General features: G+C 42.8%; 1 protein-coding gene across 1 annotated transcript; it reads left to right on the forward strand.

The window, feature by feature from the left end:
- Positions 1 to 25,857: 25,857 nt before the first annotated feature.
- On the forward strand, positions 25,858 to 52,102 carry LOC112217653 (complement C1q-like protein 4). The gene is made up of 3 exons (XM_024378092.2): positions 25,858 to 26,402; positions 27,037 to 28,832; positions 51,735 to 52,102. The coding sequence occupies exons 2-3, from the start codon at positions 28,287 to 28,289 to the stop codon at positions 51,912 to 51,914; spliced, it is 726 nt and encodes a 241-aa protein (XP_024233860.1). The 5' UTR covers positions 25,858 to 26,402; positions 27,037 to 28,286; the 3' UTR covers positions 51,915 to 52,102.
- The last annotated feature ends 10,917 nt before the right edge of the window (positions 52,103 to 63,019 follow it).

The raw sequence follows: 63,019 nt of genomic DNA on the forward strand, positions 1-63,019 counted from the left end.
AAAAAAATTCAATTTACAATCTGTCGAAACAATGAGAAAAGAAAGGTTCAGAACTTTTGTGAAACATCACAGCACAGTTGAAAAATATATGGCAAATAGAAATCCAACATGGATGGTGTTAGGAGATAGATGGGAGGGGTTGAATGGAGCTGAAGGTTGGGACTGGATGGTGTTAGGAGATAGATGGGAGGGGTTGAATGGAGCTGAAGGTTGGGACTGGATTGTGTTAGGAGATAGATGGGAGGGGTTGAATGGAGCTGAAGGTTGGGACTGGATGGTGTTAGGAGATAGATGGGAGGGGTTGAATGGAGCTGAAAGTTGGGACTGGATGGTGTTAGGAGATAGATGGGAGGGGTTGAATGGGACTGAAGGTTGGGACTGGATGGTGTTAGGAGATAGATGGGAGGGGTTGAATGGAGCTGAAGGTTGGGACTGGATGGTGTTAGGAGATAGATGGGAGGGGTTGAATGGAGCTGAAGGTTGGGACTGGATGGTGTTAGGAGATAGATGGGAGGGGTTGAATGGAGCTGAAGGTTGGGACTAGTAACAACAAGATAACTCATGTAAAACATACTGTGCCCGTAAACGTACATTGGCTGAGAACTTTAGTGAAAGAGCACAGTTTGAAAAGATATGTCAAAAAGAAATCAAACCGGATGGACATCAGAAATAGATGGGAGAGGTTGAGGGTAGAGGAAAAACAGGAGTAAAAACAAACAAAATATAACTATTGTAAAACAGACTGTGTCTATAAAATGTATATAGTATGTATAAGCTGGAAATACAGGCCTAAGCGTTGTTGTTCACTAGTTTGCTCCAATTGTGGGAGGGGTGTTAGGGATGTAGGGTAATAAAGGAAATATATAAAAAAATATATGTATGTATTTGTATGTATGTACTGTATGTATGTGTATACAGTATGTATGCATTTATGTATGCATGTGTATGTATGTGTGTGTATATATATATATATTTGCAAACAAGTATATGAGGGATTGTGGTGATGCAGACAATTACATTGATGGAAGCTACAATATTAAATATTAAAGCTGATCTACCCCCTAAATTATAAATATATTTTTAATACAAAACGAAAAAGACTATCTAATTAATTAAGCCATGAGGACATTCGAGACACACACACATATACTGATACTGCAGCAATATACTACACTGATGTACTGATCACACACACAACAAACATACACAAATATGTCAGCTCTGTAGATAAATGCTCCTATTTAGAGGCCGACACAAAACAGTCTATTACTCTCCTCTACACATTGTACTTGCTGGCTAGTTAACACACTAGGGACACAGACAGACAGCTGACACAAGCACGTGGAGGCTCACCCACACAGAACCCCCATCTCCTTTTCTCTCCATCTCTCTCTCCCACCCTCTTTCCTTCTCTCTCTCTGTTACCTTGGAGTCTGGCCGTCATGCTCCTGTGGCTCCAGTCTAAAGGTTACGCTGTGTACCCACCGTCACTGCCTGTCACCCCCCCCACACACACACACACACCAGCCCCCCACACACACACACCAGCCCCAGCCCTGGCCCCTGTCAGCCCGTCTCATACCCCTGGCCTTAGAATCAAATAACCACTGTGTGTGCCCCTATAGTGCCCTGCCTACCTCCTTATCCTCCTCTCGACTCCTTTGCTTCCTCTTCTTCCTTTTTCTCCACTGAGCTTTGAAGGTTAGAAGAGAAGAGTGACTGGAAAGGATGTTAAGAGAGAAATAGAGTGAGAGAGAAGAATGGGTTTGAGGTGATAGCTGTGTGTTCTAGGTGGAAATGGATCGTGGTTAAAGGTCTGTGTTACAGAAGGTGGAGTGTCAGAGGAATTACAGGTCAAATCAGGGCCTAGGTCTGTGGATCAGGTTGTCATGCTAGAACATGTGGGTGTGGGTGCGTGCGTACGTATGTGTTTGAGTGTGTCCATCACTGCAGAGGATTGGTGTCTTGCTCTTACTGGCATGGACACATGTAATAAAAAGCACTCCCCCTCTCTCTCCTCCTCCTTTCCACTTCTCTCACCTCTTCCATCTTTCTCTCCATCTTCCCCTCCCCACAGTTTTTGCATCAATAGTTCCTAAAAAAAAAAATCTTCATATCCACTGTATCTTCAGCCCAAAAAATGTTTATTGTAAGCCTATTTCTCCAATTCCTATTGCCTGTTCTCTCTACCCCCCCTCTGGCTCAGTCCAATTAGGCCATATAAAGTGTGTATAAATTGAGTGGGGGCAGAGCACTTAAAGGGCAAATATCAATGAGAGCATGGGCTCACTGTGATAATATTAACTGGGTAATGAATGAGACAAACACACTAGAGGCCCATGCCCATTTTACAGACTCTCACAACAATGTACACACACACGCACACGCGTTCACATACAATGACGTAAATACAAACATACACGCACAGGCATGCACATAATATATATTCACTCGTACACACACACAAACACTGTCTGCACATATTATCATTCTACCAATCACAGTCAAAACACATGCTGTAAACACACATACTGACTCCCAGTCCAACCCACCCTGGGATCTCTGTACCGATCTGACCCGATGCACTCCCAAACCCAGACAGACACCAGATCAATATTGACAGATCAACACCACACATCACTCCTAACACGTCTTCGCTAGGGATATCTTTCCTATTGTTTTTCATCCGTTTATTTTTCATTTTTTCAGTTATCCTTCTCTCTCATCTTCTCTCCCTCCTTCTGTCTCTCCCTAGTTCCTCCTCTCTCCGGGCCATCTGTGGAGCGTTCAAGCGCTCCGATTCCACGCATAGTGAGCTCTCAACATCTTGTCTCGTCACGGCAATTACACACACACACACACTTTTCAAATAGATGCGATTGTACTGTATAGTCACATACATGTGGTGAGAATTCTGAAGAGATTAGAGAACTAGAATGAAAATGTAAAAACTGAGTTTTTAGGTGATGTAGTATTCAGAGCAGTGTTGTGTGTGTGTATACAGTATATATATATATATATATATATATATATATATATATATATATACACACACACACACTGAGTTGACAAAATATTAGGAACACCTTCCTAATATTGAGTTGCACCCCCTTTTGCCCTCAGAAGAGCCTCAATTTGTCAAGACATGGACTCTACAAGGTGTTGAAAGCATTCCACAGGGATGCTGGCCAATGTTGACTCCCATGCTTCCCACAGTTGTCATGTTGGCTGGATGTCCTTTGAATGGTGGACCATTCTTGATTCACACAGGAAACTGTTGAGAGTGAAAAACCCAGTAGCGTTGCAGTTCTTGACACACTCAAACCAATGCATCCGGCACATACTACCGTGCCCCGTTCAAAGGGACATAAATATTTCGTCTTGCCCATTCACCCTCTGAATGTCTCAATTATTTCAAGGCTTAAAAATAATTTTTTGACCTGTGTCCTCCCATTCATCTACACTGATTGAACTGGATTTAACAGATGACATCAATACGGGATGACCTGGATTCACCTGGTCAGTCTATGTCATGGAAAGAGCAGGTGTTCCTAATGTTTTGTACACTCAGTGTACATGTTACACAGAACCTGCTGTTTTCCATAGATGTTTGTAACCCAGTGTACATGTTACACAGAACCTGCTGTTTTCCATAGATGTTTGTAACCCAGTTTGACTGAACACACATCGATGCACACACACACACACACACACACACACACACACACACACACACACACACACACACACACACACACACACACACACACACACACACACACACGGTGTATCAATGAGTTATCAAAGTATAATTACAGGGACAAGAATAGAGACATGAGGGTGTGATGAGATGGGGGGCAGTCAGTGACCCTCATTACTGTGAGAGGGTGAGGGTTAATTAACGGCAAACTTTAATCAGCGTCAATTAATGATTCATAGCCTCTGAGTCTAAAGCCAGTCAGGTATTTAAAACAGCCTCATATAGACATGAATATGGACAGCTACGCTAGGCATGCATTATTCATTCACTCTTTTTACACTATACAGTAAATGAGATATTCACAGTTGGATTTGTTCCACCGATTTCACCTAATTTTAACATTCTGTCATTAAAGGCACATGTTCAACTTAATAAAAAACAAGTTTTCCGGGGGTAAATATAGTATGTGCCTATTAAGTGCAAAATATAGTAACAGGTTGGTTCGTAACAGGGTTAACCGTAACAGGGTTGATGATTTCATCTTAATCAGCCTTAAATCTCCTTGTGACAGGGTGAATGGAAGATTGTTGTCTTTAATAGGGAGGGGGCCATTTACTTCTTAGGGCTGCAATCTCGTTAACGGGATTGATCTGACAACAGCCAGTGAAAGTGCAGAGCGCCAAATTCAAACAACAGAAATCTCATAATTAAAATTCCTCAAACATACATGTATCTTATACCATTTTAAAGGTAATCTTGTTAATCCCACCAAAGTGTCCGATTTCAAATAGACTTTACAGCGAAAGCACCACAAACAATTATGTTAGGTCACCACCAAGTCACAGAACAATTCAGCCATTTTTCCAGCCAAAGAGAGGAGTCACAAACAGCACAAATAGAGATAAAATTATTGATAAACCTTTGATGACACTCATAGGACTTCATGTTACACAATACATATATTTTTTGTTCGACAAAGTGCATATTTATATAACAAAATCTCAGTATACATTGGCGCGTTATGTTCACTAGTTCCAAAAACAGAGAGCCACATCATTTTACAGAAATACTCGTTATAAATGTCGATGAAAATACAATTGTTAGACATGGAAATATAGATACACTTCTCCTTAATGCAACCGCTGTGTCAGATTTCAAAAACACTTTACAGAAAAAGCAAACCATGCAATAATCTGAGTACCGCTTTCAGACAACAAAGCAGCCAAAAAGATATCCGCCATATTGGGTAGTCAACAGAAGTCAGAAATAGCATTATAAATATTCACTTAACTTTGATGATCTTCATCAGAATGCATTCCCAGGAATCCCAGTTCCACATTAAATGTTTGATTTAGTTCGATAATGTCCATCATTTATGTCCAAAGAGCTACTTTTGTTAGCAGGTTTGGTAAACAAATCCAAAGTCATGAAGTGCGTTCCCTAGTTGCAGATGAAATGTCAAAAAGTTCCGTTACTGTCCGTAGAAACATGTCAAACGATGTATGGAATCAATCTTTAGGATGTTTTTAGCATAAAACGCCAATAATATTCCAACCAGATAATTCCTAAGTCTGTAGAAAAGCAATGGAACGAGAGCTAACTCTCTTGTGACCGCGCCTCAGAGCCTGTGGCAATCTGCCAGACACCTGGCTCAAACAACCCTTATGAGCCCCCACTCACAGTAGAATCCTCAAACAAGTTTCTAAAGATGGTTGACATCTAGTGGAAGCCTTAGGAAGTGCAACATAACCAATATCCCACTGTCTATTCAATGGGGGCTGGGTTGAAAATCGACCAACCTCAGATTTGCCACTTCCAATTTGGATTTCTTCTCAGGTTTTTGCCTGCCATATGAGTTCTGTTATACTCACAGACATCATTCAAACAGTTTTAGAAACTTCAGAGTGTTTCCTATCCAATACTAATAATAATATGCATATATTAGCAACTGGGACTGAGGAGCAGGCCGTTTACTCCGGGCACCTCTGGGAACCTTTCATCCAAGCTACACAATACTGCCCCTGCAGCCATAAGAAGTTAATGCATTCTTCACAAAAATAAATGTAATTGTTAAAACTTTCTAGCCTGTCTATCTATGGGTAAAAATGTTGACGGGTTATACTTTACCGCTCAGTTTTCCACCACAAAACACCAGAAAATGGCAAAAAATAGTAGAACCAGCTCACCTGCTTTTACACTATGATTTCACTATTAGATGCCCAATGTTTCTTTAGAAAATAATATTTGAAAAGGAATAGGTTTGCAATATTAAAAAGAGAGTTCAGTTCACATCACAGGGTTGACCTTAAAATGAGTGGGAAACATAAATGAGTCACTAATCACATGAAATAAATAATAATCTTCAGAAATTACTGTCAAAGCAACAAAAAAGCTAGGGCTTTACATTGATGGAGATCCTTGCGGGATGTGTCAAAATGCTGAATCTTTATTCGTATTGAAAATCAGATTTATTGAATTCTCCATATGGCCTATGTTAAAGGGCACTTCATTTAATATATAACAGGCTTTTAAAATGCAATATTTGTGCACAATTTCTACTTAAAATATCAAAGGGACTCAGAAGGAACACATTTCGTGGAATTACCCAGTTATTGGCTATGAAGTGTCAGTGTGCCGCGGTGAGGATGGAGTCAGGCGCAGGACACAGAACTGAGTAAAATAACGTACTTTACTCGAAAAGAAACAACCATAAATTCCACGCAGGGAAAAACACACCATAACACAGCATTCTAACACTCAACAAGGAACAAATACACACAAAACATATTGGGAACCAGAGGGTTAAATAGGGAAAATAATATTAACGTAATGGGAACCAGGTGTGTACAATCAAGACAAAACAACATAGAAAAAGAAACGTAGATCGGTGGCAGCTAGAAAGCCGGTGATGACAACCGCCGAATGTCGCCCGAACAAGGAGAGGCACCAACTTCGGCGGAAGTCGTGATATTGGCACATGTAGAAACAGTACAGTGCATTCAGAAAGTATTCAGACCCCTTGAATTTTTCCACATTTGTTACATTACAGCCGTATTCGAAAATGTATTCAATTATTACTTTTCCCTCATCAATCTACACACAATACCTCATAATGACAAAGCGAAAACAGGTTTTTAGAAATTTTAGCAAATGTCTTAAAAATACAACACAGAAATACCATATTTACATAAGTATTCAGGCCCTTTGATATCAGACTCGAAATTGAGCTCAGGTGCATCCTGTTTCCATTGATCATTCTTGAGATGTTTCTACAACTTGACTGGAGTCTACCTGTGGTAAATTTAATTGACTGGACATACTTTGGAAAGGCACACACCTGCCTATATAAGGTCCCACAGTTGACAGTACATGTAAGAGCATAAACCAAGCCATGAGGTCGAACTAATTGTCCGTAGAGCTCCGAGACAGGATTGTGTCGAGACACAGATCTGGGGAAGGATACCAAAACATTCTGCAACATTGAATGTCCCCAAGAACACAGTGGCCTCCATCAATCTTAAATGGAACAACCAAGAATCTTCCTAGAGCTGGCCGCCCATCCAAACTGAGCAATTGGGGGAGAAGGGCATTGGTCAGGGAGGTGACCAAGAACCCTATGGTCACTCTGACAGAGCTCCAGAGTTCCTCTATGGAGATGGGAGAACCTTCCAGAAGGACAGCCAGCTCTGCATCACTCCACCAATTAGGCCTTTATGGTAGAGTGGCCAGACGGAAGCCAGTAAAAGGCACATGACTGCCTGCTTGGAATTTGCCGAAAGGCACCCATAGGACTCTCAGACCAGGAGAAACAAGATATTCTGGTCTAATGAAACAAAGATTGAACTCTTTGGTCTGAATGCCAAGCGTCACATCTGGAGGAAACCTGGCACCATGCCTACAGCATGGTGGTGGTGTAACAGTATAACTTTAGTCCGTCCCCTCGCCCCTACCCGGGCTCGAACCAGGGACCCTCTGCACACAGACAACAGTCACCCACCAAGCATCATTACCCATCGCTCCACAAAAGCCACGTTCCTTGCAGAGCAAGGGGAACCACTACTTCAAGGTCTCAAAGCGAGTGACATCACCGATTGAAAAGCTATTACCACCGCTAACTAGCTAGCCATTTCACATCGGTCACATTCACCCACCTTTTGACCTCCTCCTTTTCCGCAGCAACCAGTGATCCGGGTCAACAGCATCAATGTAACAGTTTAACTTTAGTTTAACTTTAATTTAACTTTAGTCCGTCCCCTTGCCCTTCCTCGAACCTGGGACCCTCTGCACACATCAACAACTGACACCCACGAAGCATCGTTACCCATCGCTGCAAGAGGAACCACTACCACTACTTCCACTACTTCCACTACTTCAAGGTCTCAAAGCGAGTGACGTCACCGATTGAAACGCTGTTAGCGCGCACCACCGCTAACTAGCTAGCCATTTCACAACGGTTATACTGGCAGCATCATGCTGTGGGGATGTTTTTCAGTGGCAGGGACTAGGAGACTAGTCAGGGAAAGATGAACGGAGCAAAGTACAAAGAGATCCATGATGAAAACCTGCTCCAGAGCACTCAAGACCTCAGGCTGGGGCGAAGGTTCACCTTCCAACAGGACAATGACCCTAAGCACACAGCCAAGACAATGCAGCAGTGGCTTCAGGACAAGTCTCTGAATGTCCTTGATTGGCCCAGTCAGAGCCTGGACTTGAACCCGATTGAACATCTCTGGAGAGACCTGAAAATAGCTGTGCAGCGACACTGCCCATCCAACCTGACAGAGCTGAAATGGATCTGCAGAGAAGAATGGGAGAAACTCCCCAAATACAACTGTGTCAAGCTTGTAGCTTCATACCCAGGAACACTCTGTAATCGCTGCCAAAGGTGCTTCAACAAAGTACTGAGTAAAGGTTCTGAATACTTATGTAAATTTTTCAGTTTTGATTTGTATTTCATTTGCAAAAAAATCTAAACACCTGTTTTTGCTTTGTCATTATGGGGTATTGTGTGTAGATTTAATCCATTTTAGAATAAGGCTGTAATGTAAAAAAATGTGGAAAAAGTCAAGGGGTCTGAATACTTTCCCGAATGCACTGTATCTTCAGGAAGTCCTTTAATTCAAATGTATGTCCTCTCCCTGAGACCCCCCTCACCACCACCCTGTGATTCCCATTTGGAAAGCCCTCTACAACCAGTTGTTGTTTTATTCATCCATTTTAGAGTGAGGTTGTAACGTAACAAAATGTGGAAAGGGTCAAGGGGTCTGAATACTGTCCGAATGCACTTTATGCTTGTGACAATTCACGGCTCAAAACTGCGACCAAAATGTTTGCGACTCTTTGACTTGGCAATGTGACACCAATTTCTTATTGGTCACTAGGGTGTCACTAAAATAATGTTTTTCTGGTTACGTTACTTTTTTGTTCACAATTTGCTTGTATTTTTTATTATCAAGATTTATTCAAACAGCAATGGGTATGCAGGTCTTGGTTGAGTCATTACGATGTGCAATCCAGTCATCATGTTTGAATGAACATTTCTAAAGGCTTTCCAAACAAAGGTTCACAATTCAATGTTGACATCATGATTATTTGTAAGCTGTGATATGAAAACTCTGCTATGACATGTAGCCTACACTTTACATACAAACACTGCTAGTAAAACACAAAGGTAACTTGCTTGGCACACAATTGAATTAAAGGGCAACTACACTAACCAACGTTTTGTTGTTGTTGATTGTTCCAAGACCTCAAAAGGGGTTTCCTGATGTGGTTTAAGGATTGTTGTAGACTTAGAACATTACATTTGTGTAGTTTTTCTATTAAAATAAAGTATGATTTTGAGAGTGAAACCTTGAAAAAACTAGGAAAACTCAGAAACCAGGGGGAAATGCTGCTATATGTTGTATGTGTGTTGTTTGACATGTTGAAAGAGGAATGCAACATCAGAAAGATCTGATATGAAGACTAGATCACATGCGTATGCAAATAGATAAATATGTCAACAGTTGATGACATCTGCTGTATCCTAAAATGAAGTTACAGACACCAAACTCATTATTCTGCTAAAAGAGTTACACTAGCCGACTAGGAGCAATGGAGAAATGGTGTCACTGGAAAGATAGATGAAGAGAAAGAAAGAGAGAGGGAGCAACTTGGGTCGTTTGCGATTTACTGTTATGCCTGTGAATGCAGGGAAGATAAGTCACCCGCTAAGCTCTTTCGATATATTTATTAAATCATGTGTCTCTTCTTTGCAGTTTCTAGCCATCATTCAAACCCTCCTTAGATACACTAAGCTTCAACTCAATGAAGGAAATAGTGCATTTAAATATTAAAACATGGCTTTACAGGAATGACATACCAGGGAGAGGAGAAATGGTGAGAATCTGATGAAAAGGGGGGAAATCAGAAGATTACCATTTCAAATACACACACCATGCTGAAAAGTGCACCATGTGCATGCATGAACACACACAAACTAATAAGTGACAAATAGGCCTAAATGTGTCACGGTTCAGTCAACGACACTTGCAAAATGGCACAAAATGTTAATTTGCTCTCGTTAAGTAATAATTACAAATCAGTAGCAGTTGGGGACATTTAAACCATTAATGGAATCTTTGATCCTTGCTTAATGCAACAACTAAAAACTGTCTCAAAGTGATCAACCCACTAGATCAGGGGTCTTCAACCTTTTCTTTTCCATGGATCCCCCTGGAAAACGGGCGACCCAGGGACCCCCATCCTACATTTGTAAAAACAAATGTACATTTCATGTATTGTCTTACCATCAGGTGAATGAAAAAGTAATCAACATTTTAAAAGGAATAGATTTGGTAGATAGTTTCTCATTATTTTGACCTCCCCACATTATAATTGGAAGAGGAAGTGTAAACTCTGACATAGCCAGTTAGCTACGAAAGGTAACTCCAAACACATTTTCACTAAGAGCAGCTGTTTAGCAGCTGGATAAATAAAGGTTAGCCATGTGTTGGCAAAAATGTATGTCTAAGTTAAGAAAACTAACCAGCAGCCAGCGGCACTTGCCACACTGGTAGCCTATTCGCTGGTGTGTGAGTGTAATTGGCTCCAAGGAGTGTAATTTGTTTAACTTTTTTCAAGAAATAAAGTTGACATAATTAGAAATAGGATATTCTCATATTTTCTACTGTAGGTGTGTAATGCAACATTTGTTTATTCTGTTGTTGCTAGCGATATTAATAAAAACATTATTTTGAACAGACCCCCTGTTGAATACCCCTGCACTAGATCAATAACTAGTTATGAAAGCCAACATGTAAAAACAAAAAATAAAAATGTTGGACTAGTGCTAGACTGTGAAAGGAGTATCAGTGGTATGCCACGCCATAAGTTAAAGGGGTGTATCTGAAAGTAAATTACGTGACTGAAAGGAATATTAACTTGGGAAATACTGTACAATGCCTTCAGAGAGTATTCAGACCCTTTGACTTTGTCCACATTTTGTTACGTTACAGCCTTGTTAAAAAAAATATTAAATTGTTTTTTCCCCCTCATCAATCTACACACAATACCCCAAAATGACAAAGCAAAAACAGGGTTTTAGAAATGTTTGCAAATTTATTAAAAACAAAACACTGAAATATCATATTTACATTAAGACCCTTACTCAGTACTTTGTTGAAGCACCTCTGGCATTGATTTCAATCTCAAGTCTAATTGGGTATGACACTACAAGCTTGGCACACCTGTATTTGGGGAGTTTCTCCCATTCATCTCTGCAGATCCTCTCAAGCTCTGTCAGGTTAGATGGGGAGTGTTGCTGCACAGCTATTTTCAGGTCTCTCCAGAGATGTTCAATCCTGTTCAAATCTGGGCTCTGACTGGGCCACTCAAGGACATTCAGATACTTGTACCAAAGCCACTTCTGTGTTGTCTTGGCTGTGTGCTTAGGGTTGTTGTCCTGTTGGAAGGTGAATCTTCGCCCCCAGTCTGAGGTCCTGAGCGTTCTGGAGCAGGGTTTCATCAAGGATCGCTCTGTACTTTGCTCATTTAATCTTTCCCTCGATCCTGACTAGTCTCCCAGTCCCTGCCACTGAAAAACATCCCCACATGGTGATGCTGCCACCACCATGCTTCACCGTAGGGAGGGTGTCAGGTTTCCTCCAGACGTGACGCTTGGCATTCAGGCCAAAGAGTTCAATCTTAGTTTCATTAGAACAAAGAATTTTGTTTCTCATGGTCTGTGAGTCATTTAGGTAGCGGCGGGCAGCCTAGTGGGTAGAGCGATGGGCCAGTAACCGAAAGGTTGCTGGATTGAATCCCAGAGCTGACAAGGTAAAAATCTGTTGTTCTTCCCCTGAACAAGGCAGTTAACCCATTGTTCCCCAGTAGGCCATCATTGTAAATAAGAATGTGTTCTTAACTGACTTTCCTAGTTAAATAAAAAAATAGGTGCCTTTTGGTAAACTCCAAGAGGGCTGTTATGTGCCTTTTACTGAGGAGTGGCTTCCATCTGGCCACTCTACCATAAAGGCCTGATTTGTGGAGTGCTGCAGACATGGTTGTCCTTCTGGAAGGTTCTCCCATCTCCACAAAGGAACTCAGGAGCTCTGTCAGAGTGACCATCGGGTTCCAAGGCCCTTCTCCACCGATGCTAATTTTGGCCAGGCGGCCGGCTCTAGGAAGAGTCTTGGTGGTTCTAAACTTCTTCCATTTAAGAATGATGGAGGCCATTGTGTTCTTGGGGACCTACAATGCTGCAGACATTTTTAGTACCCTTCTCCAGGTCTGTGCCTCAACACAATCCAACACAATATTTTCTATATAGACAGGTGTGTGCCTTTCCAAATAATTTCTAATCAATTGAATTTACCACAGGTGGACTCCAATCAAGTTGTAGAAATATCTCAAGGATGATCAATGGAGACAGGATGCGCCTGAGCTCAATTTCGAGTCTCATAGCAAATGGTCTGAATACTTATGTAAATGTGATATTTCCCCCCCAAAATTATACATTGCTTTGTCATTATGGGGTATTGTGTGTAGATTGATGAGGGAAAAAACAATGTAATCAGTTTCAGAATAAGGCTGTAACAAAATGTGGAAAAAGTGAAGATGTCTGCTTTCCAAAACAATGAACCATTAACGGGGACTGTGCTTCACTCCCATTACCAGAAGCTTTAGGATGTGGGTGGAAGATTTTAAACAAGGTCATGAAGTAGGTGAGTGAAGGACTAGTGCTCTTTTGCATTACAATTAAACTTCAATCACTATTTATTTTCTCTCTGCCTCTCCATCTGTCAGTCTGCCAATCTCTCTCTCTCTCATTGTTTTCTATAGGGCAAAGGCAATCTCGTTAGGCTTCCACAATGTATGGTGTTGTAATGATGCTATTTATTTTATAGACCCTGATCTTTCACTGCTGGTGTAAAATTAGAGATGTCTCAGTACAGCATAATACACACACACAAACATTGCTCTGGAAATTGATAGGTCTACCAAGCCATTCCTGCCCAGCAGAGGCTAAATGAGAGCTTGTTAGCTGCAAGATAAAAACAAACGAGGCCACCTCACTACTCGCTATGTGAAGAGAGAGAGAGAGAGAGAGAGAGAGAGAGAGAGAGAGAGAGAGGGAGAGCAAGAGTGCGAGAGCGAGTGAGAGAGAGCGTGAGAGAGAGAGAGTGAGAAAGAAAGAAAGAGAAAGAAAGAAAGAAAGAAAGAAAGAAAGAAAGAAAGAAAGAAAGAAAGAAAGAAAGAAAGAGAAGGAGCAAGCCAGAGGAAAATGAAAGACAGGGGGCTGCGGGGGATAGTGTGGGAGAGGAATAAAAATAGTAGGAGAGAGAAAGATTTGTTACTGTAATTGTGCTGAGCGCTTCTTGTTTACAAAAGCTAGTTGTCTGGGAACAGACAGACAGACAGACAGACAGACAGACAGACAGACAGACAGACAGACAGACAGACAGACAGACAGACAGACAGACAGACAGACAGACAGACAGACAGACAGACAGACAGACAGACAGACAGACAGACAGACAGACAGACAGACAGACAGACAGACAGCAGGGTAGAGCCAGAATGGAAGAATCACTGTGAGAAACTGACAGATACTGAGATGGATGGCTTTTCACACACTGATATTGCACATTTAAGCCTAATAAAGGAAGATGGATGGCCAGTTAGCCTCAGTACATGGAGAAGATAATATGGATATTTATCTAGAGTGGCCCACAGAGTGTGTTTGGGCACACTGTGTGTGTGTTACAGCCTTGTTTGTGTTGACAAGACAATATAGGGCTTTCCGAAATGGGAATCACAGGGTGGTGGTGAGGGGGGTCTTAGGGAGAGGACATCCATTTGAATTGAAGGACTTCCTAAAGATACAGTGCATTTGGGAAAGTATTCAGACACCTTGACTTATTCCACATTTTCTTACATTACAGCCTTATTCTAAAATGGATTAAATCTACACACAATACCCCATAATGACAAAGCAAAAACAGTTTTATAGATTTTTTGCAAATGTATTACAAATAAAAAATGGAAATATCACATTTACATAAGTATTCAGACCCTTTACCCAGTACTTTGTTGAAGCACCTTTGGCAGCGATTACAGCCTCAAGTCTTATAAGGGTATAATGCAACAAGCTTGGCACACCTGTATTTGGGGAGTTTCTCAAATTTTTCTCTGCAGATCCTCTCAAGCTCTGTCAGGTTGGATGGGGAGCATCGCTGCACAGCTATTTTCAGCTCTCTCCAGAGATGTTCAATCAGGTTCAAGTCCGGGCTCTGACTGGGCCACTGAAGGACAGAAGGACATTCAGAGACTTGTCCCAAAGCCACTCCTGCATTGTCTTGGCTGTGTGCTTAGAGCCATTGTCCTGTTGGAAGGTGAACCTTCGCCCCAGCCTGAGGTCCTGAGCGCTCTGAAGCATATTTTCATCATGGATCTCTCTGTACTTTGCTCCTTTCATCTTTCCCTCGATCCTGACTCCCAGTCCCTGCCACTGAAAAACATCCCCACAGCATGAGGCTGCCACCACCATGCTTCACCGTAGGGATGGTGCCAGGTTTCCTCCAGATGTGAGAATCTTGAGAATCTTGTTTCTCCTGGTCTGAGAGTCCTTTAATCCCTTTCGGCAAACTCCAAGGAGGCTGTCGTGTGCTTTTTACTGAGCAGTGGCTTCTGTCTGGCCACTCTACCGTAAAGGCCTGATTGGTGGAGTGCTGCAGAGTAGTTAGGAAGTTAGGCTAACAAGCATTTAGGCTAGGTAGCCTATGAAAACAAAAACTAAAAGCATACAGAGCCATAGACTGTTTTGCCAACATGAAAGAGTCACAATTGTTTTGTAACTTGCGCACACACGCACACACACACAGAAATCAGTACCATGGACAGCCACATGATATTTAGCAACATTGATTGGACTAAATTGTTTTTGGCGTCTTTAAGTTTGTTTTCAGTGTATTAAAATAAGCATATATAGCCTTGTTGATTTAATGATGTTTAAATGTTTAAGTTGAAATGGTGCTGGAATAGCGGAGGCAGTTCTCCTCTTTCCTTTGTGCTGACTTGCGGTAACTCTGTGGTTCTAAATCAGTAGTCATTTAGTAAACTGTCCAAAACATGAACTTGTGTGACCATGATGCATGTCATATAAATGTTTGTTACGGGCAATATTTGCTATGTTGCTCTCCGGTTTTGTGATGAAACAAACGTATGTGTAGTTGAATTTATTCCTACACTGTGTGACTGTTGTCTTTTTGTTGTCACAGACTTATTGTAGGCCTACAGTATATCACGGTGGTGTATGAATGAATGGGTTTTAGAGCAAAAGCCACAATTATCACAACATAGGTTGTAATAGGGCTTTTTTACTGGCTCGGCTTCCCCAGTGGCTTCCCCTGTGATTTCACTCACGCACCACTACTGTGTCACATGCCCCTTTAGTTGATGGGAACGATCCCTCTGTGTCTGTATGTGTGGCATACACGTGTATGTGTGTGTGTCTGCGTCTGCGTGTCTGCGTGTGTGTGTGTGCGTGCGCGTGTTTGCGTATGTGTGCGTGCGTGTCTGCATGTGTGTCTGCGTGTGTGTGCGTGTCTGCGTGTGTGTCTGCGTGTATGTGTGTGTCTGCGTGTGTGTGTTGGTGAGTACTGTCCAGTATATGAGACAGGCTGTCATGTTCTTGTCGTCTGTAGTGGGATAGGAGGAGGTGTTGTCTGGCAGTGATGCATTGGCATGGACAGCATGGTTTAAGAGCTAAAAAAAAGGGTCACGGATGTCTCGCTCCACTCTCCCTCTCTCCTCTCTTCTCTCTGCTGCCCTTGTCATCCCTGGTGGATGATCCAACACTCTCTCCCCTGCTGTCTTTCTGTCCTTCGTCACGGGTTGGTGTTCCTTCTCTGCTTTCTTCTCTCTGTTTGTGATGTCCAACCTTAAGATTCTTATCTTTGAACTCTTTCAAAATGGTATTCCACTCTCTTGGCAACAACACCAATATCAACCTGTAAAGTGTATGTAAAGCTCATGCATGTGGATAAGGCTGGTATTTAGGGTGCAAACATAAGGGTTCCAGTTCAGGCTACTCCCTGAGTGGGTGGTATTAGTTCCAGTGAATAAGACGTACTGAGAGAGACTTGGAGGGGGTCAGGGGATACATCTCCTGTCATCGTTTTAGAAAGGTTGTGACCTGTGAACAGCGAGAGGAGTGGCTCTTTTCAATTATTCAGCACACACTTCCCCCTTCGGGCTGTACATTTGTGTGTGTGTGTGTGTGTGTGTGTGTGTGTGTGTGTGTGTGTGTGTGTGTGTGTGTCTGCCTCCTCCAGGAGGGTAGATCTCTGATTGCTCATGACTGACATTTGCACATGAAAATCAGTACAGTTTTTTTGTTTAAACCCCTAACAGCAGTGCTGTTTCACACACATCCCTAAACCTCTGTGTGGGCTGAAGTGGTGTGTTGCTTTAGGAGTGTGAGTGGGGATGTGTGCCAATATGGACTAAAATCAGTTTTTTGTGTTATCCTTTAAACTACTACTACAGCCATCAATTGTCCCACTAACACCCATATTATAAAACGTATTTAATTTCAAACTTCACATTTCTCTAGTATAGGCTACTTATTGTAATGAACGATATCAGCGAAATGCCTGTGATTTGTGATTGGTATGGTCGGTGTCAATAATTTTCGGTTTATCGTCCCAGTGACTCAATATACATGTCACTGACGTCAGCCTTTAAAGACGTCATTGTCTCTCTCTCTCTCTCCCATGTTCACACAGACTAAAAAAAGTCAATTTAATCAGCCATTAGTGCAGCCTCGTGGCTGTCACTAAAGGTCAAGAAAGGGTTACAGTCGGAGGCCAGCTCAGTACTGTATATGAGGAAATCATACACACCTATAACAGCACTGTAAAACTGTGTCATAGACCGCATTCACAGGGAGGATCTGAATGGTGTTATACATCTTGTGCAGCTATATTTATGCTAAATCAATGTATTGATCATTAAATCAGCCGTTGCCTAGGGTTTGCATATAGGTGACATGTTACTTCCCTTGGTTGGTTTATTAGTTGTCTGTTACTGTAGTTTAAAGGTTGAACTTGAGGAAAGGTTGAGCTGTTCTATAGACTACGATGGAGCACTTCCGCTTCCTGACTCCTGGCCTGGAGTTAGAACAATCATGGCCGCAGCATGAATAGTCTATTGGCAATAGAAACTGACCCTTTTCCCTCTCTTCTCAATCACCCTACCGCTTTCACATTCAAATAGGCTTTATTGGCATGAAAGGGATGATCCAGTGTTGCCAAAGCAGTACAATACACAAAATAATGACAGAATTTAATAAGGGGAAAAATATGGTCAAATCAATACATGACCATTTCAGGTAAGAAATAAATATTGTGATTAGAATAAAGGAATTGCATTAAGAGTTTCAGCTTTCTCTTAATTTCTTTATTCATTCCATTGTCTTTTCCTCTTCATATCCCTCTCTAAGTGTCCCCTCTGCCACGCCTCTCGCGTCTATCCATATAGCAGACATATATTTTGGGGGTATGAGTAGGGAGGGAGGGGAGGGTTGGCGAGACAAGAGTTTAAATTAATACTTCACTATGGGGGGGGGGGAGTTGAAAATGGCTGATACAAATTGTTTTGGAGGATTCAGTAGATACCATTGATCAATTGGTAATGAACTGTACAGGGCACTCTCTCCCACTGTCTTCCACTCTCTTTCATACACACACAGTCACACATACACTGACAAATCTTATATTGTATTTTACAAGCCCTCATGCATGTATTGAAAGCCGCATACTGTATCTTGCAAACATTGTATTTTTAAAATTGATGAGCAATGTTTGGGGCATGCACAGCTTGGGTACTGATGTAAATACTGCGGGTTATACCAGCAAATTACAAGGCTCCACCTGTCCACACTACTACCCACACACACACACGTTCGTTTTACTATCCTTGTGGGGACCAAACAATTGATTCTTATTCAAAATTCTATTTTCCCTAACTCTAACTCTAAACCTAACCCTTAACCTAACCTTAACCCTAACCTTAACTCCTAACCCTAATTCTTCCTCTTACCATAATTCTAACCCTAACCCTAACCCTGAGCCTAAAAAAGTATTTTCCTTGTGGGGACCAGCGAAATGTCCCCACTTTTTCCTTGTTGTACTATCCGAATTGTCCTGGTTTTAATCTCCTTGTAAAACCAAACACATGCACTCTGGTTTACCCAGAGCTCTGCCCCATTGTAAATTCATATACTCTACCTTACTCTTGCATTACACACTTTTTATTGTGATATGTCCATTCAACAATAATGACTGTATGACACAGGACACTCATCAGCAACAACATAAAAGATGGCCGCAATACACCCAATACCAGTCGCCCCTTCCATACTGTTCAATATTTTCATTTTGCCAAACAACAACTACATATGACAAAATATGTAATTACAGAGTATCGATACAGGCATGAATTGGGCCGATAAATCACTTTTTGCTGGTGTGAAACAGTTTGCTTAACCTTGAGAGTGTCAGCAGAATTAAAATGTGAAATTTCAGTGAGAAACCCTCTCAGTATGCTTGACCATATTCCCCAGCTGAGGAAGAAGTAAGAGCAAGGGATAGGCAGACAGAGAGGGAAAAAGAGATGTGTGAAAGAGGAGAGAAAAATGGAGAGAGAGAAGGAAAGAATGGACAAACTGGAAGAATAGGAGAGATGAGATGATATAGGATAGAATGGGATGAATGAACACAGAGGCTAAGATTGAGACTGAGATGAATGAACACAGAGACAAAGACTGAGACTGAGACGAATGAACACAGAGACTAAGACTGAGATTGAGATGAATGAACACAGAGACAAAGACAGACTGAGGGACAGAGAATAGATGTTGAGAAGAAAAGCAGACATATTTGGTTGGAGAGAGGAAGCAAGGTGGGGACAAGATGTGGAGAGCAAGGGATGGAGAGAGTGAGAGAGAAGGCGGGAGGGAGGGAGAGAGAAGGCGGGAAAGAGTGGGAGGGAGGGAGGGAGAGAGTGAGAGAGAAAGCGGGAGGGAGTGGGAGGGAGGGAGAGAGTGAGAGAGAAGGCGGGAGGGAGTGGGAGGGAGGGAGAGAGTGAGAGAGAAGGCAGGAGGGAGTGGGAGGGAGGGAGAGAGTGAGAGAGAAGGCGGGAGGGAGTGTGGCGGGAGGGAGAGAGTGAGAGAGAAGGCGGGAGGGAGTGGGAGGGAGGGAGAGAGTGAGAGAGAAGGCAGGAGGGAGTGGGAGGGAGGGAGAGAGTGAGAGAGAAGGCGGGAGGGAGTGGGAGGGAGGGAGAGGGAGGGAGGGAGAGAGTGAGAGAGAAGGCGGGAGGGAGTGGGAGGGAGGGAGAGGGAGGGAGGGAGGGAGAGAGAAGGCAGGAGGGAGTGGGAGGGAGGGAGAGAGTGAGAGAGAGGCGGGAGGGAGTGGGAGGGAGGGAGAGAGTGAGAGAGAAGGCAGGAGGGAGTGGGAGGGAGAGAGTGAGAGAGAAGGCGGGAGGGAGTGTGGAGGGAGGGAGAGAGTGAGAGAGAAGGCGGGAGGGAGTGGGAGGGAGGGAGGGAGAGAGTGAGAGAGAAGGCAGGAGGGAGTGGGAGGGAGGGAGAGAGTGAGAGAGAAGGCGGGAGGGAGTGGGAGGGAGGGAGGGAGAGGGAGGGAGGGAGAGAGTGAGAGAGAAGGCGGGAGGGAGTGGGAGGGAGGGAGAGGGAGGGAGGGAGGGAGGGAGGGAGGGAGAGAGAAGGCAGGAGGGAGTGGGAGGGAGGGAGAGAGAAGGCGGGAGGGAGTGGGAGGGAGGGAGAGAGCATGAGGCAGATGACAAATTGTGATTAATAGATGGGGTCCGGGGCAGCAGTGTGGAGCGTTGCTCATTAATAGAGAGAATTAGAGAGGCTGTGCAACTCAATCTGCACACTGTCACTCGCAATCAGGGACCATAATCAGATATACACAAAGGCAGAAGTACATATGCCTTCACGTGTGTGTCTGTGTGTGTGTGTGTGTGTGTGTGTGTGTGTGTGTGTGTGTGTGTGTGTGTGTGTGTGTGTGTGTGTGTGTGTGTGTGTGTGTGTGTGTGTGTGTGTGTGTGTGTGTGTGTGTGTGTGTGTTTGCACACTCTTAGGCACACACAGATGCACCCACACTAAGAGTAAGATTTATACAGAAATGCTTGGTATATCTAAAAATATGTCTAAGCCTTGTCATAGACAACATGGCACCATGCCTGCACTGTATTTCAGTATTGCCCTCCCTCTCAATCTCTTTCTGTCTCTCGGTCCTATGAGCTTTTGGGTCAGGTCAGGCCCTTTCCAGAGCAGATAATTTGGCCTGGGTGCTGTCACACACACACACACACACACACACACACACACACTCTCTCTCTCTCTCTCTCTCTTCCTTTCCATCGCCTGGTTAATAAGGTGGTAACCTCCCGGATCACATGTTAGCTTCCTGCTCAAGACCTGATTGGTTTGTTGATTGTTTTTAAGAAGAGCTCCAAAGAACACACCTTAGTGGTCTATCACCCGCTCCCCCTCTCTATCTAAGTAGCCGAACTTCCTATTCCCCTTAATGACAATTATTGAGAGTTACTCAACATACATTTTGTAGCAATAACTTGCTTAAAACTTGTTAAACTCAAGAAGCACCCGTGGTAAGGACAGTTTAACGTTGGAATCTATGCTTTAAGATTGTTTTGATCACACGGACTGGGATATGTTCCGGGTTACCTCTGGGAATAATATTGAATTATTGACTGGATTCATCAGGAAGAGGATAAGTGACGATTAGAACTTATCCAAACCAGAAACTGTTGATAAAGGGCAACATTCGTGCAAAACTGAAAGCCCGAACCAACGCAATCAACCACAGCAGCTCAGCCTACAGCTCAGCCTTCAACACCATAGTGCCCTCCAAGCTCATCACTAAGCTTAGGGCCCTGGGTCTGAATCCCTCCCTGTCCAACTGGATCCTGGACTTCCTGACGGGCCGACCCAAAGTTGGTAACAACACCTCCGCCACTTTGATCCTCAACAAGGGGGCCCCACAGGGGTGCATGCTCAGCCTCCTCCTATACCCTTCATTTACCCATGACTGCGTGGCCACTTGTGTGGCACCGTATACCGAAACGGTATACTAGAATCTTTGTTATGTTTGGTACCTCTGTCAAATGTGTCTCACGTGATAGAGAGGATCAAGTCTGTCTATCAGCAAAGTGCCTGCTCTACTTACTGATTCATTGCTAGAGCTGTCTGGGCTGCATTGTTAGCTCCCCACTCATGCAGCACAGAAATTAACACACTTGAATAATGCAACACTGCATTTAGAAAGGTTGAAACTGTTCATTACTGTTCGCAAAACAATGTCAATACAGGCTAGAACACTTATACAATGCAAGACGATAACAGTAGCTTCCAACTTTAATTGTAGGCTTCCTAGCTAGTTTACAGCTGAAGCACCATCACTCCACTACCCTAGTGCTTTGTTTGTGATAATATGCAAACCATAACACAAAATATGCTGATTTCAAAGCTGATTGTCACCAAAACCATTAATTCACTCCGTCTCCATCACCACCAAAAACTCATTCAATTCTTCGTCTCCCTTGCCACAGGTCTGGTTTCCACTCGATTCCATAGCCACAAAATCAGATTCCACAGACACATTCACAGCCTCAGCAAATGATGTCATTACTTTCTTAAAGAGACCGCGCACACTTTTATAAAAGAAGAGATTATATTCAAATGCTGTTGATCAGTGCAATAAAATGATATGTTCTCCTAGCAGTAGCCAATGAAATAAGTCCTAAATGGAAGGGATTGTTTGTCATCTGTAGCCCCATGAAATCATCTAAAACAAGCTCAATAACTCAATGCATGCACACATTCCTATTGAATAATATGCATTCACCTGTATTATGAATAGACCTAGGCTACATATTGACTTACACAGTTTATTAATAGAGATTTACCTTTCAAATAAATTATTACCATTGTTCTTTTGTAGTTAGATTGGTAAAAACAAAATCAAATTGATTGATTAATGCATACTGTACATGGCTGTCTCAAAATAATTGTCATAAAATGTTTAAAATGCCATGACACTGAATTCAAAAGATGCCCAACGATTGAACAGATCAGTAGCTGAGTTTATCTGTCTGGATCAATTGCCGTTCTGTGATCGCCCCGTACCCTGCCCTGAACCTCAGATACTGTCACAAGCCGGCTACCACCTGCTACTGTACCCTGTACCTTAGAGACCACTGCCTTATGAACATAAGAGTCACTTTATATGTATATACTCTATTCTAGTCATGGCTCATCCTATATAACTACTGCTATACACACCATTCACATACATATACAGTACATTATTTATATTCCGGACTCAGGTCCGGAAGCTAATTTCCTGCAATTCTATCCATTTTGCTATGGGGTTTTATACTCTGCATTTACATACTGTATTCTCAAAATAGCTCATTCTAATATTTCTACTCCTGTACGTTGCATTCCTGTACAATGTGCAACACACACCACATATTTATTTATATACTGGATTCTTGACACAGCTCACTGTAATATATCTACTGCTGTACATATAATTCTTAGTAGCCTATATCTTGTGTAAATTAATCTGTTGTAGGTACATCTATATTTTGATTACTGTTACAGTGCTACTTGGTTTGTTAATTGGATTCGTAACGATATTTCCTCATTTATATATTTTTACTTTTGGGATTTTGTGTGTATTGTTTTGTAGTGCTAGGTACACTGAATGACCAGAAGTATGTGGACACCTGCTCATTGCATGTCTCATTCCAAAATCCTGAGCATTAACATGGAGTTAGTCCCCCCTTTGCTGCTATAACAGCCTCCTCCCTTCTGGGAAGGCTTTCCACTAGATGTTGGAACATTGCTTGCGGGCACTTACTTCCATTCAGCCACAAGAGCATTCGTGAGGTCGGGCACTGATGATGGGGGATTAGGCCTGGCTTGCATTTGGCGTTCCATATCATCCCAAAGATGTTGGATGGGGTTGAGGTCGGGGCTCTGTGCAGGCCAGTCAAGTTCGTCCACACCGATATCAACAAACCCTTTCTGTATGGACCTCAATTTGTGCACGGGGGCATTGTCATGCTGAAACAGGAAAGGGCCTTCCTCAAACTGTTGCCACAAAGTTGGAAGCACAGAATCGTCTAGATCGTCTAGTCATTGTATGCTGTAGCGTTAAGATTTCCTTTCACTTGAAATAAGGTGCCTAGCCCGAACCATAAAAAACAGTCCCAAGACCATTATTCCTCCTCCACCAAACTTTGCAGTTGTCACTATGCATTTGGGCAGGTAGTGTTAATTTCACCAATAACCAATATTTAATAAATAGAATGAAAAAAGGGAATCTCATGCTTATCTGAACACATTTTCATAATGTAAGAAATCAACATTTAAAGCATATATCACTTGGACAATTACTCTTTTGGATAGCAATTTATGAGAATTCAACTTTTTCCTTTCCCTGCTGTAAAACAGTACATCGGCAGATATGTCGGTGACAGTAAGGTTTGTCGCCCAAAAAGCAGAATCGGTATCGGACCCAAAAAAACAAAACAGTCTGGCTCTAGTTTTTTTTCCTGCATATGCTAATGTAACCAGAGGCTTTTCTGGTGCCCAGCGGCTTAGGCAGCTGACAGTATGCATCCCGGGGAGTGATCTATTGATCCATATTCAATATGTGCTACACTTTCCCCCTCACTAAAGTTGGCCAATGAATAAATAAAGTGTAGAACTGACAGTACATCCCACACTTAGGCCACAAAAGGCTGACTTAGGCGAATCAGGGGCAGACTTAGTGATTTGGAGGCCCCAGGCAGAAGCCAGTTAGATTTTTCTGTTAAAATTAAAACTTCCTTTCTTTTTATTTTCTCTGCCCCGCTCTGAAAGTGCCTCATTATTGCAGCTTAATTTCAATGAAAGTCACGTTTGCAATCATATTGCGTGAAACAATGTATGGTAACTCTGTCAAGGTGAAATAGTTTGTTATAATGAACTGGTCCCGGGGTGATTAATGACACTTGTTTCTACTATTTTGAGAAAAACTTGGATTATATTAATATTGATATGAAATATATGTATGGAAATAAATTATTGATCACTTAAGAATTATTTTTTTAACCTTTATTTAACTAGGACAGTCAGTTAAGAATAAATTCTTATTTTCAATGATGGCCTAGGAACAGTGGGTTAACTGCCTGTTCAGGAGGAGAATGACAGATTTATACCTTGTCAGCTCTGGGATTTGAACTTGCAACCTTTTGGATACTGGTCCAACACTCTAACCACTAGGCTACCCTGCCGCCCCCAGCTGTATGGATTAATTGACTTTTTGAAGGCCTTTTTTGTCAACAATGTGGCCTCATTAAGATAAAAAAATGTTTTTAAAGGATAACTAGTATTTTGTAAAAAAATATATATTATGCCCGGCTCACAAGGCCCCTTGATGATATGAGGCCTACGGCAATTGCCTCTTCTGCCTAATGGTAAGTCCACCACTGAGGCCAATCTTGTTAGATCTCCTGCACAAACAAATTTACTCAGACTAAATTATTTTCGATCAATTTCATTGGCAAACATGTTTTAATAGACTTCAGTTTAGAGAACATATACCGTTTTAAATGAATAGGCTTTTTGGTAGAGAATATAGAAATCTCAACAAAAGGTCAGATATAGTGTGGAGCAGGGTGATATGGCATAAATGACATAGAACAAAGAGGATGAGCCTGTTGACATTAACAGTGAAGGGGCTAAAGGTATACAATGTTTAGAAACCCAGGAAGAGTGGAGGAATGAATGAAAGAAAGAAAAAAAGTTGTCAGTATCAATGTCTTTCACCACTAATGAGGTCTGAAAGCTGGAGAAACAGAGGCACTGACACCAGCCATGAGAATACCCCTCTCCTCTCTCTCTGTCTCTCTCTCTCTCACACACACACACATTTTGTCATTCTTCACACCGTGTCAGTCTCACATAATCAATACATCTCCTATCCACGCTAGTCTCATTTTTTGTAACTGCCCCCCCCCCCAAAAAAAACATACTTGCCTATATTATACAAATATCCTGCTAATTCTCTGCTCATATCGGTTACAAGCTTTGAAAATGTACAAGGCAGAAAAAACACTTTAACACAGACATAGATGTTGGTTTGAAAATAGACCTTGCTAAATGTAGACCTCAGTCATTATATCCTGTTGCTATCATAATCAGAATATAATACGTTTGTATACACAGTAGGCTACACACACTATTAGGCCTGCACACACATTATTATTATTTTCTGCATGTAAACTATGTCTAGCCCAGGGTAAGACACAATCGAAATGTCTATATTGTGTTGATGACAATAGGCTGTACATTAGTGTGACGTATGGTAGCCTAAACAGTCATGTCACTAGAATGTGAGAGTTCGGTTCAAGCCCCCCACCACACACACACACACACACACACACATAGAGGTAAGAAAATACGTTATCAAGGCGCTAATAAGAGCATAGTGGCACCTACATAGCCCAAAGGTCAACAAATAATGGGACCGTGTGCGAATGGGACCGTGCAGAATCATTGTTCGAGGGGGCGGGGGAGAGGAGCGCAAGACTGTCAGAGAAAAGAGGAAATCTAACAAGTGAGAGAACTGTTGCATTTCGGCAAAGACGTTTACCAGTAGATTTCAAGATTAAAATCTACAAAATGTATCGTTAGAATATTTTAGACCATAAAAAGGACGTGAAAAGTTAATTAGTTAAGTCACTGTCTATTAGTTAAGTCACTGTCTATTTGCCTCGGGTGTTGATGGCCGGGTGATCTGTTACGCACTGACTGAAAACAAATAACGATTGGCGCACGACGGCTCATTGTAGCAGGCTAGCCTTTAATCAGAGTGAATAGTTTTGGTTTACGACAACAATTTTGGTCAAATTAGAAAAAAACGGAAAGTGGACTTGCTGTTAGTTTTCGAGTTCGTCGGACTACTCTATAGCTTGGCATCTCACCAAGGCGAAGGTGAGGATGAGCTGTCCTCACAGATTTCTCGACCACGTTGAAAGTCTGACTGCACTTGGCTGAGAAAATCACCATACCACGTCGTATCGCAGATTATCGACACTTCTATTGAGCAGCGAGGAGGAAAAGGTGAGCAACGATTTATGTATATATTTTTTACAAACGTTTTACAGATTTGTTTTAAATTACCCTCTCTATCGCTCATAGATCTTTGAATTTTAGGAACATAATACATGTAAATGGTCACATGAAATATCGAAATGTGTTTGAATGCTTGAATAAAGTTACGTTACTGATAATTCATTGACTATCCCATGTCCAAAGAATTTACGAATCCAGTTTATTATGCAAAGCACCTTTTTGGTTTAAAATTATTATTAGGCCTGGCTATTATTATTTATTTGATTATTACTATTATTATTCCAAAGAACAAATAGTCTCACGTTTATCCACAAAGTAAATGTTCAATCTTGCACAAATGTAACCATTTAGGAATATGGTTTTAAATCATGTACTTTACACTTCTTGCATTTTTTTTATTATTTTTACATCAAATGTAGCTCAGTCCCAATAGGATAATTGAAACACTTTACTGCTTTGCAGTAATTGTGTTAGTGAGTTGATTTGTGATAATGGTTAGATATTATCTACCCTTCATTGTATCTGATCATAGATAACTATGGCATAACCGTAGCCCATAGTGAAAAAATACTGTATTAATTTAGTCAGGTCAATCTCAAAATATATTTCCTTCCCCCAATAGAATGCTCCTGGCACAAGATGTCTGATTCGGAAGCAAACAGTGGAACCTGAGATATTCTCTGCTACGACTCAGCGCGCCACAAAAAAACAGAGGAACAAGTTTTCATGAGGAACAGAACATTTTCTCAACACTGTGTTTTGACAAATACTGACTTAAAAAAAAATATATATATATCTGAGAGGGGAATGTGTTAGTCTACCCATGAGGAAAACACACCCAGGATTAAGCAAATTTAAAATACATAGAGAAAGAGAAGCACAAGGAAAGAGGAAGGAAAAAAGACCAGCGATTTAAACATTTTTTTTTCATTCCCTTCCACTGATCCTTGGACCAGACAAGTGAGTGTCCTTCACTGAATGCCTTGGGTGAGATGGACTCCAGTGGGAATACTGGAGCAGCAGACCCCACCTGACAGCTCTCCAACTGAGAAATATAAGGACATTTCAACAGGGGATTCTGCTGACATTTTGTCTGAAAAATATTTATATTTTTAAAGAACCCTCTAGAACCATCTACAATCTACTATATTCTATCCCAGGAAAAACCCTTGTATTTATCCTTCCAAAGAACTGGATGTGTGACTTAGTCCGTTTCAACCCATGTATGCAACACGGAGAAGGTTTTCCACACTCAACTGGCTGGTTTCACCTCTAGTCCTCCAAAGATAATAACATACAACTTTTGATATCAGTGAGATCTTTACTGAAAATAGGGATGAAAAACGTGAATAAATATTGCTTTGCGGACAAAAAGTTCAATCTTCAAAAATAGATGTGAAGAAAAAGGTGTTGAGAAATCCAAAGATTAAACCTAGTCATTTTTGTTATTTTTATTTAATGGAATAGAAAAACATGTTTCTCCTCCTGATATTTGACTTCAACATCTCCTGAGCTTTGTTGTTCCTTCAATGTCCTATAGCATCTCATTCATTTCTTTACATTGAAATCTCCTGTATTTCCAGTCTCTCCTCATAACCCTCTTACCCTTTCACTCTCCCTCATTTACCCCTTCTTTCCCTTTATTTGACCTAACTACCTCACCACCTACTCGCGGTGTAGAACCTCTCTGCCTCCTCCCCTTTCCCCCTCAGCGCCTCTCTCTCACCATCTTTCCCCTTAGTCCCGGTTATCCCAGAGTTCATTCTGGCCGGCACCACCGTTCCGGCCAAGGGGGAGGAGGACTTCCTTACGCTGGCCGCCACCCGGCTCAGCCGCAGGAAACGTGTCATCGGGGCAGGAGTGGGCGTGGCCATGGTGCTGGTGCTGCTGGTTGCCATCCCCTTATTGGTTCACACCACCAAAGGGGGCGCGTCTGGGGGCGGGAGCACCCATTATGAGATGCTCGGCAGCTGCAAGATGGTGTGCGACTCTTTCACCCCCCCACAGGGAAGCCACGAGCTGACTGCTGTCTCCCCCCAACCCCCAGACTTCACAGGGAGAAGGGGCAAATCTGGGTTTCGTGGGAGCCCTGGACCCCCTGGCCCCCCAGGTCCCAGAGGCCCCCCTGGAGAACCAGGCAAGCCAGGTCCCCCTGGGCCCGCCGGCCCTGGCCCAGGGGGCTACGTCCCCTCCTTCTACAGCCCCAAGATTGCCTTCTATGCAGGCCTCCGTAAACAGCATGAAGGGAGTGAAGTGTTGAGGTTTGACGATGTGGTGACCAATGTAGGGAACTACTATGAACCCAGTACTGGCAAGTTCACCTGCCCCCTGCCTGGCATCTACTTCTTCACCTACCATGTCCTGATGAGGGGCGGAGACGGCACCAGCATGTGGGCCGACCTGAAGAAGAATGGACAGGTGAGTCAGAGAGGAGTGTATTGTTGTGTGTGCGTGTGTATTTGGGGGAAATGGTTGCTCGTACCCGTGTCAGTTTCTCAATAAATGTCACTACAGTTTCCATTCAAAATGGAAGAAAAAAAAGAATTCTAGACAGATGAGCACTCAATTGTTCTTACACTAAAACAGTTCAAAAGTTCTATAATAGTATGAGAACCCCCGATCTGCCTATGCCTTCTTGAATCACTTCTTCTTCTATTATTCTCTAATGTGTGTTTCTCCTTGTCATAGGCCTCTCTGAAAAATAGAAAGGGTTATAATGGGTATATTGTTAGAGTTGTATGCATATGTGTCATCAGTCTCTGTCGGTAAAGCATGGTGCTTGTAACGAATGCCAAAGAGTTGTGGGTTCGATTCCCGCTGGGGCTACCCATATGTCAAATGTATTCGCTCATGACTGTCAGTCACTTTGGATAAAAGTGTCATTATTATTATATTATTAAAGGAAAGGTCTGATTATAGGCAAGATTTAGAGATTTATCAACTTGTTTTCCTAATTAAATATCTAAATACCTAAAAAAAACTATTCTGGTAGGAAGTTTAACCAGAGGACCTGCATTTTACACAGGTACACGCAGAGAGTATTATTGTTCAAACATGAAGGCACAGGTAAGAACAGTGGAACTCTTACATATCCCAATCAACTTCAAAGTATGCTAGGCCTAAACGTTCTAAACCCTCAACAGTAACTATTTAGCTATTGCTAGTCCAAATGAGGTGCGCCGATTATTCTATTGTTGGTAAGATGTTTGAAGGATGACTTAGCAAAGCAATCAAGATTAAACATAAAAATGGGAAAGAAGGAATGTTGAAGTAGAGATTATTATGAGAATAAAATAACTCATTCAGCATTTGAATAAGAACAAGTAAGCCCTCACTTAATGGAAGATAAACAAGTTTTACGCTTTGTCAGGTTCCACCTCCTGATTTGGGCAGCAGGAGAGAAAGAGAGAGAATGCCGTGACAGCTAAGCGATCAAGAGGATAACGATCCTCCACATCTCTGTGGAGTGCCGCCAAAACGCAACAGCTGGCTACTGTCCTCTGAGGATCTTCGGCTTTAACATCAATAAATAAACAAGCAAAAAAAAAATCCCCAAAAAAGGCTTGAAAGTTGCCCATCTGGAGATGCATGACAAGCTTGAGGGATTAAACCCTGACTCGATGAGGTTCGATTTTGACATGTGTGGTGTGGAACAGAAGAACGACACAGAGGGCTTTACCAGAGAGGAATAAAATTAGACTCATTGTTACCAGCCAAGCCAAATCAGCCTGAGTGTTTGGATGAAACACTGGGGTTTGGTTTCTTCACACATCATTTACAGGCTGTATAGTCAGGCAGCGGTGTGTTACTGAGTCGACCACGACCCTGATAGCTACTGCTTTTTCATGAAAGATTGGTAGGCATGGACAACTTGAACTATCCGTCATAAAATCTCTGTAAAACTGTCTTCCATGGAAATGCTAGAGTTGAAGATTTCTTACCTTTAGTCTCAAGATTTCTTACACCTTGTCAACTAGTACAAACAACCAGATCTAAGTGTAAGGGATCTAACCTGTCTTCATCAGACAGTTTTCACTGGGTTGAATGTATACAAGTTCTAGAGAATTTGGCAGTACGTCCAACCTGACTCACAACCGCAGACCACATGTGACCACGCCAGCCCAGGACCTCCACATCCGGCTTCTTCACCTGTGGGATTGTCTGATGGGGTGTTGAGGAGTATTTCTGTCTGTAATAAAGCCCCTTTGTGGGGAAAAACGGATTCTTATTGGCTGGGCCTGACTCCCCAGTGGGTTGACCTGGCTCCCAAGTGGGTGGGCCTACGCCTTTGCCCAGTTATGTAAAATCCATAGATTAGGGCCTAATTTATTTATTTTAATTGACTGATTTCCTCATATGAACTGTATCTCAGTAAAATCTTTGAAATTGTTGCATGTTGCATTTATATTTGTGTTCAGTATTAATGTTACCTACCCAATTGGTGGTGGAATGGATGAGTTCAGGTCAGGCACGTACAGTATTTAAACATTTTATTAGTTACCATTCATTTCACAAGTTTTGTAAATAAAAATGTCTATGATGTTTTCTCCTGGGATCCTGTACCACCTTGGCACTTCTCCCAGCTTCCCCAATACACCCGTAACACGGGGTATTTATTGGAGCAGGTCTATTAAGAGGTAGATTCCGCACTGCCTCCCCAGTCATCAATTTGACAGTGGGTGTATAAAGTACACAGTAAAGAAGACAGGAAAATGCCAGGCATAATTGGCAGACCTGGTTTGTCGTGTGCCGTCACTGAAATTGTCATTCCTGTCCTGGCCCGCTGTTAAATCATTCATGGCCTTTAGATTAGAACCTCTCCCATCCACCTGTGTGTCCCTTCTCACACACACACCTCACACACACACCACACACACAAGTGTCCCCCCCCCTGGTCTCTTCTGGCTTGTCTATTGGCTTGCCCATTAATTATTTTTTCCATCAACTGAATTATTTAACCTAATTCAGTGCCCATCCCCCCTTCAGAGGCCCACTTCACTTCATGGTCCCACTTTGCAGTGAATAGACAAGTGCTCTCGTAGGGGAGCTAACCGATGGGGTCAATTAGAAAACACAACCCTGGGAGAACATCGTATAGCCAAAGCTAGAGACCAACGGATGAACATCAAAGTTACAGCAAGGAGTACCAATATCAATGTCAATGTTTGGTAGTTGCATTGTGTAGGCATACTGTTTGGATTGTGTCAGAAATTTAAAATTGTGATGTGTCCATTGTGATGTTCCATTTAAGTTGTTGTACCTGTCCTTCTGAGTTTCCTAGTCAAACTGTAGTTGTATGTAATAATTATGTAATAATAATAATGATAACTTTATTTGTATAGCGCTTTTCAATACACATAAAAGTGCTTCATATCATAAAATAATAAAAGAAAAGTACTAAAGCAACAGACCAGAGGATAGAGAATGAAAAAAGATGGCTAATTAAAATCATACATTAAAAGCATCTCTGACAGACCAAAGTCTAGGGGCCCTAATGGAAAATGCCTGGTCTTTCGTTTTCAAACTAGACTTTGGAATGATCAAAAGTGCCCTGCCAGAGGATCTCAGGCTGCGTCCTTGCTCATAGGGAGATAAAATATCTGAGATAGACGATGGGGCTAAACCAAGCCAAGCCTTAAACATTTTAAATCTATTCTAACAGTGACTGGTAGCCAGTGTAGAGAAGCTACAATAGGTCTGATATGGGTACATTTCCTGATGCCCAGTAAAAGCTCAGCTGCAGAGTTTTAAACTACCTGTAGACGAGGGAGTGATTTCTGACTGAGACGTATACAAAGAGTGACAGTAATTTAGGCGTGAGGAAATAAAAGCCTATATAACTTTCTCCAGATCAGTGACTCAAATAAAATACTTGACTTTAGCTTTATTTCTTGGATGATAAAAGCAGGACTGGACAACATTCTTTACATGCAGTTCGAGGTTTAGTCAGGGTCAAAGAAGGTTTCTGTCCGTAGACTTTACTTTGGTGGACAAATGACCAAGGTTATTTACAATCTAGGTTCTAGCAAGGTGGGTGCCAAATAAAACAACCTCCGATTTCTTATCATTGAGCTGGAGAAAATTGTCAGACATCCAACATTTGATGCCAGCAAGACACTTGTGGAGGATAGCCACGCTAGCTTGGCCACTTGGTCTGATTGGTAAATAAAGCTGTGTGTCATCTGCAGAGCAGTGAAACTGAATGTTATGATGTCACTAAGGGGAAGCATGTGCAGGGCAAAAAAAGGATGTACGTGTGATTTACATTGACTATAACTCAAAGGGCAGATCTAGGTGTCAACGCCACCCCCAGCTGTGGCGTTGACACAGAGATACGGTTTATCCATGGTAAATCAAAGGGAGGTGGGATTACGACACAACTGGGGGTAGGTAAACGGGAGGCAGGCTGCAGACAAGTGGGGAGACAGAGAGATCAAGGGAGGAGAGAACGATGGATGGATAAACAAAGGAGAGCTGACATACGGGATGAGAGACACACTGCTACAGCGAGGCCAACATGAGAGCATTGGATCAGATCAACATAAAGAAGACAGATGAGGAGGGATGAGATGAAAAGAGGAGGAGTGATGGCATGAAAGAGAGGGCCAGTGTAAAGTCAGAAAGGTGGAAGAAATTCAAATGATTAAAGACCTTGACAGTCGTAAATCTCTGAAAATCTGATATTGCTAGATGGATGATGAATCCTTCACGTGTGCTTCTTGACATATTGTCCAGTGTGTCCAGTGTGTCCAGTGTACCTATTAGACATCTATGGAAGGAAGTTATATTATGTCTGATCACAGCTCACAACTGACAAGCCTGCATACCCTAGTGAGCTGTCAGATCTCCTCTCTCCATGTTGCTTGAGCCACCAACAGATTTTTGTTAAAGTAAGTGACCTTTCCCATGGATCTATAATTTACAACCAATATAGATTTTGCCCTTTGCGATGATGAGCTGGGAGTGGGATTATCATTAATATTTATAGCCGGTATGGAATGCATGGATTGGTCATTTTGGGAGTGTCTAGGCCTGGCCTGTCCCATGTTGGCCCCATATTTCTTCTATATAATAGTTTATGATGAGTCCAGTACAGTGTTTAAAGAGCTGCTGCTAAACCATTTAGACCCAACATGACTGCTCAGTAGCATTGTGCCTCCTGTGACACTGTGTCCCCATTACAGGACTGTGGCATTTGGTTTGATTTGACCTATTGGAGAAAGAGACCTGGAGACAGACTGAGCACTAATTAAGCCCAACATAACATTGGAACCGCGGCCCGCTTCCCACTTCGCACGGCTCAGCCCTTTACACACCTCACAGAGGACATAGGCTACTGGAGAACTAGAGGGAGTATTTTTCCATTCAGTTAAACTTTAGGCTATACATATCAATGTAGTTATACCATTCTGATCCAAAACATAGTCATGTTCCCTTCAGAAGGGATCCGGTCCAACATCAACTTAATTAGCTCATTAATTAATGATGCTAGTAGCTAATTTTTGGACAACTGTGTGAAGCGCTAGATCTCATTTAGTGGGCCTGACGTATCTGCTGTCAGGATTAGCGGCTACTAATTACCATCGGTTTCAGTGGAGGTGTTAGTTTAGTACAGCCTTCCAGATACTGTCTGCTACACAGGACTTAATGACTACATTTGTTTTGATGTTTCCTTACTTGTCATCCGGAGTTTGTAGAACATACACGTGGTTTGAAACTGCAACAGCAAAGCTTTGGTATAAGTGTATATTCAGAACACTTCCTTGGAAATGACATCGCTGCGTTTTATGTTAGGGCACATTTTCCATGCAATGGTTCTTGTCATTCATTTGACTTATGAAAAAAGGTATGTGTTTTTGCACTTGTCCCACTTGGGATTTGAACCAACGACCCTTGCATTGCAAGCACCATGCGCTACCAACTGAGCCGCACAGGTGGATTCATGAGTCCGTACACCACAAATGCAGTTTTACTGTGTGTCTCCCTCACGCACTCACTCACACTTGTATGCTCGCACACGCACGCACGCACGCACGCACGCACGCACACGCACGCACGCACGCACGCACGCACACACACACACACACACACACACACACACACACACACACACACACACACACACACACACACACACACACACACACACACACACACACACACACACACACATATGTCCATGCATTTCTCTAATCATCACTGGCCTTTATACAGTGCAGACTAATAGGCCTCCCTTCTCTTCCTTTTCCGGTCTTTTGTCTTGTCTTTGTTTTCCTTCTCATTTTGCCTCACACTTCAATAGTTCATCCCAAAGGTTGGGTTTTCTCATTGAGGAGTGTTCAAATGTCAGGATGGGTTTGATAAAGACCATTTTCTTGGTACGGGAGGATATAGAGCATTTAGCCCATGGAGATCATGAACGTGTATATGACGTTGGAAGCATAACATTTGCCAGAATAGAGAGTGAAGGCTAAAAGTATGGCATTAACCCATGACTCATGGTATTATATAATGAGGGAACTAAAGGTAGCCAATGAAGAATATCTCCCCATCATGACAGCTTGATCCCTTTATGAAAATGGCAGTGGTGTGAGATGTCTTTGGATTGGCTGAACGTGATGTTTGCAAGACCCAACCACACTTTTATTTATTTGATTTTATTTCACCTTTATTTAACCAGGTAGGCTAGTTGAGAACTAGTTCTCATTTACAACTGCGACCTGGCCAAGATAAAGCAAAGCAGTGCGACCCAAAAAACAACACAGAGTTACACATGGAATAAACAAACATACAGTCAATAATACAATAGAAAAGGTCTATATACAGTGTGTGCAAATGAGGTAGGATTAGGGAGGTAAGGCAATAAATAGGCCATAGTGGGAAAATAACTACAATAAAGCAATTAAACACGGGAGTGATAGAAAGGAGCAAAATAAATAACAGTATGTGGGATGAGGTAGTTGGATGGGCTATTTACAGATGGGCTATGTACACACACATAGATAGCATTGTAATCAGATGATATGTAGGAGAAAACACTGGTTAGCAAGGTCCAAGAAAATGTATGTGCGTGTGCCTGTGTGTGCGCATGCCTATTTGTGTGCATGCATGCTTGTGTCTGCCTTCCTGTGTGCATACTTGTGCATCTACCTGCCAGCATACGTGTTTGTATTGGTAAATATCGCAAGGATCCCAATATTCATCATGTCCAAATTGTCAATAGAGGGTAGCAAATTACCTGTGACTGACTGTCACTTAACTTAATGTCATTGCTCAATCTATTGCTGCTTTATAGTTGATGCTCTGCAGGTAGAGTCGTCTGTAGCTGAAACCCCTTTATATCCAATTGAACAGTCTCCACCATTGGTACATCCCAGCCCAGAGCCAATTAGGGACTTTCTAATCAACGTCTTCCCCTTAGGTCCAGAGTGTCATGGCAATATATTAGCATTTAGCATGCCAATTAGGGGTCAGACCCACATGGTTGCTAAAGGGCTTCCACAACCACCACCCTAATGGTAACAGAGCACACCTTAACGCTGACCAGAGAGAGGGAGAGAGAGAGAGAGAGACAGACAGACAGACAGACAGAGCGCCATAGCATTGCATAAACTGGATATTTCCATCAGTTCTCCCCCTCCTCGACCCCTGCCTCTCTGCCCATAGTGGTCCCACAGGTGAGTTTAAGAGACCCCTCTCAATCTTCTCGCTCCGCTCTGAGAGGTCTGTACATCACGGTGAATGAATCCTGTCAGTTTTATTACCAGAGGAGCAGGGCACCACTGAAAAACACCAAAATAACAGAGACTACTCAGACCCCCACCTCCCCAGTCTCATTCTTGCCCCCCTGAAATCGGCTCGCTTGATCAGTTTGTTACCCAATGGGCTCCCTCCCTCCACATACTCCAGCCCCCCTCCAGTTTGGCTCCCCTCACCCGTCTTGTGCTTGGACTGTTAAAGTGGCACGCAGCTGCTCCCTCCTGTGGTCTCGTTCTAAATCTCTCTCACTTACCCTCGTTTTCACCATCCCTCTCCTCTCTTTTCTCTTTACCCCATTCCCTTTTCCCCTGTACTCTCCCGGCTCTCCTTCTCTGCCTTCTGCTCTCCACGGACTCTCTGTCTCCACCTCCCTCTCTCCTCTCTGTGTCTTTAGCTCCTTCCCTTTGTCCATCTCTCTCTATCTCTCTCCCTCTCCTATTTAATGGTGCCCCAATAATGAAAAGTGGAGGCAGTGTTATCCTCCCTGTCGTCCCGCGGGCCCTCGCTCTCCCCAGTAGCAGCTCAAGTCGGCACGGCATTTGGCCAACAGACAGGAATTCACTCCCTTGTCGATATCAATCTCCACTGCAGTTGACAATAATCCCGATTTGCCTTTCTCTCTTTCACACTCCCACTGCTCCCCCTCCTCCCCTCTTAGAGAAAACAAGGTTTCATTTTGATAGTTACTGGGTGAGAGCCCAAACTGAGATTCACTGCTCTGGTTCTCTAATCAGACTGCTCTGCCTGTTCCCTATGTGTAAATTCTGGTACGGTAACATTTATGGTGGTAGTATTTACAATATGCTCTGTAATTGGTATGCTGTATTTATTTATACAAATTATTATTTTCTCGTTGCTGTTTGACCATGCACTTACTTTAGAGTTGAGGGTAACATCATAAATAAGACCCTACATACAAATGCACCTTTGCATGATTCACTATTTCTTCTAAAATAAGTTGAAATTGAAAAACTTTCGTGTTCACACAAATATTTGTTTGATTTAGAACTGCACAGGACCAAGAAATAAAATATAAACTGAAATTTAGATTTTTTTTTTTACATCAAAGAAATGGCCAGGACTAAATTATTCAAAATACAAAATTGGTTGGAGGGAATAATTCTAATTGAATGTGTTGTGTATCTCACCTGTGGTAAGTCGCAGGTGCCTACAGGGTAAAAGTAGTCATTTTAACCAGTTTTGAAAGGAAAAAACAGAACATTCCGCTCCATTGCAGTGTAAAGTTGAAATATATTTGACTTCATCAGTACATGTATTCTCATTTTCATACATTGGTTTCACCAACATGGTTTTTAAATGTTACACCATGACGCTTCATTGTTGGGCAGAATTGCTGTTGAGCCACTAGGTTATATTAGGAAGTATAATGCAACTATACATTAATCATAAACATTACACATTAAATGTCAGCGACTGAATATATTTTCTGCTGTCTGAGCCTTGGTGAAGTAATGTCTCCTATGGCTCTGTGCCAGAAGTCATAAATAACCAGGCCTCCTTATCGCTAGCAAATATAATTAGCTGAATGCCATGTTTAAAGGGTCATTGCAGGGAGGAGGGGTACACACCAGCACTGTCACAGCCCTTGTTATGACCCTTTAAAGGGATACTTTGGTATGTTGGACTTGGGAGTCAGACCAACTCATGTATACCATTTTGATGTCTCTGCATGCAGTTTGAAGGAGGTTGAAGGTAGCATATTGGTAGCTTTGGGATATCCAAATAGACAACGCTCATGCCATTTGACCTTGAATTCAAAACTGGGCAGTGTCATACGTTAAGTAAAAGCTGGCCAATTGCTCGATAAGATGTTTTACTATTTCATATTTCTTATGAAAAAGATTCTCAGAAACCCTTTATATGTTGTTATTTTTTGTTGTTGCCATTATCGGCCGATACTGATATATTGTCTGATACTATTAATGATATCGCCTGATACTTATTAGACTATATATCGTATGATACCAATATGACCAACAATCATGACATCCCTACTAACTAGCTTTGGTTCGTAGTTGTATTGCTACCACAGTTCTACACAAATGTCCCACCTGTGAACCAGGAATGACCAAGTGCTACCAAGAGAGAATGACAGAAGGATGTGGCAAGGCCCATACCAAACTATAATACTAACCTTAACCCTAAACCACAACAACCCAGTGTAGATTAACATAAGACGCCTAGCTATACATCTATGGAAAAAGGTTCTCCTGGAAAGGTTCTCCTCCTTGCCCGCCCCTCAAAACACAACTCAGAGAGTGTCAGGGGATTAATGCCACTCAACCATGTAGACAGATGTTGGGATTGACAGCAATTCAGCCTCTCCGTTCTCAATTTTGTTTTACACAAAACCACATCACAGATCCTCCTCACGGGAGTCATTCATTTCTCTCAGAGAACAGGAAATCTATAGAAGATGGCAAAAGATCTTTAAAAGATGCAATTCCTTTATGTGTCTCCAGTCTACCTGAGATACATAAAAAAAATAGACTACTAAAGAAAATACTACTAGTCCAGCAGCTTTTATAGACAACAGTGTGTGTAGCCAGGCATGGATTTTTATTCTGACCTCCCGCCACTGTTTCAGGAGACCATCTGACCGCAGTAGCCTATTCTGTGGCCCCATTTATTGTGATTGTATGGAGTTATTGAGGAGTGGGAGCCATTAAGGAGGGAGCTGCCATGGCTGTTCGACTACCAATTACCGAGCCCTGTAGCCTCTGGAGGAGGGGGGGAGGAGGGGGGGTTGTTGGAGGGGGTCCCGGGAGACCTGGCACAGCAGCGCGCCGTTAATCAATCCAATTTAGACCGGACAGGGACACGCTTAGCCGCCGCTCCCGCCAACACTGCCATGGCAGGGGAAGAATCCGCAAGCGTGACCTGCATCTCATTCTGGGGAAAGGACAAAAAAAAGATGGATAGATGGGTCCAGAATGAAGAGATAGTGAGGGGGTGCGGACGGAGGGAGGATGATGGAGGGGGTGTTAGGCGGAGAGGGAGAGACAGAACAATTAATAGAGTGATGTGAGTTGAATTAAAAACAACAAAGGGAACGGATCGATTCATGTGAGTCTTTGGGAAGAAGAAAAAAGGCCCATGCAACAAGCTGTACATGGAAAGAGATATTCTGGCCTTTAAGAATATGGGAAAATTTAGTGAGTAGCCTAATCAGTTAAATTGATGATATGTGCAAAAAAAAATGTTATTGCCAACCAGGTTGTGGAGAAATGGTTAGTTTAATTCGATCATAGGGGACAGGGACTAGGTGACAGGTTGAGATGATGGAACATATCCTCAGCCAGGCCTAGGTCCTGGGAGAGAGACAAGGATGAAGTGAGGGTATCAGGTTTGCATTAATTAATATAGATGCGCTAGTGTGTTTAATTTTTCCACGATTAAATGGATCCCATGCTTGAGCAGTTGGCTATTTATCTGGTGATGTTACTATTCATTATATGCAGCTTTAGTAATTAGGGCTACAAACAGACAATTAAGAAATGGCACAACTTAAGATGTAGTGCAACTCATTATAGGCCATTTGTGTACACAAAATGTGTATACCATGAGCAGTGTCTATGTTTTACCATGTATAATGAATATAAATGGAATATACTTGTATAATTGTTTGAGGCATACATATAAATGCATGACCGGTGAGAGTTTGTAAAATACTTCATTATTAAATAGGAAAGCAAAGATCAGTTAAAACCATGTTCTAATCACGTTAAGCTGATTTCTATATGATGACTATGAGGAACATTGAGATTGATGCTCTGTTGAAGCATGTCTACCCTGACCCCAACTAAACCATCTAGGAGGCGCTCTCTATCATTCTTCCACTGCAATAGGTGCTGGACATCCCGATAAATCGATAGTGTGAGGTTGTGTTCTCAATGAAGGCTCTGGGTCAAAGGTCAATACACAGCTCTTCTATTTAGAGCAATACATTGGACAGGAAGGCCTCTGTACCGATGACATTATACAAAGACCCCAGAGGGAAGGAGGAAAAAACATTACACGGCTCAGAGAGAGAAAAGAGAATGAGATGAGAAATGTGAGGAGAGAGAGAGAGGGATGGAGAGATAAAAGATGGATAGAGGGAAGATTGGAGAAGGGAAGCTTAGAAGAAGAGAGAGGTAAAAATAAGAAATAGAGACAGAGGGGAAATACCCATATTCCTTCTTTTGGGCCATTAGTAGTGAATATTTATGATTTACAGTATGTGTATGTGTGTTGGGGAGATAGTCTTGGAGGGGTAGTTGTAAATTAACACATAGGGATGAGCCATAATCCACTCATATTCCCCTGTGTCCTTCTCATCCCAGTAATGAACATTTAGATGACCATGACGACCAAGGCTCAACCTCAGGCCATGATTACATTACAGACATGAGGCTAATGTACCACAGAGAGGAGAATTAGAGTGGTTGCTCAGTGGGAGAGATGGGTCCGGGCCAGTGGGCAAGGTTGTCTGTGGTGGGGTGGTGCATGAGGGAGCAGGGACAACAGGAAGGGTTACAAGGGGGAGTGGGAGTGCAAGAGTCTCCATGTTTACATTAAAGTCATTTAGCAGACACTCTTATCCAGAGTGACTTACAGTTTGTGCATTCATCGCTCTAGGTGAGACAACCACATATCACAGTCATAGTAAGTACATTTTTCCTCAATAAGGAAATTATCAGCAAAGTCAGTGCTCGTAGGAGAAGATGCGTGCAAGGAAATGGGTGTGGGATGGGATAAGACTGAGATGTCTTATTTAAGATACTCTTTGAAGATGTAGGGTTTCAGATGGTTTTGGAAGAGGGGCAGGTACTCAGCTATCCTAGCATCACGAGGAAGCTGGTTCCAAACATAGAATAAGGAATTAGAATACTAGAATGGACATGAACCTTCTTGTAATGGGATAAAGTTCAGCCCTTTTGATAGGTGAGTTGGTCAAACATGGTTTGCCAGTACTGTATTAATGAATTTGAAGTATTTATCTGCACTGTGTATTTGTTACCTAACTAGCCAGACAGTTTAAGAGGATATTTCAAATTAACCGCCAATATGCCAGCATTCCAATCAAACAATGCAGTGAATCCACAGCCATACACTGACTGAATTCAGTTGATGATAGGACTTAGACAAGTTGTAAATGCAACAAGTACTGACATTTTCCAAGAAAAACATTTATACATTCTGTTTATATATATTTTAGAGGCTATTTACACAGACACGTATATAAACTGTATTTATAATTCTATGACAATATAATAATTCTATCACACCGTCTCTGATATATTGCATGCCTTACCTTTATTTTATTACATAAGTAAAATGCCCCATTCTGGAACTTTGAAGGTTCATCCCACATAACAAATACCACAGTGCCCCTGCACACGGACTCTGTGCCGGTACCCCCTGTATATAGCCTCCACACTGACTCTGTACCGGTACCCCCTGTATATAGCCTCCACATTGACTCTGTACCGGTACCCCCTGTATATAGCCTCCACATTGACTCTGTACCGGTACCCCCTGTATATAGCCTCCACATTGACTCTGTACCGGTACCCCCTGTATATAGCCTCCACACGGACTCTGTACCGGTACCCCCTGTATATAGCCTCCACACGGACTCTGTACCGGTACCCCCTGTATATAGCCTCCACACGGACTCTGTACCGGTACCCCCTGTATATAGCCTCCACACGGACTCTGTACCGGTACCCCTGTATATAGCCTCCACATTGACTCTGTACCGGTACCCCCTGTATATAGCCTCCACACGGACTCTGTACCGGTACCCCCTGTATATAGCCTCCACATTGACTCTGTACCGGTACCCCCTGTATATAGCCTCCACATTGACTCTGTACCGGTACCCCATGTATATAGCCTCCACGTTGACTCTGTAGCGGTACCCCTGTATATAACCTCCACACGGACTCTGTACCGGTACCCCCTGTATATAGCCTCCACACGGACTCTGTACCGGTACCCCCTGTATATAGCCTCCACATTGACTCTGTACCGGTACCCCCTGTATATAGCCTCCACACTGACTCTGTACCGGTACCCCCTGTATATAGCCTCCACATGGACTCTGTACTGGTACCCCCTGTATATAGCCTCCACATTGACTCTGTACCGGTACCCCCTGTATATAGCCTCCACATTGACTCTGTACCGGTGCCCCTGTATATAGCCTCCACACTGACTCTGTACCGGTACCCCCTGTATATAGCCTCCACATGGACTCTGTACCGGTACCCCTGTATATAGCCTCCACATTGACTCTGTACCGGTACCCCCTGTATATCGCCTCCACATTGACTCGGTACCGGTACCCCTGTATATAGCCTCCACATTGACTCTGTACTGGTACCCCTGTACATAGCCTCCACATTGACTCTGTACCGGTACCCCTCTATATAGCCTCCACATTGACTCTGAACCGGTACCCCCTGTATATAGGCTCCACATTGACTCCGTACCGGTACCCCTGTATATAGCCTCCATATTGACTCTGTATCGATACCCCCTGTATAAAGCCTCCACATTGGCTCTGTACCGGTACCCCTTGTATATCGCCTCCACATTGACTCTGTACCGGTACCCCTTGTATATAGCCTCCACATTGACTCTGTACCGGTACCCCCTGTATATAGCCTCGACATTGGCTCTGTACCGGTACCCCTGTATATAGCCTCCACATTGACTCTGTACTGGTACCCCTGTATATAGCCTCCACATTGACTCTGTACCGGTACCCCCTGTATATAGCCTCCACATTGACTCTGTACCGGTACCCCCTGTATATAGCCTCCACATTGACTCTGTACTGGTACCCCTGTATATAGCCTCCACATTGACTCTGTACCGGTACCCCTGTATATAGCCTCCACATTGACTCTGTACCGGTACCCCCTGTATATAGCCTCCACATTGACTCTGTACCGGTACCCCCTGTATATCGCCTCCACATTGACTCTGTACCGGTACCCCCTGTATATAGCCTCCACATTGACTCTGTACCGGTACCCCCTGTATATAGCCTCCACACTGACTCTGTACCGGTACCCCTGTATATAGCCTCCACATTGACTCTGTACCGGTACCCCCTGTATATAGCCTCCACACTGACTCTGTACCGGTACCCCCTGTATATCGCCTCCACATTGACTCTGTACAGGTACCCCTGTATATAGCCTCCACATTGACTCTGTACCGGTACCCCTGTATATAGCCTCCACATTGACTCTGTACCGGTACCCCTGTATATAGCCTCCACATTGACTCTGTACCGGTACCCCTGTATATCGCCTCCACATTGACTCTGTACAGGTACCCCCTGTATATAGCCTCCACATTGACTCTGTACCGGTACCCCCTGTATATAGCCTCCACATTGACTCTGTACCGGTACCCCCTGTATATCGCCTCGCTATTGTTATTTTACCGCTGCTCTTTCATTATTTATTACTTTTATTTCTTACTTTTTTAGCTATTTTATAGTGGTGTAACGGACCTTAGTTGATCTGTGAGGATCACCCCCCACGGGTTCGGCACGCATGTGAACCGCAGATCATTTGCAAAGTTTAACCATCATAGTGTGAAATACAGTTTTACTGCTGCTGTTACTTTTTAAAGTAATAATTCCCTAAATATCGATGCAGAGTTGCAGTGAGAAGATAAAGACAAGACAGATGTATGCTGTGTTTTACTCTGAAGCCTGAAGGTTGATTTGATTGTTTTTTAAAAGCAGTTGTGTGTACTGTTCACGTGAACGAGGCATGTTGAATCCCAACGAATCACTCACGGATGCTCACGTTGCAAAAAGCAAAGAAGAAATAAGAGCAGTGACAGACATGGCTGGCGGAGGAGCTGAAGAACTGGAAAAGCCTCCCGCTTCATTTAAGTCTCATGTATAGGAGCATGTTGGCTTCCCTGTCAAATATGATGATGGAAGAAGGGTGGTGGACAACACCATTACGGTGTGTAGGCAATGTGCCACAAGAAAGCCGTATGATCATGGAAATACATGGAGCGTGGCCACACATTTACAGCGTCATCACCCTGGTGTGTCAGTGAAGGGAGCCAACACAGCCAAGAGACAACTTCTCACCGCACCATTTAAGCCCTTTGCTGTAGAATCAGACCGGACTAAAGCCATCACCAAATCTATTGGGATGTTTATCACTGCAGATATGAGGCCATACTCTGTTGTGGAAAACAAAGGGTTTAAAATTATGGTGAAAGTACTTGAGCCACGCTACGAAATCCCCTCACACACCCACTTCAGTATGGAAATCATGCCAGATCTTAATGGACAGGAAAATATCAAAATTGTCACCGAATTATCCAAGGCATCCTCTGTTTCCCTCACCACATATGGGTGGACCTCCAGGGTAACAGAGAGCTACGTGACTGTGACTGCTCACTACACCACAGAGGAGTGGACCTCCAGGGTAACAGAAAGCTACGTGACTGTGACTGCTCACTACACCACAGAGGAGTGGACCTCCAGGGTAACGGAAAGCTACGTGACTGTGACTGCTCACTACACCACCCGCTCATATGCTTAAAACCTCTCTGGGATAGCGTTGCAGGGCGCCAAATTCAAACAACAGAAATCTCATAATTAAAATTCCTCAAACATACAAGTATTACACACCATTTTAAAGATAAACTTCTTGTTAATCCAGCCACAGTGTCTGATTTCAAAAAGGCTTTACGGCGAAAGCATACCATGCGATTATGTTAGGTCAGCGCCTAGTCACAAAAAAACCTACAGCCATTTTCCAGCCAAAGAGAGGAGTCACAAAAAGCAGAAATAGAGATAAAATGAATCACTAACCTTTGATGATCTTCATCAGATGGCACTCAGAGGATTTCATGTTACACATGTTACACATGATAAAGTTCATATTTATATCCCAAAATCTCAGTTTACATTGGCGCTTTATGTTCAGTAATGTTTTGCCTCCAAAACATCCGGTGAATTTGCAGAGAGCCACATCAATTTACAGAAATACTCATCATAAACATTGATGAAAGATACAAGTTTTATACATAGGATTAAAGATAAACTTCTCCTTAATGCAACCGCTGTGTCAGATTTATAAAAAGCTTTACGGCAAAAGCACACCATGCGATAATCTGAGTACAGCGCTCAGCCACCAAAACAAGCTATACAGATACCCGCCAAGTTGTGGAGTCAACAAAAGTCAGAAATAGCTTTATAAACATTCACTTACCTTTGATGATCTTCATCGGAATGCACTCCCAGGAATCCCAGTTCCACAAAAAAATGTTAGTTTTGTTCGATAAAGTCCATCTCTATGTTCAAATACCTCCTTTTTGTTTGCGCGTTTAGTTCACTAATCCCAATGCACAAAGAGCGGGCACTAAGTCCAGACGAAAAGTCAAAAAAGTTCCATTAAAGTTCGTAGAAACATGTCAAACAATGTCTATAATCAATCTTTAGGATGTTTTTATCATAAATCTTCAATAATATTCCAACCGGACAATTCCGTTGTCAATAGAAAGGAAAGAGAACGACCACTCGCTCAGGGCCACGTGCGAGACACAACTAATGGCTTTCAGGCTGACCACTTGTTGAAACAGCTCTTATTCGCTCCCCTTTCACAATAGAAGCCTGAAACAACTTTCTAAAGACTCTTGACATCTACTGGAAGCCTTAGGAAGTGCAATCTGACCCCATTTACATTGGATATTGGATAGGCAATCACTTGAAGAACTACAAACCTCAGATTTCCCACTTCCTGGTTGGATTTTTCTCAGGTTTCTGCCTGAGGAGGAGCAGGCAGCTCCACTCACAAGGCTACCAGTACGTCTCCTCAGTCCGGTGAGACCTGTTCCGGCTCCACGTGATGATCCATGGCACGAAGCCTCCAGTGATGATCCATGGCACGAAGCCTCCAGTGATGATCCATGGCACGGAGCCTAAAGTGATGATCCATGGCACGGTGCCTCCAGTGATGATCCATGGCACAGAGCCTCCAGTGATGATCCATGGCACGGAGCCTCCAGTGATGACCCATGGCACGAAGCCTCCAGTGATGATCCGTGGCATGAAGCATCCAGTGATGATCCATGGCACGGAGCCTCCAGTGATGATCCTTGACACGAAGCCTCCAGTGATGATCCATGGCACGAAGCCTCCAGTGATGATCCGTGGCACGAAGCCTCCAGTGATGATCCATGGCACGAAGCCTCCAGTGATGATCCATGGCACAGAGCCTCCAGTGATGATCCATGGCACGAAGCCTCCAGTGATGATCCATGGCACGGAGCCTCTGGTGATGATCCATGGCCCGGAGCCTGCAGTGAGGATCCATGGCACGAAGCCTCCAGCGCTGATCCGCAATCTGGAGCCTCCAGCGACGGTCCCCAGTCCGGAGCCTGCTGCGATGGTCCCCAGTCCGGAGCCTGCAGCGACGGTCCCCAGTCTGGAGCCTCCGGCGATGATCGGTGGTCAGGTTCCTCCGGCGATGATGATCTAAGGCCCGGTTTCTCCAGGGAAGGTCCATGCACTAGGACCGCCACCAAAGCGAAGGGATCTGCGGGCGGAGGGGGGTCTACATCCCGCACCGGAGCCGCCGCCGTGAAGAGATGCCCTCCCGGACCCTCCCCTTTAGAGTCAGGTTTTGTGGCCGGAGTCCGCACCTTTGGGGGGGCATAGAGAGATTTTTATTCTCTATTTTGGTCAGGCCAGGGTATGACTAGGATGGGCATTCTAGTTTCTTTATTTTTATGTTTTCTATTTCTTCGTTTTTGGTTGAGTGTGGTTCCCAATCAGAGGCAGCTGTCTATCGTACTTAGGCAGCCTTTTTCCCACCTGTGTTTTGTGGGTAGTTGTTTTCTGTATAGTTTATTTGCCTTACAGAACTGTTCGTCTTTCACGTTGTTATTTTGTTCGAGTGATTTGATAAATAAAAATCATGAACACTTACCACGCTGCGCTTTGGTCCATGCGTTCCGACGACAGGCGTAACAACTAAAGATGTCAAGGCTGCCTTTAGACAGGACCTGAACCCCAGATACCCCCCTGGTGTACAGGACTACCTTCATAGATCTACTGCACTGGATCCAAGGTTCAAGTCCCACCTAGACCCTGCCCTACACCGGAGGACATACAGTGATCTCACAACTCACCACTGAAGAGGTAAACAAATAAATTAAAGTGAATTACTTAAATAATAAATATACTACAGTCTAATCTAAGTCTATGCTATTGCTATTAGAATCATCATTTTTGATTAGACGTTTGCCAACACCATCAAAGAGGAGGTGGCATCCTACAAGGCAGCAAGCGACATTCCAGTGGATGGTGATCCACTAACATGGTGGAACGCAATGAGTGTAAATACCCTCACATTGATATGCTGGCAAGATGCTACCTGGCTGTGCCTGGCACTTCAGTTCCTAGTGAGAGGGTGTCCCCCATGGCAGGGGACATAGTGACTGTAAAGAGGTCTCCCCTCTCCCCAGACAATGTAGACATCATCTTTTTGAAAAATAAGTTATAAGCTCAGGTCTGCTTTGATTCTTTCTTTTAAAAAAACTTTGTATTGATGATGAAGACACAAGCTATTTTTACATTCACTATTGTTCAAAGGAAGTAGGTGTCATGCCTCATATTGCACATTAATTTAACAATCGCGTATTGAATATTTTATCTAAAAATGTTATTTAAACATTGAAAAGTTCCTTGCTTTAAGTGTTCTTTAGGTAATAAATGGAAAGCAACGTTTAATTTGTCTCCCTTCTTTTTTTTTTGCTGATCCGAAAAATGATCCAATCCGTGACTCCAAACTGTTTTGTGATCCGTTGCACAACTAGTATTTTCTTAAAACTACATTGTTGGTTCAGGGCTTGTAAGTAAGCATTTCACTGTAAGGTCTACACCTGCTGTATTCGGCGCATGTGACAAATAAAATGTGATTTGATTTGATTTGAGTTTACTATAGAATATTACAGTACTTACTATATAATTATGTAGTAAACTGTAGTATACTGTAGGATACTATATGACACACTGTAGTAAACCTCAATCATGTGTAGTACTTTGTATAGAATTTTGTAGTATACTATACTAAACACTACAGTATTAGCAACACAAAAAAACACTGTAGTAAATACTACAGAATTGTCCACAAGAACCCCAAAACATTTCAACTATAGTAAATACTACAGTATTTAATTTGCATATACACTGTGCGTTCCCCTCCCGCATATTCCAATTTGTGCCACCCGTAAGTGAGAAACCTAAACCCAAGTATAGACAATATATTTTGTTCCCTACAGGTTACCTACCTACAGGTTATGGAAAATGTGATATTTTAGTATTTCTCCAGTAGGTATCCTCAAGGAGAAAGCCCCCACTTCATTGTCAAAGATAATAATACACAAACACTTTAGTAAATACTACAGTAGTGTCCCCCAAAAAACACTACAGTAAATACTACAGTATACTACACTTTGCACAAACTCAACAGTAAATTCTACAGTATACCATACTACAGTCCGCAAACCACTTCAGTAAATACTAGTCTGCAAAAACACTACAGTAATTACTATAGTATGTACTACTCTTTTTTACTACAGTATTTATACTATAGTAAACTGTAAATACTACAGTAAAGTATGCAAAAACACTACAGTATTCCTACCATAGTATACACAATAGTATTTTTTCATGTGGGATGACATACCCCCTCTAGTTATTTAATAGGATCTCTATGGTTCCACCATTGGGGTGCCAGGACAGAGAAGAGCTTTGACTGGACTGAGCAGGAGCTGACCTCCTGTAGGGATGGGACAGCCAAGACACCAGAAATAGCACAACGGGGTGCTTGGGTTGGGATGTAGGGTTTGAGCATAGCCTGAAGTTGGGGATGGGCAGTTCCCCTTGCTGCTCAGTAGGCAAGCACCATGGTCTGGTAGTGGATGTGAGCTTCAACTGGAAGCCAGTGGAGTGTGTGGAGGAGTGGGGTGACATGAGAGAACTTGGGAAGGTTGAACACCAGACGGGCTGCTACATTCTGTATAAGTTGCAGGTGTTTGATGGCACAAGTGGGGAGCCCAGACAACAAAGAGTTGCAGTAGTCCATACGGGAGATGACAAATGTCTGGATTAGGACCTGCGCTGCTTCCTATGTGAAGAATGTACTCAACGGATATTGTAGAGCATAAACCTGCAGGAGTGAGTCACTGCTTTGAAGTTTGCAGAGAATGACATGGTGTTGTCCACGATCATGCCAAGGTTCTTTGTACTCTGGGAGGGTGACACCGTGGAGTTGTCGACAGTGATGGAGAGGTCTTTGAGCAGGCAGGACTTCCCCGAGAGGAAGAGCAGCTCTGTCTTGTCGAGGTTGAGCTTGGAGTGGTGGGCTGACATTCAAGCTAAGATATCTGCCAGACACACAGAGATGCATGTCGCCACCTGTGTGTCAGAAGGGAGAATGAGAAAAGTAGTTGAGTGTCATCTACATAGGAATGATAGGAAAGACCATCAGAGGATATGCCGGACCTGAGTGACTTGGTGCATAGAGAAAAGAAGAAAGGGCCTAGAACCGAGCCCTGGGGGACACCAGCAGAGCACCCTGCCAGGTAGGATGCCATCCAGGAGTGTGCAGAGCCTGAGACGCCCAGCCCTGACAGGGTGGAGAAGAGGATCTGATTGTTCACAGTGTCAAAGGCAGTGGATAGATCTAGGAGGATGAGAAGAGAGGAGAGCGAGTCAGCTTTGGCAGAGCGGAGAGCCTTCGTGACACAGAAGAGAGCAGTCTCAGTTGAGTGACCCGTCTTGAAGCCTGACTGGTTAGGGTCAGGAAGATCATTCTGAGAGAGATAACGAGAGAGTTGGTCAGAGACGCACGCTCAAGTGTTTGGAGAAAAAAAAGAAGGGATACCGGTCTGTAGTTTTGACATCAGAGTGGTTGAATGTTGGTTTCTTGAGGAGGAGAGCGACTCTGGCCATCTTGAAGTCAGAGGGGACGGAACCAGTGGTCAGGGATGAGTTGATGAGGAAAGTGAGGAATGGGAAGTCTCCATAGATAGTCTAGAGAAGGGAAGAGAGGATGGGGTTGAGTGGGCAGGTTGTCGGGTGACTGGAAATCAATAGTCACAGGATTTCAACTGGAGAATGAGTGGAGAAAGAGGTCAAGGCACATGGTAGTTCTGTGTGAGGAGTGGACTTTTTTTCAAAGTGGTTGACAAAGTCGTCAGAGAGGGAGTAGGGAGGGGGAGGAGGTGGAGGATTAAGGAAGGAGGAGAAGGTGGAAAGGAGTTTCCCAGGGTTGGAAGCAGAGGCTTGAAATTTAGAGTGATAGAAAGTGGCTTTAGCAGTGGATACAGAAGAAAAGAAGGTAGAGAGGAGGAAGTGGAAGGATGATAGGTCCGCCAGTGTTTAGTTTTCCTCCATTTTTGTCCAACAGCCACAGCCTTGTTCTGTGGGCATGCAGTGAGTCACTCATTCACAGAGCAGGATGGGAGGGTCAAGCCTACTGGCAGAAAAGGGAACAGTTAGAGTCAAAGGAGGGAGAGTAGGTTCAATGAGGCAAAGTTAGGAGAAAGGAGGGAGAGGGATTTAGCAGGAAGAGATAATAGGATAGATAAGAAGAGAGTAGTGGGAGAGAGAGAGAATATTGTGATGGCACATGACCATCTGGGTAGGAGCTGAGCGGGTAAGGTTGGAGGAGAGAAGGAGAGAAAAATAAACAAAGTAGTGATCAGAGATTTGAAGGGGGGGGGGTTGCAGTGAGATCAGTAGGCGAACAGCCTCCACTAAAGATGAGGTCAAGCGTATTGCCTGCCTTGCGAGTGGGATGGGACTGAGAAAGTGTGATGTCAAAAGAGGCAAGGAGGGGAAAGAAAGAGGTGGAAAGAAATTAGATGAAGTCAGGAGTCAGGAGGTTGAAGTTTCCCAGTACGATGAGTGGTGAGCCATCATCGGAAAATTAGCTTATCAAAGTGTCACGCTCATTGAAGAACTCTCCAAGGGCACCTGGTGTGCGATAGATGACAACAATGCTAAGCTTGAGTGGACAAGTGACAGTGACAGCGTGGAATTCAAGTGAAGAGATGGACAGATGAGAGAGGGGGAAAAGATAAAATCTACATTTAGGAAAAATGAGTAGCCCTGTGCCAACACCACGAGGACCAGATGCTCTAGGGCTATGAGAGAACACATAGTGAGATGAGGAGAGAGCAGCTGGAGAAGCAGTGTTCTCTGGGGAAATCCATTTGGGGACTGAAGGGCGACATAGGCTGAGATATTACATTATATAGTACTGTAGATGTATAAACACATCACAGCCAAATGAATTAGGTCTTGTCTTTTGATTAAATACATGCAATTAGATTATGTGCTTTCCATGTCTGTATTATTTATCCACTTGTCTACTTAGTCACTTTCTCCAACCTACCACCCCACCCCACCCCCCTTCTCTGTCTCTTTCTCTCTCTTTGTCCCTCTCTGTCTCGCCATCTCTCTCTCTCTCTTTCTCTCTTTGTTCCTCTCTCTCTCAGGTGAGGGCCAGTGCCATAGCCCAGGATGCTGATCTGAACTATGACTATGCCTCCAACAGTGTCATCCTGCACCTGGACGTGGGGGACGAAGTGTGTGTGCAGCTCGATGGGGGCAAAGTCCACGGAGGAAACACCAACAAATACAGCACCTTCTCTGGCTTCCTCATCTACCCTGACTGATGGCATTCATGCGTTACACATACACACACACAAACATACAACCACACAAACAAACAATCTCCCAGGCAAACATATACAGCACCTTCTTCAGGATTCTCATCCAACCTGATACTCTAAACCTCTCTCTCTCTCTCTCTCTCTCTCTCTCTCTCTCTCTCTCTCTCTCTCTCTCTCTCTCTCTCTCTCTCTCTCTCTCTCTCTCTCTCTCTCTCTCTCTCTCTCTCTCTCTCTCTCTCTCTCTCTCTGTTGCTAAACACACACATTATTTAAAGAAACAGATGCAGTGGGAAAAGGAAAATGTATATTTGCTCTGTGTTTTTTATGTCTATAAAAGTTTGGATAGTGGCCAAAACATAACATTCCAAACCAAGTGCAGTTAGAAGGCGTCTAATGTGCAAGTGTGTATATAGAAATGTTCATTTAATATAAACATCCATTCGTTTGTCGTGCTGCAGCACCCTTACTTCCTACGGCTATGGGTCCGCGGAGGTACTGCAGGGGGTCCGGTTCGCCTGCAGGTCTAAAGAAAGTATATATTTTACATTTTCTTTTTTTTTAAAGCAATATTACTGTGTTGTGTAATTCTCATGATATCCCTGAATCAGATATTTAAATTCAACTAGCATGTAAGTATGTGGTGATAAACAAGAATTATGTCAAGACAAAAAAATATATAATCTTGATATTGTGTATATTCTTAAAGTTACATACACTCCCCTCCAAATGTATGTGGACAGTGAAGGATTTTTTGTTAAATCCAGCATTTTAGATTTGAGATAGAATGTTTCATGTAAGGCGACAGTGCAGAACGTCACCTTTTATTTTAGGGTTATTTTCATACATATCCGTTTTACCGTTTAGAAATCAAAGCACTTTATGTATCAAAGCACTTTATTTATCCATTTGAATAAGTCATAAGTATTTGTACAAATTCACTTATTCTGTATTAAAGTAGTCAAACGCTATAAGTATTTGGTCCCATAATCCTTGCACACAATGACTACATCAAGCTTGTGACTCTAAAAACTTGTTGTATGCATTTGCATTTTTGTGTGTGTGTGTGTGTTTTGGAGAGAGAAAATTGCCCAATAGGGACTAGATACAAAAAGTGTTTTAATTTCTTAACGGTAAAAGAGATAGCCTATGCATGAAAATACCCTCAAATAAAAGATGACATTCTGTACTGTTGCCTCATATGAAACATGTGTTCTCAAATCCAAAATGCTGGAGTATAGAGCCAAATAAAAAAATGCAGCTTCACTGTCCAAATACATACGTATGGAGTGGAGTGTGTATATTCACTTCCGATGTACACACATCTGTGTATATGATCAGGTATGTGGAAGCATACATGACTCGCATGCATTACATGCACACACACACACACACACACACACACACACACACACACACACACACACACACACACACACACACACACACACACACACAGAAATGCACACACACACACACACACACACACACACACACACACACACACACACACACACACACACACACACACACACACACACACACACACACACACACACACACACAGTAATTAATTGACTTCCCCTATCTAGTGTTGCATTGACAGGAGCTGACCATTTCAACCACCAGTGTGGAATTGAGTAAAATGGTCTCAGAATGCAGTCTGTAAATCGAACACTTCGAGCTTGGCTGCGGGGCCTCCCGCCTCCCTTCTTCGCTCCGAGATGGATTTCCAATACGGCTGAAGACACAAAACGAGAAAAGTCATGAATATATTGATTGGAGCTGATAATACACGCAACATCACGAACATCATCCAGTATGGTGTGTGTGTGTGTGTGTGTAAAGATAAGTATCATGTTGTTGTTAGTTTTACCCACATGGCCCCTGGCTACAGGTATGGGGGGGTGGGGTCCCCAACACACAGGATATCAATGATGAGGCTTATGGCAGACAGATACACTATTTTTCCAGACCTTATGGCGGATGATAGAGCATCATCATGTTCCACTAATGAGCCCAGACATCCTGTGTATAAACCCTCAACTGTTGGCGGGACTACTATAGGATTACTATTCGTATATTCACTTTACATTCAATTGATAACATAGCAATTTAAAATGGGTGTCAAATGCATACACAGAGATGGAGCTTTAGATCATACTGGTTATTTGTATATAGATGAGTCTTCTTTTCTTCAAAGGTAAAGCAGACGGTTTGTTTACAGGGTGGATATGGACATTGAGGATTCATCTTGTACAGAACTAGTTTCACATTTTCAAATATATGCTACCGTAGAGTGTCTTCAATGGAAATGTGCATCTTTGTGTGTTTTGTTGAATGAACCATACATTACTAATTGTAAATGCAATCCAAATATGCAGGTTCAGGTTGATGCTGTCGGTCAAAGATGTTATGCAAACACTTGACACAGTGGCAACGAGAATCTATAATGTTTCACTTGTGTTATCGATCAGAATGGATTTCATGGCGATTTCAGTGTGGCGACATTATTATCTTGTCATACCATAACAAAATACAACTATCTTTACATTAATGTAAATGCCCTGCCTAGACAATACCATGAAAAACAGATCCTCGCGACACGCATCTATAGTTATAGCATCATACATGTACCTAATGTAAGTAGTTGTATATGTTACAGGACTCTATTGTAACAAGTAGTTGTATTAGGAAAACCACAGAATAAACCATTGCTGCAGCAGGGATGATACTGCTACTCCATGTGTGTGCATTAATGTTACAACACAGTGTACCGGTGTGTGTCGAGTCTCAGGTCCAACTACAGGACAGAGCTTTGGGCTTGATCTAGAGACACATCACTGGTTATTATCAAACTGCATCAGTCAGATGAAAACATTATTCCTGTATTATACCTTTAACGGACAGTATTGCAACAACCGTCTACCATCTCATTTACACCAAAGTAATGTACAGATTAGTTTGTGTGTGATCTCTCTCTGTGTCATGCTGCATTCTGCTGTGTTCCCTGGCACTAAACAATGTTAAATAACTTACTGGTGAAAAAGAAACCTGATTCTTGTTTTTGAACAGTATGAATTGATTGTTGTCACTGTACCTTGCAAGCTGAGCTGTGTGTGTATATTTTATGTATAATACTAAAAACTCTGCCCTAAGACTATATATAAGACCTACAATAAACCAATGTGAAGACGCCTCTGAGTCACTCTCTGACTTACACTAATGCTGTCATGATTTACAATCCAAAAACTTTGTCAATTTGTTACTGCAGTCATTTATTTTCCTTTGTTTATGTGGTGAGTTGAAAACCAATGAATGCTACAGACTTAAGGACGAATATTGCATTTATGGATGTACATTGCATTCAGTGTACTACATCTTAAACTCTCAGCTGCCACTGAAATAGCTACTGTTAGCTCACATTTCACTATTATTTTAGTAGCATGAGCATTAACATAGCATGAGCTGATGCTCACCTAAAAATGTTTGTAGAGGTGCTGGCTAACCAAAAGTAAACTGTATAAAAATAAGTAAAGACAGTCGCTCACTCTATATATGCTCCCAACAATTTAATGGAAAAACGTAATAACCAAAATGTTGGCTTTATCTATTTATTTTTTAATCTCACTATTACCACAGTTAGGTGATTCCTTACTCATATAAAATGACAGCATCCTGTCACTTAACCACTGAAACTACAAGGAAAACTCTACAGTTACAGAATAGACCATTGTTCTGCTCCCTCCCCCAGTGAACCAGTCTGAGGTATTGAAGTATTGGCTGAATGGAGGTCTCATCTTGTCAGAGTGAAAACAAGCAGACAGATCTTTAATTAAAGGTGAGAGGTAATAGTATTATGGATTTAAATGTTTTAGCTGCATTTGGTGGCTATGGGAGACTGAGGGGATGGATAGTGGTGTAGAAAATAAGGGTTGGGGTGTACATTGGAAGTCTCCCCTCCTCCTCACACTCTCTCCTGGCAGATTCCAGTGTAAAGTTAATTGGACAGGGAGAAGGGGCTGAGGAGGGAAGCATTCGGGCCCATTAGCAATCCCCCCTTGGAAGCTTGAGCCGAGAGGATCACAGACTCACAAATAGGAGGATTAAAATAATCAATAGGCTTCACTCTCTTTTCTCCAGCACCACACACACACACACACACACACACACGCACACACACACACACGCACGCACGCACGCACGCACGCACACACGCACACACACACACACACACACACACACACACACACACACACACACACACACACACACACACACACACACACACACACACACACACACACACACACACACACACACACAAAACCAGCAACACAAACAGAAATAAATACATTCTGTCTGGTCACATGCACACACCTATACACTCAAGACAGACAGAAATGTAAACTTTCAATTACTCACGCCACATATAAACACTATATTGTATGAATACACACAACAGTAATGATTCCCAACACACACAAGCACCCACACACTGAACACGCATGGAAGCACGCACACACTCATACACCTATCCCAGTGCTAATGAGGGGTATGCCTTTGACTGACAGAGATGGAGAATAGGAGCAAAAAGGTCAGAGAGATGATAGCCTTTGGCAAGGCCCGGTTCACCAAACAGCTGTGTGTCTATCTTTGGCACACCGTGAAATTGATGTTTCTAGTATATTTTATTGATCTTTTATATATTTTCTGTTCATTTATGCATCCTGTCAACAGGACCTGAAAAACTGCAATATTCTATGTTTCGCAGCTGAACGAGGACATGGATAATATATGTCCTGCTGGTTTTTCTATGTATCATCAAGATCAGATGGCAGACTCGGGTAAGATGAATGGAGGAGGGGTGTGTCTCTTTGTTATCAGCAGGTGCGCAATGTCTAATGTTAAGGAAGTCTAGAGGCTATGCTCGCCTGAGTTAGTATACCTCGTCATAAGCTGCAGACCACACTATTTACCAAGAGAGTTTTCATCACAAAAATGTCATAGCTGTCTATTTACCACCACAAACCGATTCTGGGAATAAGAACACACTCAAAGAGAAGTAAAGGGCTATAAGCAAACAAGAAATGTACATCCAGAGACGTCTTTTCTCGTGGCCTGTGATTTTAATGGAGGGAAACTGAAATCCATTTTACCTAATTTTTACCACCTGTACAACTTGAGGCGACAAAACTCTACATTACTTTACTCCACACACAGAAACGCATACAAGGCCCTCCCTCGCCCTCCCTTAAACTCAAACAGGAAGTACTAGTGACGTGACCAATATGGAGGTGGTCCGATGTACTGTACCCGATGCTAAGCATCCGGGATTCATCCAATAACATTGAGAAGTTTACCACATCAGTCACCGGCTTCATTAATAAGTGCATTAACGACATCATCCCCACAGTGACCGTACATACCCCAACAAGAAGCCATGGATTACAGGAAACATCCGCACTGAGCTAAAGGCTAAAGCTGCTCCTTTCAAGAAGCGGGACACTAATCCAGATGCTTATAAGAAATCCCGCTATGACAAGCCATCAAGCAGGCAAAGCATTGATGCAGGAATAAGATAGAATCCTACTATGCCGGCTCTGACGCTCGACGAATGTGGCAGGGCTTGCAAACTATCACGGATTACAAAGGAAAATCCAGCCGTGAGCTTGCCAGTGACGTGAGCCTATCAAACGAGCTAAATGCCTTTTATGCTTGATTCAAGGAAATAAATATTAAACCATGCATGAGAGACCAGCTGTTCCGGGTGACTGTGTGATCTTGCTCGTCGTAGCCGATGTGATTAATACCTTTAAACAGGTTTAACATTCGTAAGGCCGCGGGGACAGAAGGAATATCAGGACGCATACTCAGAGTATGCACTGACCAGCTGGCAAGTGTCTCACTGACAGCTTCAACCTATCCCGGAACGCCCAAGAATGCCAAGGTAACCTGCCTAAATGACTATCGCCACATAGCACTCACATCCATAGCCATGAAAGGCTTGGAAAGACTGGCTGTTTCTCACATCAACGCCATCATCCCAGACACACTGGACCCACTCCAATTCGCATATCGCTCCAACAGATCCACAGATGACGCACCCTCTACTGCACTCCACACTGTCCTCACCCACCTGGACAAAAGGAATGCCTATGTAAGAATGCTGTTCATTGACTACAGCTCAACATTCAACACTATAGTCCCCTCCAATCTCATCACCAAGCTCAGGACCCTGGGTCTGAACACCTCTTTCTACAACTGGATACTGGACTTCTTGATGGGCCGCCCCCAGGCAGTGAGGTAGCTAACAACACATCCGCCACATTGACCATCAACACGGGGGCCTCTCAGGGGTGTGTGCTTAGTCACCTCCTATACTCCCTGCTCACCCATGACTGATGATGAGACAGCTGACAGGGAGGAGATCAGAGACCTGGCAGTGTGGTGCCAGGACAACAACCTCTCCCCCAGGGTCAGCAAGATGAAGGAGCTGATCGTGGACTACAGGAAATGGAGGGGTGAGCACGCACTTATCCACAGTGACAGGGTTACAGTGGAGCGGAATGAGTGCGTCAAGTTCCTCGGTGTCCACATCACTAAGGTCCACACCCACCCACACAGTTGTGAAGAGGACACGACAGTGAGCACCTCTTCCCCCTCCAGAGGCGGAAATGATTTGGCATAGGTCCTCAGATCCACACATACAACTGCACCATTAAGAGCATCTTGACTGGCTGCATCCCTGCTTGGTACGGCAACTGCAAGGCACCTGACCGCAAGGCGCTACAGAGGGTGGTGAGCATGGCCCAGTACATCACTGGGACCGAGCTCCCTGCCATCCTGGACCTCTATACCAGGCGGTGTCAGAAGGAGGCCCAAAAATGTTCAAAGTCTCCAGCAACCCTAGACATAGACTATTCTCTCTGCTACCGCACAGCAAGTGGTACCAGTGCACCGAGTCTGGAACCACTCACACATACACACACACACACACACACACACACACACACACACACACACACACTACAAACGCCACACACACATAACACGCACACACATGCATACTGACACCACACACACACACACAAACACACACTTTCACATTCACCACATATGCTGCTGCTACTGACTATTATCTATTCTGTTGCCTAGTCAGTTCACCCCTAATATATGTACATACAGTGTCTTCAGAAAGTATTCACACCCCTTGACTTTTTCCACATTTTGAACTGTACAGCCTAATTGTAGCGCGTTCACTAACGCGTTACTTCTAGTAGCCATGTTGACTATATTGTTAGCTAATATAGTGACAATAATGTAGGCTGTGTGTAGCGGTTAGCAGTTATGATATGAAGGTTTGGCTTTGGGAAGTTTTTTCGCCTGTGTTACGACTTCTGCCGAAGTCTTGTTCAGGTGACGCTCGGCGCTCGGCGTCGCCGGTCTTCTAGCCTTCATCGATCCACTTTTAATTTTCCATGTGTTTTGTCTTGTTTTTCCTCACACCTGGTTTCAATTCCCCATAATCATTTGTTGTGTATTTAACCCTCTGTTCCCCTATGTCTTTGTGTGGAATTCTTTATTGTAAATGCTTGTGCACGTGTTGATTGGTGCGCGACGGGGTTTTGTACCCAAATATCTTGTTATTTTTATGCAGTTGGTTTGCTATTAAACTGCTCCGGCTATTATCAAGTTCTGCTCTCCTGTGTCTGACTTCCCTGCCAACGGTTACGCACCCCTTACAGCCTGGTCACAGTCAGCTGATGTGTTTTGCACTGAAGTCCACAAGCAAAGGGAAAGGGTAAGAGGAGAGCGCATAAATGCGAGAATTAATTGTATGCCGCGTTCAAGTGCTAGTCGGAACAAGTAAACTCTGAAATATCCGACTTGCTAACTCGTTGAATGCATCACGTGTATAACTACAACCAGTTAGCAAGTCAGACATATTTGAGTTTCCTAGTTCCGACTAGCACGAGAATGCGACAATACAACGAGCAAAGTGATCATTCTGTTTGTATCTGGCTGCTATGAAAATGAACTGTGTTCGCATGTGATCAGGGGTGTAATTCAATTCTGTTGAAAAACATTTCTTAATTCTTTAGAGTCTAAGACATTGACAGGTGGTGTTGGGTTATAATCTGGCACTTGGAATTGTTTTAAGATGGTCATACCATAGATCATTTAGCTATTTGATTTAGAATTTTATGACCCCTTTAGCTATCATAAAATATATGTAAAAAAAATATTTGAATTTTGCATTTATTACCAAATCCCATAGAAACCCATTGAATAACACATGCCTAAATGGCAAAAAAGACAGTCAAAAATGAAATCATAAGGAATACATTTTTTAAGTGTCTGTCCAATATCTAGGAGATATAAGAAAGCTCAGGAAATATATACTGTATATTTGTACACATATTTAACCCCTAATTTTTGTTATCGCAAAACTACCTCCATACTTCCATTCATTTGTATGCGTTAAGTTTAGACGAGTCCCGTCTTGTTCATGAGAGTCTCATCTTTCCATAGAGGGATCACATTAGTTTGTAAGCTAAACCGTACAGCAGTTTTCATGAGAAAACAGATTTTCAGGATGTCTCATGGTCTGACAACCACTGCTGTAGCTCGGCCACCTTCCACTACAGATGTGGAAAGCCGCCATAGGCGGATGCTATAGATTGAGACGTAGCCCATGCAAAAAACATGGGATATCTGTAGCTTAAACTGGCAGATTTTGATGGGGATTTTTTTTTATTATGTTACTTAGATTAACACACCCATGCGTCAATAGATTCTAGGGGGAAGCAACCGGATTTAAATGGGGATAAACATACCTGAATTTGTCCAATAGAAACTGTTGGAGTAATGATTACACCCTAAATCAGTTGGATGCAGGCAAGAGTGTGCAAGGCGGTATTGAACGTGTCACTGTCAGTCACCTTGATTACCACAATGTGTCTCTCGACCTGTGCACCTACAGTACCAGTCAAAAGTTTGGACAAACCTACCCATTTCAGGGGTTTTCTTAATTTGTACCATTTTCTACATTGTAGAATAATAGTGAAGACATCAAAACTATGAAATAACACATATGGAATCATGTAGTAACCAAAAAAGTGTTAAACAAATCAAAATGTATTTTATATTTGAGAATCTTCACACCAGCCACCCTTCACCTTGATGACAGCTTTGCACACTCTTGGCATTCTCTCACACTCTCTCAACCTGGAATGCATTTCAATTAACAGGCGTGCCTTGTTAGAAATGAATTTGTGGAATTTCTTTCCTTCTTAAATGTGTTTGAGCCAATCAGTTGTGTTGTGCCAAGGTACGGGTGGTATACAGAAGATAGCCCTATTTGGTAAAAGACCAAGTCTATATTATGGTACGAACAGCTCAAATAAGCAAGAAGAAACGACAGTCCATCATTACTTTATCCTTTTAAGGATCCAACCCTTTTTTTCAGTTTTCGCCTAAAATGACATACCCAAATCCAACTGCCTGTAGCTCAGGACCTGAAGCAAGGATATGCATATTCTTGATATCGTTTGAAAGGAAACACTTTGAAGTTTGTGGAAATGTGAAATTAATGTAGGATAATATAATCTGGTATATTAATATTAGATCTGGTAAAATATATATATATATATATATATATATATATATATATATATATATATATATATATATATATATATATATATATATATATATATATATATTGCCATCTTTGAAATGCAAGAAAAGGGCAATAACGTATTATTCCAGCACAGGCGCAATTTTGATTTTGGCCACTAGATGGCAGCAGTGTATGTGCAAAGTTTTAGACTGATCCAATGAACCATTGCATATCTGTTCAAAATGTTCTATCAAGACTGCCCAAATGTGCCTAATTGGTATATTAATAATACATTTTAAAGTTCATAATTGTGCACTCTCCTCAAACCATAGCATGGCATTCTTTCACTGTAATAGCTACTGTACATTGGACAGTGCAGTTAGATTAACAATAATTTAAGCTTTCTGCCCATATCAGACATGTCTGGGAATTGTATTTGTTACTTACAACCTCATGTTAATCACATTAGCCTACATTAGCTCAACCGTCTCGCAGGAGGGACACCGATCCCCTAGAGAGACATGACGATCACTCAGTCTGGAACATGTCAAGAACTTTGAAAGTTTCTTCAAGTGCAGTCGCAAAAACCATCAAGCACGATGATGAAACTGGCTCTCATGAGGACCCCCACAGGAAAGGAAGACCCAGCGTTACCTCTGCTGCAGAGGATAAGTTCATTAGATTTACCAGCCTCAGATTGCAGCCCAAATAAATGCTTCACAGAGTTCAAGTAACAGACACATCTCAACATCAACTGTTCAGAGGAGACTGTGTGAGTTAGGACTTCATGGTCGAATTTCTGCAAAGAAACCACTACTAAAGGACACCAATACTAAGAAGAGACTTGCTTGGGCCAAGAAACACAAGCAAAGGATATTAGACCGTTGGAAATTGTCCTTTGGTCTGATGAGTCCAAATTTGAGATTTTTGGTTCCAACCGCCGTGTCTTTCTGAGACGCAGAATAGGTGAACAGATGATCTTTGCTGGTGACACTGTGAGGGATTTATTTAGAATGCAAGGCACACTAACCAGAATGGCTACACAGCATTCTGCAGCTATGCACCATCCCTTCTGGTTTGCGCTTAGTGGGACTATCATTTGTTTTTCAACAGGACAATGACCCAAACACACCTCAAGGCTGTGTAAGGGCTATTTGACCAAGGAGAGTGATGGAGTGCTGCATCAGATGACCTAGCCTCCACAATCACCCGACCTCAACCCAATTGAGATGATTTGGGATGAGTTGGACTGCAGAGTGAAGGAAAAGCAGCTAACAAGTGCTCAGCAAATGTGTGAAATCCTTCAAGATTGTTGGAAAAGTATTCCGAGCTGGTTGAGAGAATGCCAAGAGTGTGCAAAGTTGTCATCAAGGTAAAGGGTGGCTACTTTGAAAAATCTAAAATCTATTTTAATTTGTCTAACACTTTTTTGGTTACTACATTTTCCCATATGTGTTATTTCATAGTTTTAATGTCTTCACAATGT

Source organism: Oncorhynchus tshawytscha, linkage group LG02 (assembly GCF_018296145.1).
Source record: "Oncorhynchus tshawytscha isolate Ot180627B linkage group LG02, Otsh_v2.0, whole genome shotgun sequence".
In the NCBI taxonomy this organism is placed as follows: domain Eukaryota; kingdom Metazoa; phylum Chordata; class Actinopteri; order Salmoniformes; family Salmonidae; genus Oncorhynchus; species Oncorhynchus tshawytscha.

What these genes read in the sequence shown, in the direction of transcription:
- LOC112217653 (XM_024378092.2), top strand. Translation starts at nt 28,287, where the DNA reads ATGGTGCTGGTGCTGCTGGTTGCCATCCCCTTATTGGTTCACACCACC. An exon ending in ACCTGAAGAAGAATGGACAG is followed by an intron (nt 28,833 to 51,734) that starts GTGAGTCAGAGA and finishes TCTCTCTCTCAG; the next exon opens with GTGAGGGCCAGTGCCATAGC.